The sequence below is a fragment of the Haliotis cracherodii genome, unplaced genomic scaffold (genome assembly GCF_022045235.1).
Source record: "Haliotis cracherodii isolate W230 unplaced genomic scaffold, xgHalCrac1.p SCAF_9, whole genome shotgun sequence".
In the NCBI taxonomy this organism is placed as follows: Eukaryota; Metazoa; Mollusca; class Gastropoda; order Lepetellida; family Haliotidae; genus Haliotis; species Haliotis cracherodii.
Window position 1 is genome coordinate 17,781,341 of NW_027266343.1, and position 61,519 is coordinate 17,842,859.

The 61,519-nt window shown below is 40.2% G+C and overlaps 3 protein-coding genes across 4 annotated transcripts; 2 read left to right on the forward strand and 1 right to left on the reverse strand.

Annotated features, from left to right (window-relative positions):
- Positions 1 to 1,566: 1,566 nt before the first annotated feature.
- LOC139452812 (WD repeat-containing protein 91-like) lies at positions 1,567 to 21,636 on the reverse strand. Of its 2 annotated transcripts, XM_071234433.1 has the most exons (16): positions 21,514 to 21,636; positions 20,023 to 20,287; positions 19,532 to 19,654; positions 17,862 to 17,944; positions 16,061 to 16,176; positions 14,409 to 14,766; positions 13,517 to 13,742; positions 11,439 to 11,470; positions 10,466 to 10,560; positions 9,236 to 9,332; positions 7,840 to 7,934; positions 7,320 to 7,467; positions 5,732 to 5,840; positions 4,411 to 4,523; positions 3,657 to 3,848; positions 1,567 to 3,395 (listed from the first exon to the last, which is right to left on the reverse strand). In XM_071234433.1, the coding sequence occupies exons 1-16, from the start codon at positions 21,634 to 21,636 to the stop codon at positions 3,237 to 3,239; spliced, it is 2,334 nt and encodes a 777-aa protein (XP_071090534.1). In that variant the 3' UTR covers positions 1,567 to 3,236. The 2 variants fall into 2 exon arrangements, with proteins under 2 accessions (XP_071090534.1, XP_071090535.1); XM_071234434.1 differs by lacking the exon at positions 21,514 to 21,636 and having other exon boundaries at positions 19,532 to 19,637; positions 20,023 to 20,110.
- Positions 21,637 to 23,215: 1,579 nt separating this feature from the next.
- LOC139451774 (uncharacterized) lies at positions 23,216 to 28,158 on the forward strand. Its single transcript, XM_071233083.1, has 5 exons — positions 23,216 to 23,300; positions 26,191 to 26,309; positions 27,053 to 27,318; positions 27,604 to 27,778; positions 28,036 to 28,158. Exons 1-5 carry the CDS (start codon positions 23,216 to 23,218, stop codon positions 28,156 to 28,158), a joined length of 768 nt encoding a protein of 255 aa, XP_071089184.1.
- A 7,109-nt stretch (positions 28,159 to 35,267) lies between these two features.
- Positions 35,268 to 57,188, forward strand: LOC139453332 (synaptic vesicular amine transporter-like). The gene is made up of 17 exons (XM_071235002.1): positions 35,268 to 35,344; positions 36,052 to 36,168; positions 39,955 to 40,198; positions 43,255 to 43,313; positions 43,737 to 43,820; positions 44,846 to 44,938; positions 46,973 to 47,062; positions 47,314 to 47,354; positions 48,293 to 48,356; positions 49,173 to 49,268; positions 49,847 to 49,925; positions 50,421 to 50,472; positions 50,999 to 51,062; positions 51,705 to 51,824; positions 52,793 to 52,838; positions 53,113 to 53,203; positions 57,090 to 57,188. Exons 2-17 carry the CDS (start codon positions 36,054 to 36,056, stop codon positions 57,186 to 57,188), a joined length of 1,437 nt encoding a protein of 478 aa, XP_071091103.1. The 5' UTR covers positions 35,268 to 35,344; positions 36,052 to 36,053.
- The last annotated feature ends 4,331 nt before the right edge of the window (positions 57,189 to 61,519 follow it).

Here is a 61,519-nt window from a genome sequence, read left to right on the forward strand (position 1 = left end):
GCTCTCGGGGCAGATGTTCTATCCCCTAGACCACAGAACGAACCTTAAATATTCGAGTTCGACATTCAAGTCTTTGATAGGCATGTTGAAGTTGGTCATGGTGACGATGATCTGGCTATTGTGACACAAGCAATAAGGCAATCAAGATTCCCATAGTGGTTAATGATGTGATTACAGCACGGATGTTTGTTTGTTGTTTAACGCCGCATTCAGCAATATTCCAACCATATGACGGCGGTCTGGACCAGACAATCCAGTGATTGCCATCATGAGCATCGATCCACGCAATTGGAATATACTGACATGCATCAACCAAGTCAGCGAGCCTGACCCTCCGATCCCGTTACTCACCTCTTTCGACAAGCATAGTTGCCTCATTAAGGCAAGCATGGGTTGCTGAAGACCCAATCCTTCACGGGTCAGAAGTAGCTCTAAAATGTCGTGACAAAGAATAAAAGAAATAGCTTTCCATAAAAGGGTCCTGTATTCGACATTCAAATTGAATAGAAACAGGTTGGTAGCAAAAGTGTCTTGTTACAGATGGAATATGGCGCAAACAGATTATTGCGAAATGTCTCGAAACTCGAGGAAGGAGGCCAGTTACATGTGTAGACATGAGTGTGTGAGCGAACACCACATCAGATCCATGGGCGTGGGGACGTGTTCACAAATCAGGTAAACACTGGCGGTGAACAGTAGTGGGTGGGTTAGCTGTGATTCCCTAGCCCCGATGTTCCTTCACAGTTTTTCTTTGTGCCACTGTTGGGCCTCCGAACAGTCCCGTAAGAAAAGTAAGCGGATTTGCACTGTTAATTTTACAGCACACTTATACGTTCTGATTGACTATAATGCGTTTAAAATCTATAAACGTCTCTTCCTGAATCACTTACCTCTAAAGGCCCGTGAAGATCCGGGGTAGAATAGATCTTCTGAACCCATGCTTGTCGTAACAGGCGACTACGCTTGTCGTAAGAGGCGACTAACGGGATTTGGTTGATGCATGTCATCGATCCCGATTGCGTGGATCAATGCACATGTTGTCAATCACTGGATTGTCTGGTCCAGATAATATTATTAACAGACCGCCGTCATATAGCAGGAATATTGCTGAGTGCGGCGTTAAACAAGAAACACACAAACAAACTTACCTCCAAAAAAGTATTTTGCATTTCAACAAAAGGTGAACTTTGAATAAGGATTTCAGACCGACAACAGCCACCGCCGGTTTTTGTTTTCGACCTGTAAACCTTACAACGCAAATCCGCAACCTTTTCTCATGGAACTATCCGTAGCCCCAATTAGTGTGGGCCTTGCTGGGCAGACAACCTGAACAGTCACAACTACCACATGGAGACGTTCAGAACCTTGATCGGTCTCTCCAATGTGATTGGCAGCAGATCCTCCAATTGGTAATTTGACACCTTATACTGATCACGTGACGTGGATGCAGAAGTGAACCGCGGGAATACATCAGAACTGAGAAATAACGTCAGTCCAGTTCATTACATAATATAGAAGTTCGTAACACATATATGTTCTGACAATGTATTTATTGCACAAAGCTGTTCTGTCCTGCAGCGCGCCCTGGAATGTGGTTCATGGTTGCTCCAATGTCATACATTATAACACACAAAATATACATGTTCAGGTTATACATTTGTTGCCAGGACAACACCAGTAACTGACAAACGATCAACAATTCAATATTTAATCTTTCAAGGTCAGACTCATAAATAAGCACCATTCAATGACTTTATACAAACAAGCTATCACATCATCAACCTAACTGCACTGTCAGTGTCACATATTCAACAGATGATAGAATGTTTAGCACTATTCCGTCAGTATCACAGTGACGGACTTAAGAAATGGACTTTACACATTGTATCCATGTGGGGAATCAAACCCAGGTTTACAGTTTGATAAGCGAAAGTTAACCACTAGGCCACCCATTGTCCTTTCAAGTTTAGAATCTGAACTTCAACAAATGGAGTACATTTGTGTAAGCAGGCCACTCTGCGTGAGTGTTTTGTTTGTTTGTTTGTGTGTCACACTCAGCAATATTCCAGCTATTTGATGGCAGTCTGTAACAGAGTCTAAACCAGACTATCCAGTGATTGACACCATGAGCATCGATCTACTCGATTGGGATCAACCAACCAAGTCAGCGAGCCTGACCACCAGATCCTGTTAATCGCCTCTTACGACAAGCATGGGTTGCTGAAGAACTGTGCTAAACCAGATCTTCAGAGGTCCGGTGAGTTTGTGAGTTTGAGATGACAACCCCAAATATAGGCCACTTTGAATGTCTGGGATAACTTGGGTCTTATATTTGTACTACAAAACTTCAGGAGTCATTATTAGCATAATTGAGTGCATGGTTTTGACAAAGATATATCTTTTGCATCACTGGCAATGTTTGTATGACAAAATTCATAACATATTCCACTTAAACATTTGTTTGAATTTGGTTCCAAATATTGTAGGAATTCTGCACAAAAAGGTAACGACTGGCATCTCAGTAATCCAGTATGCCAGCATCATGGGGAAGGGAAGCCCATAGATTGTACTTGTTTTCCATGTACCCTGTTTTGGAAACTGACTAGCAGTGTGATGAGGACACACAAAATCTGTGATCAGGGCATATTTGTCAGGTAGAAAACACTGCATTTATTGCCACATCGTCTGGAATAAATCTGACTGAAGTTAAGCCCTGTTGATCCAGACAGTGACGTTACACACCCAAATGACCTTTTACCATGATGGATGTTCTACATGGTAATCGTTTGGGGGCAGGGTGTCCAGATCAACATCATCCGGACAAACAGGGTTTTACTGTAATTCCTGATTCAGTACCACCCTCAATAAAAGGATCTGCTCATCACTTCCAAATACTCAAAGTACTCTCAAAGACTGAACAGGTCATTCTCAACATCTAGATAAATGCACCTAGGTATTTGAATAATCATCCTGAACATATGTGTTGTTCATAGTTGAATCAAGGTGTCATCAGCTTCTTCATGTAATACAGTGTGACCTTGAAATATGAAATATTGCATAAATAAAAATTATGTAACATCTTTTTTAACACTAAGAACGTGTAGAATTGCAACATCGGTTTACATTAGAAAACTGTTTGTCTCATTGGCTCAATAATGTCTTTACATCACGTCACAGTATCACATTTAAGTAGAGTATTGTGGTTTCGAAAAACTGTAAACGCTTGGCATCTTTGTTCACTGTGACAGCAAAGTTGACACTTTTATCTTTCCGTCCATGGCCCCCATGAGACAGACTCTGGTGTCCACAGACGGTGACCAGTCTACGGTTGTGACTGCGCTCTTGTGACCTTGAAGCTCCATCATCTTCGCTATGCCAGGGTCAGCCTCTCGGGTCTGGAACAGAGGAACATTACTGTCATGTGGGTGGGTGCCTTGAGTGAGTGAGTGGGCAGCTGGGTGAGTGAGTGGACACAGGTAATCATTCACCTTGATAGAGCATGGGTTATCATTCATTTTGACAGCATGGGTTATCATTCACTTTGACAGCATGGGTTATCATTCACTTTAACAGCATGGGTTATCAATAACAGAATGGGTTATCATTCAAATCTTAACATATGTAAGAGGGCATGGCAAGATATTGTACATGTTTACCTGATACAGGACTCCCTTGTTTTTATCACAGGTGAGTATGTACTGGCCCTCGGGGTCAAACGCGAACAGTCTCCCTCGAGGTACTTCCTTGTTCCCCGTGGGACTGGTGGCCAGGAATGGCAGTGCGGCTCCCTGGTGGATCGCCAACTCTCGGACTATCGTGCCAGTCTTGTGGATATTCCATTGTATAAACTGGAAGTAAGTCAGCACAGATGTATCAGAACTTCATTGTGCTATTATCAAACTGGCACTTTCTGTTTCCTAGTGTATGAGTGCCACGATACACTTAACATATTTTCTTGAGTAAAGTGTGCACCCTTTTCCCAAGAAACACAGCTGTCTAGAAGGGGGTGACATTATTCACGCCACAATGAGTTTTGATGTTTTTTACTTCAAGTATCAATACATACAATAATACATATGATACTTGTGTCATCATACTTAATTCAACCTTTTCTTGTGCATAAAATTATACAGGTTTCATTGCACTGGCTATTAGTAAGTATGGTTTATGCTGCTTTCAGCAATATTCCTGCAGGGAACACATGAGATGGGTCGACACACTGTACCGATGTGGGAATGGAACCCGGGCCTTCTACCCAGAACACTTCAACCACTCACAATCTCAATGTTACTGTGACTTTTCTTTGATTACAATCATTGGGTGGATAATGCTGACAGTGTCTCATGTTGTGACTCTTTCCTCTTGTCGACTATTGTCTTTACTCATCTACCACACTGTTATGGCCCATACCTTCCCATCCCCTCCCATACTGAAGCAGGACGTCTCATCGGAGCTGAACTGTACGGAGTGGACCTCCCCATCATGGGCTGGCCATTGGGTGATACACTTCTGTTGTTGGATATCTGGAACACAATTACCCATCATACACACACTGTACAATTAAAGGGAAAACCATTCAGTTTTCTACCCTTTCACCTAATTAATGCAAACTTCTTTGAGAGGCATTTAGAATGAGTGAGTTGGGTTTAATGCCGCTTTTAACAGTATTCCAGTTATATCGCGGCGTGTCAACTTTATGTGGGAAAAAAGCCTGAAGTGATGCAGGTCTTAGACGTTTACCACTTCGGTAAAACCGACGAGCAGGGGTATGATGCTGACAGAGCTAGAAACATAATCGAGGCGAACCGGGACTCGAACCCACAATTTATAGGTTTCTGGTGTGCCCAAGGGACGCAACTCTAGAGTACTAAGTAAGGATAAGATATATGGATGAACAACTTCATACAATTAGGAATGATGTTGGATAACGTGGTAAAACCTTCACCAAATGTCGCTCCAAATTGTATTAAAGAAGTTGTTCATCCATTTATCTTATCCTTAATTAATGCACACACAAAACAAACACTCACAACATTTGGCAGAGTGGTTAATGTGATTAACGATGTGACAAGATTCCATAGAAAGGGCTCAGCGTACGTAAAGGTTACACTTTCATGGAATTAAACATGTTAGGAGAGTGGAAATACTTTCCTGCAAAGGATTTTCTTTCCTGCGAAACAGGTAACACTTCCCATTAATGCCACATGCAGCAATATTCAACAGTATTACTACCCCCGGCAAATAATCGAGTTGGTACCAAACAAACCAATGAATGACGTTATGAGCAACATCCCTCACCATCAGGGTACGATGACACGCAAATAAACCACGACTCCCTGATCCATTTAGTCACCTCTCAGATAATGGACTGAGGACCTAACACAGACTCGCCACGGGTGGAGATTAGGCCCGCGATGGGTCCAAATGTAGGGAACAAAATGTCTGATTGGGAATTTACTGCAGCTCTGGCAAAAACTATTTTGATACATGTTTCAAACGATCAGATCACTGAAGTTGTCTGAAGCTTATCCTTACTCAAACATATACAAGTCAAAAGGAAAGTGTGCTTGGTCAGAAAGAAATGTGAACATTTGTGACTTGTTGTGTAACCATGGAGTTATCACATGACAAACCATGGGTCCAGGTAGTCCTGAGGGTACCCGGGTCCTACTCCCACCCCACCCGACCCGAGCACCCGAGTTACCCACCCTGCCCTAATGGAGATACTGACCGAATATCCTGATCCTGCCGTCAGCAGCTCCAGTCATCAACAACTGACCATTATGGTTGTACTGACAGCAGTTGATGGCCACAGGGGTCGGTTCCAATGGGAGCTGTTTCTGTCAACAAAAATAGTCCGCACCTTCAGACATCTTCCACACAAAGACTGGGTACATCACAGGATTGGTTCATTCTAATGGCTGCCATCAAGGTCAATGATACCTTATGATACAAAGTTTACTCCCGATGTGATACAGCCATAGCCAACAGATGCAACCCTTACGCAATCATACTGTGTCAATGTTCATGTACAGAAGTTCAGATATAACTCAGCCTACAGCTAACAGTTCTAGTTTTGGTTTGGTTTGGTTTGGTTTGTAGTTTAACACCGCACTCAGCAATATTCCAGCTATATGACGGCGGTCTGTAAATAATGGAGTCTGGACCAGACAATCCAGTGATTAATATCATGTGCATTGATCCACGCAATTGGGATCGATGACATGCATCAAACCAAGTCAGCGAGCCTGACCACCCGATCCCGTTCACGCCTCTTACAACAAGCATAGTCGCCTTTTATGGCAAGCATGGATTGCTGAAGACCATTTCTACCCCGGAATTTTCTAACAGTTCTAACCTCAAGCAATGATTCAGATATGACAAAACGAACTAGTCTTTGGACATCATTGTATTCAGAGTTTTGTCTATTTCGGTAACTTAACTTTTAATAATACATGAATGATTTATTTAGTTGTCTGTAAACATATTAATGACAATTAGCTTTACATGTCTCACAAGTAGTTTTATGTGTATGTGCTGAAATGCTGAACACGGCAATAGTCAAGGTAATGATGGTGGCCTGTAAATAATGGAGTCTTAACTAGACAATCCCATCAATTTAAGATTTACAAAAATGGTCTTTTCAGGAAAGATTATTGATGCTAATGACAAATTACCATCAGAGCTACAAATAAGCTGCATATTTGCGTAAAATACCCCTCGTCCCCCAAATATTCAAAACCCTGATTACTTTCAATTAACTTGCGTACAGAAATGCATGCATTAAATGAAAAATTGAAATGAATTATAACAGCATGTGTAAATACCCAATGATGCTTTTTCAGCATGCATACAACAGAGCTAATTTCCGAAACAAAATTACGAGCTAATTTACTTTCCGAGTCAAGCCTTATGTTAGAACCAGGGGTCCGGAAACCGTCATATGCGCCGGACATGTCCGATTGGGAATCTCAAATGTCCGGTTTAAAATAAAGACAAAAATGTCTTAGATGTATATAAGGGTTCTAACTTAGAACCCTTATATACATCTAAGACATTTTTGTTTATTATTTTTAAATCTCAAAATCTTAGCTCATTTTGAGAAAAACACAATAGAGTGATGAAAAGATGAGTGAAAAAATATTGGTCACCCAATGAAAAATGTAATAGAAACCCTCGAGTAAAAGCTCAATTGCTCAAAAAGTTATCTAGAGCTCTGTACCATTTCAGAAACCACTGATTCTGTAACACAAAAATGAATCAATGTGGCAGATGTATATTCTGCTGCTATGTCATGAAGCTGCAGAAACATATCTTACATCCATCTTCATTGTGCGGAGATCCCACAACATGAGTTTTCCTGGTTTAGCCATGACAGAGGTGTCCGTGGACCCACTGCGGAGACGCTGTACTGTGGCTGAACACACAAAACTCATGCCCACAGGGTTAGCTGTGATGTTGATGATCCTAGGACAAACAAGGAACGTCATCCTCATCACACAAAACATAACAGCAAATCTACAGTTAACATAACTCTAAATGGCAAACACAGTACGTTTATCTCCCAAACACTTTAAAATACAATCCCACAAATTGGATTCTTTCATGAACTGTGCCTCAATGAAGCAATGAAGTTCTGTACCTGAAAAACAGCTTTGAAGACATTTTTTCTGAAACTACTCATGATCAAAACTAGTCACATGCAGTTATAAATGTCTTCTTTTTGAAAGAAATATGGTTCATAGTATTGGCCCAACTCCTGCTATCCTTGGATTTGGGTGTTTAACATATGGAATAACCCCAACAGTAAACTGTACCCAATCTTCCCCTGTTTCATACCTGGGATAACTCTGATCTGCTTGAACTTCACGAAATGTTTTGATCTCTTTGACATCAAACAATCGGATATTTCCTGTACGGTTGCCCAACAGAAGCTGGAAGAAATAGAAAGACGATGGATCTCCTTTCTTATGTTGACAGCTTTAAACAATTGAATACATTCAACTTACGCTAACCTTGCAATATAAGACGCAAAGGGAATCCCATGTTTGACTCACTTCAGAGAAAACACTGTCTGCTTGACATTATCTAATTTCTACTTAAGCGTACACTCAGAGAAAAAACACTGTCTGCTTGAATGATTGCATCTTATTTCTGCTTAAGCATACACTCAGAAACAACATTGTCTGCTTGATAGCATCTTATTTCTGCTTAAGCATACGCTCAGAGAAAACACTGTCTGCATGATATCATCTTATTTCTGCTTAAGCATACGCTCAGAAAAAAACACTGTCTGCTTGATATCATCTTCTTTCTCCTTAAGCATACGCTCAGAAACAACACTGTCTGCTCGATAGCATCTTATTTCTGCTTTAGCATACACTCAGAAAAAAGATGAAGCATGAAGCTCTGTAATTCATCATGTTCATGAATACATTGAATATTACTCAATTTATTGGTATGCAAAATTAAACTAGTCCACTACTCCTTATAATGAAAACATATAGCAAACCCCTTAAAAATGGCAAATTCTGCTCGTCCTTATGATACCTTAACTATTGGGCAGTTAAGCCAGGACTACAGGACTAGTGACAATTTCTAATGCTGTTTTCACAGATTTAAATTGCATAAACAATGCTTTTATACGATTCTGGAATTTCCTTTGAAAACAAAAGGTTTCATTTAAGTTTGGATAGCAATAATTTAACATAATGATAAAAAACTGACAAACATTGCATCATGACATAATCTCACATGAATCATATTTTAAGTTTACTGAAAATAGAAATTCCAGGACCAATTTACCATTAACTCTTGCATCAAAGAGACAACATGCCTGAAGCAAGTTTTCAAATGTTATTCCTGAAATCCAGTAACTCACATTTCCTCTGCATCATATGTATATTCTCATCCATTTCATATCACTTTGAATGCAAAGTGTGCTCTCAATATTAACACAAATATTCTGGAGTTTTGTTTATTTCCTACATGTAACAGGGACAACATTCTTAGCATGTAAATAATCAAATCTGGACCAGAGAATTGATATTATGAGCAACTATCCACTCCGTCAGACAACGATGACACGCTATCTACCAAGTCACCTGATCCATTAAGTCGCCACTTACAACCAGCGTAGGTTGCTGGGGACCTGTTCTAACCTAGAATACCCATCAGCTACTTTGGTGTGCACAATGAATCACGCTACACAATCACACACACTGGAGGTACTCACCCATCTGTCAGACTTGCTGGCCCACTCCAGGGACAGGAAAGCTGACTTGGACATCACGGTTGCCGTGGTCGCTGGCTGGGGACTCCAGGTCCAAACTCTGAAGAGATGAGATGTCCGTGGAATTTCAACAAATACTATATCCTTTTACATCTTCATAAATAAATTGCACATGATTCCATGGCATTTGATTGGCTACCCAATCAATTCTTTTTATATAAATTTCAATAAATTGAGAAAAAATTTGGCCATGCCTGCCTAGGAATGCTCTTCCCTGATTGGCTGTTAATAGAATGGGCAGGGGCTTGTGTTGAATTATTGAGCTGAAACAAATTTGTATTGTTGTCTAAAGTTTTTACATTTATCATGTTTACACGTTTACACCTCCATAATCATGATAAACGCAAAATCACTGAAGTTAATTCTTCAAGTCAAGTCAAATGTTCTTGCATGAATTTTGACTGATATTAATCAATTACATTGAACCAACATGTTACAACTATACATTCTACATTACAGACAACATAGATGATGCCAACAGTTCAAGAAAGGGAGATAACTCTGATTAGTCTAGCATCTACAGCATCTGATGAAATGTTGTAGAGCTGATGAGTATGTTGAGAATACTGCACAACCTCCTGTTGTTACTGAGAGGAAAGCCCGAAGTGGTGTAGGTCTCAGACATTTACCACTTTGGTGAAACCCACGAGTACGAGTATGGTGCTGACAAACCTAGAAACATAATTGGGGCGAACAGGGATTCCAACCCACAATCATAGGTTTCTGGCGTGCCCAAGGGAAGCAACTCTGCACAGCGAATCGCGGCGCCTTAGAAGACTGGGCCTTCCGTGCCCCCAGAATATATAGGGCAGGTGGAGGATCAACAGTAACAACAATTGTGTAACAAAAGAGAGATTAACATGAGTAGGTTGAGTAATGACAACAGAAGGATAATACTGTAACACATGATGGACAGAGAACACGTGATGAGGAAGCCAGTAAGACAGGAAGTCAATTAAACAGAGATCAAGACTATTTCATCCCATCCGCCTACTATGAACTCACTAAGCAATAATCAGCCCACCTATGTATACTTAATCCTGTTTAATTGGTTTTCTGTCTTATTATCCATAAATTGTGTCTACCTTGTCCTCAATCAACTTCTAAGTAATGCCTATCAAACAATACAGCAGTGACAACACTGACAACGGCTCATGAACATGAACTACGTACTTGACCACACCATCAGCATCTAGACTGGCGATGTACTGCCCCGAAACACTGAACTTCCCATAAGATATGGCCGAGTGATGTTCTGCGTACTCATCCTGCAAACACATGTTTCCAGATCAGTAAACATACAAACAATAATTTGTTTAAGCATATTTTTTATGTACAGTTGGATGAGTCAAAGGGGTTCTCTCCCAAGCCACCTACAAAACAAGGAACCTTAAAGGTTCTCCCCACCACAATGTCTCCTTCCAATAATTGACCAGGACCCACATGATTGTAAAGAAAATGAGCTCCTAGCTTAGAGGATGGACCTGTCTGATTTTAAGCATAACCTCAAGGGCTGGGACGAATCCAAATTTACCACCAGGTGCACGACCCCCTATTACCCGACCCCATCCTGTAGGTCTCAAGAGTTGGATACAAAATGTCCACTTGGGAATAGTTTGACCGTTGCCCTGGCAAAACATACAGTAAACTACGGTCATAATGAACTCAAAGGGACCACTAATTTTAGTTCCTCATAACTATTGTTTGTTATAAGCAAATATATTGCATAACTATAGCAAATATTAGGGACAAAAAAATAAGTTCGTTACATCTGTCAGTTCGATAAAAGCGTCTAAAATGCTAAAAGCGTTCAGATACACGCATACAATGATCTGGTGATGCATATACTGAAGATGACTTCATGTGAAATTCCAAGAAATACGCGCACAGTCAGAAAAAAAAGGGGAACATTAGGGACATGTAGTGTAACCATAGAGTTACAATGAATTTTTGTCATAATACAATATGTCACGTGACAAAGCATGGACCCAGGGAGTCCTGTGGGTACCCGAGTCTTTCCCAGGACCCACCTGACCTGATTAGCCGAGCTACCTGTGCCTGCCGGAATAACCACATTAACTGACAAAGGAGACGATGCAACTTGTTGATGAGACAAGAGAATGAAATATTTGTTTAGCAGACATACCTGACTTAACAACAGGAAAGGACAATCTCCTTCTGTAACAAACATAAACATGCATCTTAGCTTATGATCACATGATGACAGTGTGTGGGGTTAAACATTTTTCAACCGTTTCTCAGATATATCTTAACATGGCAGCTTAATCATATTAATGGGGAAATAAAGACAAAATGATGCAAGTCTCAGAGTTTAACCACTTATGAAACTAAAAAGCATGGATTTGGTGTTGTGTAATCAAGGTGAAACTGGGATTCGAACCCACAATCATAGGAATCTGTCATGACTAAAGGGATGCAACTCTGGACAATGAATCATGGCACCGTAGGTAACCAGGCCCAAAATGTTCTCTGTTCATTGGAACACATTTAAGTTAAAAGCAGAAATGCAGGCATGATATAATAATATCTAAAGGCATACATTGATATGAAAATACCAGTATTATGAAGATAAAAAGACACTTGAACATATACCACATGTACCAAGATAGAGAGATGTATTGTTACCTGGAATATTGGCTACCCCTTCCAAGGATCACTTGTTACCTGGAATATTGGCTACCCCTTCCATGGATCAATTGTTACCTGGATTATTGGCTACCCCTTCCAAGGATCACTTGTTACCTGGAATATTGGCTACCCCTTCCAAGGATCACTTGCTACCTGGAATATTGGCCATCCCTCCCAAGGATCATTTGTTACCTGGAATATTAGCTACCCCATCCAAGGATCTATTGTTACCTGGAATATTGGCTACCCCTTCCAAGGATCACTTGTTACCTGGAATATTGGCTACCCCTTCCATGGATCAATTGTTACCTGGAATATTGGCTACCCCTTCCATGGATCAATTGTTACCTGGAATATTGGCTACCCCTTCCAAGGATCACTTGTTACCTGGAATATTAGATACCCCATCCAATGATCTATTGTTACCTGGAATATTAGATACACCATCTAATGATCTATTGTTACCTGGAATATTGGCTACACCTTCCAAGGATCACTTGTTACCTGGAATATTGGCTACCCCTTCCACATGTTCCTAGGATCAATTGTTACCTGGAATATTGGCCATCCCTCCCAAGGATCATTTGTTACCTGGAATATTGGCTACCCCTTCCATGGATCAATTGTTACCTGGAATATTAGCTACCCCATCCAATGATCTATTGTTACCTGGAATATTGGCTACCCCTTCCAAGGATCACTTGTTACCTGGAATATTGGCTACACTCTCCAAGGATCACGTGTTACCTGGAATATTGGCTACCCCTTCCATGGATCAATTGTTACCTGGAATATTGGCTACCCCTTCCAAGGATCACTTGTTACCTGGAATATTAGATACCCCATCCAATGATCTATTGTTACCTGGAATATTAGATACCCCATCCAATGATCTATTGTTACCTGGAATATTGGCTACACCTTCCAAGGATCACTTGTTACCTGGAATATTGGCTACCCCTTCCACATATTCCAAGGATCAATTGTTACCTGGAATATTGGCCATCCCTCCCAAGGATGACTTGTTACCTGGAATATTGGCTACCCCTTCCAAGGATCAAGCGTTACCTAGAATCTTGGCTACCCCTTCCAAGGATCACTTGTTACCTGGAATATTGTCTTCCTCTTCCAAGGATCACTTGTTACCTAGAATATTGGCCATCCCTCCCAAGGATCAATTGTTACCTGGAATATTGGCTACCCCTTCCATGGATCACTTGTTAACTGGAATATTGGCCATCCCTCCCAAGGATCAATTGTTACCTGGAATATTGGCTACCCCTTCCATGGATCACTTGTTACCTGGAATATTGGCTACCCCTTCCATGGATCAATTGTTACCTGGAATATTGGCTACCCCTTCCATGGATCACTTGTTACCTGGAATATTGGCTACCCCTTCCATGGATCAATTGTTACCTGGAATATTGGCTACCCCTTCCATGGATCACTTGTTACCTGGAATATTGGCTACCCCTTCCAAGGATCACTTGTTACCTGGAATATTGGCTACCCCTTCCATGGATCAATTGTTACCTGGAATATTGGCTACCCCTTCCATGGATCACTTGTTACCTGGAATATTGGCTACCCCTTCCAAGGATCCAACAGAGGCTGTATCTGGCATGTCAACTGACTTGACCTTCTCCGGCTCACTGCTGATAGTCTTCGCTGGACTGACGGGTGGGGTGGGGTGAGGTCGGCGGGCACCCCCAAAGGGTGGGGCTGTCTGAGTGTTTGCTGACGTTGGGGTTGAGGATGGGGGTGGATCCTCTGGCACATAGGGCTTTACCTCTGCTTTCTATAACATACACCACAAAAACTTGATTAATACACTTATCTATGTTTAATCAAATATGAGACAGAAGGTCCTTATATATTTTTTTAGTACCATCACATAAACTATTCAATGTATCTGTGTACATTAAAGACCGACTGATGTGATCTCATGAAGCATGAATCTACAGAGGGACTATGTAAAGCTAAAAAAAATATAGTCTTGGTTCTCAGGCACTGCCCACATCATCATAAACACGATAAAGTTCATTGCACGTTTCGTTTTTGTTTCTGTTTTAATTTTGTTTGTGCATTGTATTTAACTATTAGGATTTTTATATTTTTTTTAAAATGGAAATAAAAACAAAACGTGCGGCAGACTTTATGATGATGCGGGTGGTGCCTGAGAACCAAGCCTATATTATTTTTAGCCTTAATGGGGTATTGCATCAAGTTGAGGAGAGAAAACACAGAGCATTTTTCTTCATCTGTGGGTACTCAAGGACAAATCCCTTGTGGGATAAAGGATTAATTCTTTTTGGCTTAAACACAAAAAGAATCATAAGTTTGTTAAGATGCTAAAGGAAAAACATGCAGAAATATAACAAACAACTGTTAATAAACTTGGAAACAGAGGAAACATTTTCACAGATCAGTACAGACCATTCAATGTCCTAAATATTCCATATACCTTTTCATTTGACTTTTTGGGATCAAACCCAAGTAGTTCCTTTCTCTGCTTTTCATACTCTCCAGCATTTATTCTATTCCTAGGTGGCGCCACTATTTCAGGTGTTGTCATGGCAACAGGACCACCTGCCATCTGAAAGCCGGTCTGTGGCGCTGAGGATGCTACACTTTGTGATACTCTCCTGAGGGATGGCTTCGGAGGCTGGGTGATAGGGTGAGTTACTTTGGAGACAATTTTAGTCGGCTTGGGGTCGGCTTTAGTAAGTATCACCTCTGTTTTCCTCCGACCAATCAGAGGGGAGGTCAGGTGTAGAGGGAAGCGGCGAGTCTTCTGTTGTTTCTCTTGAATTGTAGTGTCCCTGATTTAAAATAAAATACATTTTCAATAACAACTCTTTTTCAAAAATCACCTCTTTTCTTTAGTTATAATGACCAACGACAAAAACGAAACTTACACACACACATATACCATGTACACAGCATGTACTTTGTGTTGTGTTTAGTATGAATGTCAACTGGTTTTTTGAGTTCCTGTAAGTCATCGGACGGGACAAGTACTGATGGATAAATAATTATGTCCACGAGGCCAGAGCAAAATTACCTACTATACATCTTCCCGACTGTTAATCATGAAATGCTCAATACATGTTTCATGAAAAATGTTCTAAAAATTTAATGTTATTAAAAAACATTATGAAAAGTTATTAATTGAATACTTTGAAGTGCTCACTGCTAATACAATTCAATGCTGCAATTATTTAGGTAAAGAACAACATATATGAGAAACTGATTTCTCTGGTCCCTTGTACATGTTGTAGTTCGTTATATCAATGTTCTCCTGTATCCCTATCTAGTATGCTTTGGGGCACGGGTGGCCCAGTCGTCCATCATTAATACTTCACTGGTATATACACTACACTACTCCATCACCCGTAAAATTTTACAGCCACAGTGTAGTCACTATTTTTACCCATAAATCAAGCAGCCAGACTCCAGCAGGAGGGAAACCATCAAGTGCTCAGCAAACAGGATCACTGAGTGCTTAGATTACACATCTAGCCCAGAAATCCAGCCTAGTTCGGCAAGGGTGGAAACTGGACTTTCATAGTCAGTTAACTCCCTTGCCTTGGGAAGAAGAGATTACACAGCAAAGACACTGTTTCTCGCTTGACATCCGTGCAACAGTATTCCAGTTATATCACGGCGTATCAGCTTACTGGGAGGAAAGCCTGAAGTGATGTAGGTCTTAGATGTTTAGTGACAATAGCTAGTGAGGCCAGGAAAAGTATTCTTGTTTTGCATGATTTAGTTAAAAATATTCTTGTTTTGCATGATATTTTTCAAAACTGACTGGGAGAGAAGATTTTATTTGTTTACTAGGTAAGAACCTAAAGGGTAAACTTGGACCAAATGCTCATTAAGCCATGCACCCCGAAGAATGAAGAGATGGCCACAGTTTGAGTTCCTTGCAAATCTGACATTTTATGAATGTCATTTTCAGAGAAAAGCGTTGTTACGCGGTGCAACAGCAAAACTTTTAATTGAAAAAGTTGTTTCTGAATAATGCTTTAATACACAAAAATATTCAGGGGCAGTGACATTTCTATGGGAGATTTGGTCATGAGAAACTGGACATATATTTTCCGAACTCACTCCGAAAGTCCCGAGAAGTCGTAGATGAGGTCTGACGCTGAAGTTAGGATCTCTGAGGGCATGTCCTGTTCCTTCTGCTGCTGCTCTGCCTCGGCCTGCTGACTCATCAACATCACCTGTGAGGAGGACCAGACTCGGTAAGAAGGGGGACACTCCTCAGGGTGTCCAAACACGGACTAAACTGTTTGTTATGTTTGGAAAGGATATTTTGATATTGTGTAGTTTATATTTCTTCTTATCATGCTAATAGGGACGACTCCCTCGTTGCTGTCCATTTTCAATGTAAATCTAGACATTGTGTAATCAGTGCCACAGGTCAAACTGAAGCACAGTTTCTGCAACATCTCGGTAATAAGCTAGACTGATATACGGTAATACATCACATCATTTGAGACAGCGGACAACAAAGAGGGTTAAAAACATCCTAAACATTTCCAGCTTACTACATCACCATTCTATTTTGATAAATACTCCAGGCCCCTTTCCCACCATCGCTCCCTTTCCAGACTGATTTCAATGGCATGAGACTAGAAATTGCCATCCAATCAAACAACACACGAGCCAGCCAAATTATGTGCCGTTTAAGTGAATAGGGGAATACATAGTGACAGAGATCACTCTCTGATACGTAGCTATAGCAGTGAAGGGGTAGAGGGTTTTATCAATGTAGAATTGGTTTGAATGACTTCTGTAAAACTTGCTACTATGCTAGGACCACTATGCCCAACCTATACCCCAATAACTATGTTGTAATCGAGTGTTAATTTATTTTCGGCAATAGTAAAGTAAGGAATCAATCTCATTAAAATCAGATCTTAGTACTCATTACCGCTGAACAAAGTTGGTTGGTTTGTTTGTTGTTTAACACCGCACTCAGCCATATTCCAGCTATATGACGGCGGTCTGGAAATAATTGAGTCCGGACCAGACAATCCAGTGATTGATATCATGAGCATCGATCCATGCAATTGGGAACGATGACATGCATCAACCAAGTCAGGAAGCCCGACGACCCGGTCCCGTTAGTCGCCTCTTACGACAAGCATAGACGCCTTTTACGGCAAGCATGGGTTGCTGAAGACCTATTCTATTTATCCCATTAAAGCGATAGATAGATGATGATTTTGATTAAATCAGATAAATCTGTGCTCTAATACTACAATTTACTACATATCTGCACATGTACCCAACACCTATATAACCTCGAGACTGTGCACACCTTAATTCTACTACTGGTATCACTGAAACTGAAATCTACATCATGTACAATATGTGCTCACACCAATCTCATTAAAATCAGAATTAAAATCTGACAAGTTTTCAATTGGTGGTTGCGTTCATCCAATCAGCATTCAGGCTTCTACATTCTCCATACAAGTGAGTGAAGCATTCAGACCACCATATATGATTTCTTCACCTCGAAAAAAACTTAAAATGACCAGCTCATAATGGAAAAACAAAAACTACACCTTCTACACTGATATTTCTGAGTGCCATGGAACTACATGTATACTAAAGGGAGTACTATTGAAGAAATACTTGTGTTCTCTGTGCAGGTTCTCTAAATACTTTGTGTTAAAATCAAATTTCAAAATGGAGGTGGTTAAGAAATGAAACCAAATGGTTTTTGAAAGCTGACATCTGATTGGCTCAACAACGAACATGATTTACATTTGGCAGTCTAAAGTTCGCTCAGGGTTCACCACCCGTGACCTTCACACAGAGAGGTGTCAGATCCGAGAAAAGATCTGATTTTAATTAGGTCGCTGCTCAGGCAGTTACCACAGATGTTCACACCTACCTTGTGTTTCAGCATGGCGTTTTCCTCCTGAAGCAGCTTCATCCTACGAAACTCATGCTCAAAACTCAGCAGTGTTGGTACAGGTGAGTGTGTCAAGGATTAAACTGGCATGGCATCGTGATCACTTATCCTCATAATGTTATTATTACTAATTACTTTCATATTTCCATCACTTTCACATCAGAGTGACTATGAGTGAGTTTACACCACCCTACCAAATAAACAGAGAAACATAATCGGGGCAAATCTGGAACCTGAACACACAATCATAGGATCCTGCATCCACAAGGGATGCAACTCTGTGGTGCTTTTATATTATATTTGATTACCATTAGCAAAAAAGTCTGTCTAAACGAACCGGATCATGTTTCAGGGTACAATTTCATTCTGTTTTACCACCTGCATCAGGTTGCACCACCAAAATATTGGTGGCACCATTTTCATATAAATTGAAACTCTGTGTTTTCAGTTATTTTGAATATTAAATGAATTGAAAAAGAGAAAAAATGTGCTCCAGTATTTTATTTGGGGGAAATCTGTATATGGCTTTTCATATCATGATACCCAGAAACAACCTTCAAAAGACGTTTCAAAGTGTCTGTTGTGACTGTCACTTTATGAGTGACTGTTCTGGTGGTAATTGTGAAGAATTAGTTCTGCTGCATTCAAACCTCCTGTGTATTTTTCACTATTTTCATGAACTTCTGTTTCCTGGAGTCTAAAAGATTTGCAGCCAGTTAAAAAAGAATTCAGTTTTCCACTTTTATCAAATATGTGGTGGGAAATGTTACCTGCACTGGTAGCTTGGATATAGTGAAATCAATCCCTGTGATTTCTTAAGGTGGGGAGATTTCATTTTTGAAATGTCATATATAATTGCAAGACAAAGAAAATGTCATGTCTACACAACACTAGTTTCATGCCTAAGAACAATCAGTAATGATATTGATTAACACCTTAAGTCAATGTATAGTGCCATCATAATCAAAATACTGTAAATCTTGAAATTAATGCGAGCGTGAATTAAATGCGAAAAATGCCAGTGGTCTTTGCTCGCATTTCTAAACATCACATTTATATCAACAATAAGACATTCTGGATACCAAAAATACCAACTTAGACATACACTGATGTATTCCACACCACTGTTTATTGAGCAGCACTTGTATATAAAGTATATAAACAATGTCATCCAAACACTAATTACATCTTGTGAATTGTCACTGCTGGAGTCAAGACAAGAGTTCTACTCACTTATGTCATCACTGATCACACAGACGCCACCCTTTGTTCTTTGCGACTGCGTCAAAGGCCGACACGAGCCAGCCTGCATGTATTGTTTTTGCGGAAGTACTTTACTCATCGCTAATAAGCGGTGCTATTTGGTGTGTGATTGGATCAATGTAAGGTTGGATTAAGGTGAGGATTCTAAACCTGACTGAGGACATTTTCTTTAGATAGAAATCTACTGATGCTTGAGAGGAGGGGGTGTCGCATTCACATTGAGTCGTATTTTTGGCTAGGGTCCAGCGGTTGCATTCTTTTGGAGATGCATTAATTTCACGATTTAGAATATTTCAACTGTTTGTGTGGACATACAGTCCATCAGTTCTCTGTGCTCATTGCATGATCAATCAATGGAATGATCAGACTTATGGACAAAAGGATATGCATCGCCTGAAGGATGACGCTGAGGAAGTTGTGTAGAGACAGGATCAGAGTGTCCTGCCATTGTTTGGTGAAATACATGGAGAAAAGCGGGTTCTCCTGTGGGCTCTGTAGAAATGGAAAGGCTGAAATCAAATGATATTTAAAACATTTGATCATTAATGCATTGACAGCTGAAATTCAGATTAATTAATAGTTTCAGGCCATAAACAATGATAAATGATGATAAAATTAATTTAGTTTTTTAAAGAAAACCTTGCTAACTTTACCTATAAATGCTATAGTTTGCTTTTCTTGACTCCTGAACAAAAAACACATCAAGACATGACAGATGAAATAGAATTCCTCCACTTAATTAACCACGCTCCACTACTACAATGCTTAACATTAATTAACTGGTAATTTTTAGTCCATCAGGACTGACTGACAGTTTCAAAATCCAGTGGGAACACTGATTGAATATGTTAAAAATGAAAGTTTCTTGACAACATACCAAACCACTCGCGAAACTCTGGTTGGTTCTGTAGCTCTGGTGTCATCTTCTCGAAGAATTCAACGACCTTGTCTGGCTTGTTTGTTTGAGCAGCGTTGATGATGTACAGCTTGAGGAGCCCCACCTCCAGCTTGCGAACACTCGTCATGTACCGTTGCTCAAGGCGGGCAAACAGGCGGCGGTTCAGGTACACCCAGTAGTCCTTCAGACTCAACATGTCATAATTGGTTATACATGCTTGAAGCTGATCGATGATTTTGTCTACCTGCAAAGGACCATAATGATGTGGTTTAAATCACTTGTGATATTGGTCATATTTTAAAAAAACAGTCACTTGTCTGTCTGGTCTATACTTTATCATTTACAGGCCACTTTCACTATGGTGAACTATGGGTCATGGCTTGGTGACTAGGTTGAATGTGTCATCATACATCAGTGACATCAGACGTTACACATGATATCAATCACTGGTTTGTCAAGTCTGGACTTGGTTATTTACAGAGGTGGAAACTGCTCAGTGCAGCATTCACAACAAACAAACTGGCTTGTAGATCAATATTTGTCAACAGAAACACCTCTTAGTGGCCATGAAGATCACAATGTAATAAATGTCTGCTGTGTGATAGAAGGGAATTTATTGTGACATACTGATATCATGTGATACTTTAGCAGTCCACAATGGCTTAAGCTTTTTAGCCACTAGCAATAACATGAAGAGGACACAGTAATATTTCTAGTCCAGTAATATTTCCTTTGGTATTGGGGAGAAGGATACATTTTGCAGAAAGTCATGTAAAAATGTACAAGTATAGACTAGTACATTTAAAGTGACACAGACTGATTTGGCTACAGGTGGACATGTCAAAAACTCATTGAAAACCTTCCAAATACCATGTATGACTCTTGTGTATCAAGTCTATGAGATTGGTGTTTGATGTTTACAATGTCCAACTCGAATTTCGACAATATCACAAAATAATATATATGAACATCTTGATGGGGTATACTGTTTAGAGTAAAAGAGTTTTAAAAAACTGGTGTAAACGTAAGATGAGTCAAATTTGTATCGTAAAAAGATTTATGAAACGAAAGCAGAACCAGCTGTTCCCATGATATCCTAACAGACTGACATTCACATAGAGATGATTTCGCAATTTAGATTTCGGTTTGCAAAGTTTGTACAGACTAAATAATATATACAGACTACTGACCCCAGAATTCTACTGGCTACTGACTTGTGTCACCCCCAATAAGGACCCTCTTATATCATCTTATCTGTCTCTGTTTGTCATCTATGATACATCCCACCAGAATGATCAGTCTAAACTTAAGAAGTTCCCACAGTACAAGAGTGATACAAGAATTATCATGAACAAATATACACATCTCTTGGGGAAGACAAAGATCATCTGTTAAGATGATAAATGTACGATTTGTTTAATGATGCAAGTTCCCGAGACAGCACGTTTGCAATTACAAAATATATGTTACCCGTAATCCCTTTTCCTTATCATTCTTCAGCTCACTGTCGAAAGCCTTCTGTGTTTGTGTAAGGCCACGAAACAGCAAATAATCTTTGACAAGTTCGTCAATCCTTCCAGCTGCAGCCGCCATGTTTATGATCATGTGCCTGTGTCAGCGCCCTCTCAAAACATTAAAATCAGGGGATATAACTCATGACTTGCATACTCTTTGCTGATTATATCAAGTGGAAAAAGAAGGGAACTGATTTTTCCCTCATAAATCAAGGTGGTTTAGATTTGGTTGTTTAATTATCGGGGATGTTCACATACGTAGGGGGTATATATGTAATACACACAAGTAACTAATATATTTTTTTCTTATTGAATACTGATTGGGCACTGTTCCACAAAGCCATCTCAGCACTACGATTGTCGTAAAGTATGGTAATATAGCTCTAGAGTCGGTCTGTGCGATCAGGTCCAGAAGAGAGTACCTATCAACATTGCCATCATGCCGTTTCATAAGGAGAGGACATTCTCGCTTCAATGGTGGCTGTAGGTATCTTATACTGCAATCAAACGTCCATGTATTCACTGATTCAAACTGATACTTGGTACTTTTTTTCTATCCCCTATAGTGGCGAAATTACCATGTCCCCAACTTGTATTTTCATGATTCAAATAAAACCGTTTTCTATGTGAAATTGCCATTATTGTCGGCATGTGCTGGTATACAATGCTAAAGGCATACAATTTGAAACGAAAACGATTCATCTTTATGTGAAATTGCCATTATTGTCGGCATGTGCTGGTATACAATACTAAAGGCATACAATTTGAAACGAAAACGATTCATCTTTATGTGAAATTGCCATTATTGTCGGCATGTGCTGGTATACAATACTAAAGGCATACAATTTGAAACGAAAACGATTCATCTTTATGTGAAATTGCCATTATTGTCGGCATGTGCTGGTATACAATACTAAAGGCATACAATTTGAAACGAAAACGATTCATCTTTATGTGAAATTGCCATTATTGTCGGCATGTGCTGGTATACAATACAGAAGGTGCAAACGTTTTATTTTGTGGGTCTACAACCCGAAATATAAGTTCACCGTGTGCGTCATTTGACATTGACATCTTCATCGTTGTTAGAAGGCGGAAGTCGTCCGCGGATACCCATAGTCCAATCGATATATACCAGTCTAGAAAGTACGAGGGTTGTGCTTATAACGGACAAGCTGACAGAGCGGTTTGTCTGTGGAACTACCAGTATTGATAAGGGAAGTGTGACGGGAATATGAAATTACCAACAGTAAAGACAATGGAGTGGGGGCGGTCTAGTTCCACATAGTAACAGACCTGAATTACTGATTGATGTGAGATACCTGGGTAGATGACACGAGGACGTCATTGTTTGTGGGATAGGAGGATTTGAATAATACACACATATAGTTTGTTTGTTTGTTATTCCAGCTTTATGACGGCGGTCTGTAAATAATCGAACCTGGACCAGACAATATACAGTGATTGACATCATGAGCATCAATCCACGCCATTGGGAGACGATGACATGCATCAACCAAGTCAGCGAGCCTGACCACCCGATCCCGTTAGTCGCCTCTTACGACAAGCATGGGTTGCTGAACACCAATTCTAACCCGGAATCTTCTCAGGACCACACACACATAGATAAATGTGTATATGTGTGTGATGTTGTTTGCATGTTTTTTGTTGATGAAGATGATGATGATGATGATGTTGATGATGGTGATGATGATGATGACGACAATGAGTGTGCGCTCGAAGGTGTGGACGTTATGGTGTGGAGGCACACAAGAAGATACACTGAAAGAGAGTCAAGACGTCCATATTAAGATATACACAGACGGAGAGAACATTCAAGATTTGCATCATGAAAAGGCCGTTTGTATTGCGCAATATTTCCACACTACACAGGAGCCTGCTCAAAGCTCTACATTATTATTACCCGCCGTGTACACACTGGTGAGAATAGCAGCCCATGCTTGCCGTAAAAGGCGACTAACGGGATCGGGTGGTCAGGCTCTCTGACTCGGTTGATGCATGTCATCGTATCCCAATTGCGTAGATCGATGCTCATGACATCAATCACTGGATTATCTGGTCCAGACTTGATTATTATTATTATTCGCTCGGTCAGATACCATAGAAAGTCCACTCGTTTCTTAAAAATGGTATCTAACGAGAATGAGTGTAGTATTCTCTATATATCTCTCGTGCTCATGAATTTCTTCAGTTCTGCCTTGTAATCGCAAAATGAATGACGTCTCGCGATTTTTTATGAATGAAAAAAGTAGTCCCGGTGTGACAGAGGTCACGGTTATCCAATCAAAACGAATAAAACAAGGTCAACCTTGTACGACACACGTGTGACGTACGGATTTAGTATCTTACCACCTGTATCTTCACCACGTGGGTAATAAAACACACGAGTGCCTATTATACGCGAATAAATAAGTCTTGTGTACATTGATCAATCGGAATTGGTGCTAATTGGGATTGTTCACTAGCCAATATATTAGCAAATATCGCCGTGGTCGCTTATGATAGGGAGGCTTATTACGTCGAATACGGTAACTGAAATACTATTCAATGCCGCGTAAAACATGACTCACTCGTTCACCTATGGTATATTATTCGATACATACAGTTAGATTACACCCACAAATACGAAATTGGACGCACGCTACCTCTCCTCGCGTGTTTCAAACTGCTTTTCGCAACATTAAATACGTTAGCTAGTGTTCTATATGAAGCACCGGACAACGGATCGAACCAGCATTAAAGGACAAAGGCGCCTTTGTTAATCCCTCTATGATGCCGACCCCGGGGTCAGTTTCACAACATGTTAGGGTGCCCCACAGTCATTTCCAGAACAATTTGTAACAGTTTAATGACGACAGCCAAACGAGATTAAATCATGTCACCCTCTGAAAAGTCTCTCAGTTTAGTTCATTAACCTTGTTAGGAGTGTAAAGATTTCATCATTCCATCGTGCCCATCCCTGTCCGTTCCATTATCCAGTTAAGCGGTGCATGCAGAATTAAGCGAGACACTCCGCAAATAGCTTCCCGCAGTAATGGAAGAAGGCTTGGTAAGATGAAAGAGACGGCGCATTCTTACCAAGATGAGACGACGGACATAAGGCGCTGCTGATGGCGGTTGCACTATGTTACCACCATGTTGCCGCCATCGTCACCGTTGTTGTAGAATGGGATTTGACCAGGATGATATGTGTCATGTTGTATTATCACCATGTTGTAGCCATTGTTACTGTAGTTGTTGTTGTAGTTGTAGTTTAAGCATGACAGGTTACCAAGACGATGACTTGGTGCTGTTTGTATTGTCATGGTTTTGTAGCCTTTGTCGTCGTAGTTGTTGTTTGTAGCATGGGGTGTTACCAAGACGGTTGTTGCTATGTTATATTGTCATCATTGTGTGGCCATTGTAACTGTCGTTATCGTTGTAGTTGCAGCATGGGTGGTTACCAAGACGATTGTTGCTATGTTGTATTGTCATCATTGTGTGGCTATTGTCACTGTAGTTGTTGTAGTTGCAGCACGGAGTGTTACCAAGATGATTGTTGCTATGTTGTATTGTCATCATTTTGTGTCACTTGTCACCGTCGTTGTTGTAGTAGCAGCATGAGTGGTTACCAAGATGATTGTTGCTATGTTATATTGTCATCATTTTGTGGCCATTGTCACTGTAGTGGTTGTAGTTGCAGCATGAGTGGTTACCAAGACGATTGTAGCTATATTGTTTTGTCATCATTGTATGGCCATTGTCACCGTAGTTGTCGTTGTAAGAAAGAGATGAAGAGTGAAAGAGATTAGGCACACACATTTTAACTACGATGTTGTTGTGGAAGGATTCCAACATCCATCCAAGCGGACATAGTGTCAACTTTAGGGGATAATGCTCCTTCCTGTGTAGTCAGTATGTGGGTAATGTGTAGACAGTGTGAATACCACGTATATGTAACGTGTAGATAGTGTGAATACCACGTATATGCAATGTGTAGACAGTGTGAATACCACGTATATGTAACGTGTAGATAGTGTGGATACCACGTATATGCAATGTGTAGACAGTGTGAATACCACCTATATGTAACGTGTAGATAGTGTGGATACCTGTGCAGGCAGTGTGAAGACCGCGCATATGGTTTTGTGGCCAATGTCACCGTAGTTGTTGTTGTAGCATACAATTTGTTGTAGCATGGATATTCATGTATTGTCAATCCGTGACAGAGACCGAGCTGCAAGAAGAGAATGCTTTGCTGAAAGTGAAATCAACTTTACCACATTTCAACAGTTTTTAAACCTTATGTCAACAAACTCCACAAGAACTTTAAAACACATTGGACTATTTCTATCTAAAGTTATGAATATACGTAACTCATCACTGTTCTAACGTATTCTAAAACTATTTGTCTTAACATATCGCCATAGTATATAAGCATGTATGATCTGCATTATGTTAACATGTATTATGGGCTGGAGGCCTGATTACTGAATAAATCTGTCTGTCTGTCTGTCTGAATATTCATGTGGGAATCGAAAACGAGACCGATCCGGCAGGTACACGGAAGTAAGTAGTTCAAAATATGGCGCGCTCGCAATCAGACATGAACGATTTACGGCTTCTTCCAAAGCTGACGTTCTGCTTCGTGGAGAAATACGCCGAAAGAAAAACAGCATCAGTTCGGGAAAAAGACACCTCGAGAAAGGTTTTATGTACTACAGTGAGAGCTATATGTGCATACCATTCGCTGTGAGTATTATTGTGAAATCAACCCGTTAAATCGCGAGTGACACGGGATGGGTTAGGTCATATTCGACAGCTATTTATCATTCACCTTAAAACAGATCAAAATATCTATACACTTATTTCTGAGTCACCAGATTCGATTACATTACATTAAATTATATCCTACGTATAGGAACATTGATTTTTTATGAAATGATCCTTTCATAAAACTTTTGGGTCACTGTAAACACGACGAAATCAGAGTGATGCCCCTGAGCTATTTGTGTGTTCAATTTAACCAATCATCTGCTGATCATTTCGTTCAAAGTTTACCGATGTCATCAAAATGTATCTTGTATATCACAGTGGTAAATCTCGGTTACAAGTAACTTTGAACACAATCAGCTGGTAATCAGTAATAGGCCCGAGAAAGTGAGGCTTTAGGAAGGGGGCAGATCTACCGTAAGACAATAATTATCACCAGATTTGTGTTCATCTATTTGGCAAACTAGGTATGTACTGAATCATCATATTCATGAACGATAATTGGGAATGCTCTATATTGGCATCCCTAACTAATATATTAATACTCTCATGAATTATCATCACACATTGAACTAGGCACTGTATCATGTATACACAATCTAATGTTTATGGTATGTTTTTTCTTCTGTGAATGATATTAGGTGCCATTAACAAAAACGTGTATCGTTTGCAAATCATGTATTTACTTCAATTTAAAACACACTATTAAAATATTTGTTCAGGTACTCCTTGCTGATGGTGCCAACAGTGGGAAAGTTCTCAAGGTATGCTGTCCCTGTACTACTGGACAGAGTGGATCCTGTGGTCATGTTGTGGGCCTGCTTTATCATCTAGCTAACTACAAGATTTTAGGAAGACAGTCAGTTCCAGTAGATGCAGCACAGACATCACTACCCCAGACTTGGCACATCCCACGAGGCGACAAGATCAGAGGCCATACGGTACATTCCCTGCAGGTGAGAGGTCAGACTAGGAAAGAAGAGTCAAGGTCATTGACGTCTACCCTCTGCAACCCACTGCGAACACCTTTGCCGGACCTTGCAGAGCATGCATCATCGTTGCAATCTCTTGACAGTTCTATTTCGTTACTGACAGTTCTTCCTGCGTTTCCTTGTCACCTACCTACAGTAGCGACATATCTAGGTTCCTTTCTTAAAGGCATCCATTTTGGTTATCAACAGAAACTTCACATTGATTTTGTTATGAACATATTCAACCCTATTCCTTTTCCTGATTTACTTTTATCTGACCACATGATGCCAACCTATGACAGGGTGCTGTTGTCTGTATCTCTATCTGCTTTGAGTGTGACACAGGACGAGTCAACAGAGATTGAACTGAGCACCCGCCTCCAGCCCAGTGAACCAAAGTGGTATACACTGAGGAGACACAGAGTCACAGCTTCACATGCAGGAAATATCTTCAAAATGCATGGTGTGTTCAGTTTTGTAAAGGGAATTGGTTCCACATGAATCTAATGTGGTAAAGTGTCCCTTAATGGTGTTTTATTGACAAAACAATTGTTGACCATACTTTTCTCTGCCATAGTTTCATTTCAAATGAGTTACAGAAAATGTCTACCTTAGAGTTTGAAGTTAAACTTTACAATATTCTATGTGAGATAATTCATTGTTTTAACATTACCGTTGCAGATCAAGACTCGTTTATCAAGACTACCAGGCCTAGACGTGGTGCAAATCTTTAGTTTGTACTCGACAACGAGCGTGTTGCTGCCCGTGCATATAGTACCCTCAAGAATAAGGAAATAAATATCTACCCATGTGGTGTTACAGTGAATCCCCATTGCTACTGGCTTGCCGCATCATGAAACATAAAGACATATATCTATCAATTAAAACCCTAGAGGGCCATATGGGCCTGCTGCCAGGTACAATGTACAAAAAAATAGCCCATGTAATCAAGTTTCTACTCACAGTACTTATATGGGTGTTAAAACGTACAGACAAATCCAGTTCTAGTAGAACAGCTCTCATAAAAACATATGCTATGAGCAGCATTGACCTTGGTCTAGCAGCAAGAGATATAATTTCACTTGGAACATAGTACGCACATTGCATGTTTGAGGCACTAGGCTGAATGAAAGCGAAACTAGAGAATATGTTCGAAAACCAGTGTCGAATCGTATCAAAGAATTATCAGTTCTAAAACGGTTAATTCAAAACTTTTCAAGATAAATCTTATCTTTAAGTTCTGCATGTCACATCATTCCTCTCCTTTCTTGCGAAGTGCTTCTTCCGTTTTCTTGAGTTTCCTGAGTAGTTCATCAACCTGGCCATCATCATCTGCTGCTTTATCTGTGTCCATTGGTATATTTTGCCTGTAATATTAACATGATTGGTAATATTATTCATATATATCGACTATATTTTCAACACACACCTCATGACCGACATGTTTTTGGTTTCCTCCATTAAATTAGAACAACAATATTTCTGTTTAGAAGATGTTTGCAGTTTCATGGGAAGATTATATAATACACTGTATATATATAATAATATTCATTATAAATTAACAATAAGTGATCGATTTTACTCTTTCATAAAGAAAATCATTGTTAATACCCATCTGTGAGGACTTCTGCTAAACGTTTCCTGAAGTGGCTGGATTACAGGTGTGACCTTTCGACAGGTGGTTTCCGCTGTGGGGTGGGGTTGGACTATACCAAATAGAGGGCACCGTACCTCTAAAGTATCAGTAAAATATCTTATACAATGCAAACATATAAAACAAATTCATATATGCATGATGTTGAAAGGAAACATTAATATCATTAAGATTAAATAACTTAAGTTTATATGTTTTGAACATACACACACTTCAGCAACATAACACACACGGATCAAGCATATCAAATTAAATTGGATGGTAATTATGATTAACATTAAAAGAAATACCTGGTGTCAAGAGTGAGTGAGTGAGTGAGTGAGTTGGGTTTAACGCCGCTTTTAACAGTATTCTAGTTATATCGCGGCGTGTCAGCTTAATGTTGGAGGAAAGCCCAAAGTGATGCAGGTCTCAGACGTTTACCACTTTGTCAAGAGTGTTTAACTGATTGTTGTTTTTTCTCCTCCTCTCTGAAGTGTATACCACAAACGACAGTGCATTTTGATATCTGAAATAGGAATAAATGCACTTCAATCACATTATTAAGAATGTACTTGGATCAACACAGTATAGTTACAAGTTTCCATGCTACACACAAACTATTAATCATCAAAGTTGGTAGTTAATATGTCCCCAAGACATTTGGCGAATAATTCGATAGTTGGATATATGTTTTGAATAAAATATTTATGTAAACGTTTATCAGTATTCAATTCGTTCAACAACGTTCACGTTTGTAGGCTTGGAAAAAAAAACCCACTTCCACATTGAATTACATAATCGTAGGTCAAGGAGGTATGCAGGTCACTGTCAAAGTACCTTGAAAAACGGGCCCTCGTCTCTTCGAATAGATATAATCCATTTCCTCCTCTGATCTTCTGCCTAGGGGAAAGCGTGAAAGCTGATTTTGGCTTCGTAGCGCGAATCGCTTGAACATTGCGGGACACAACAGTGAAAGTTATTCGAACGTCTTGCCATTTTAAACTCACTCTTCCTGGTAGATCGTATATAGTTTTGTAGCCATTGTCACCGTAGTTGTTGTAGTTGTAGCATGGGATGTTACTCAGACAATTGTTTCCATGTTGTATTATCATCATTGTGATGGGGAATACTGCTAAAAGCGGCGTAAAACCATACTCACTCACTCACACACTGCGATGGCCATGGTCACGGTAGTTGTTGTTGTAGCATGGGGTGTTACTAAGACGATTGTTGCTAAGATTAGGAGAACCGTCACCTGCCTCCACTAAGGAAAATGTTAAATATATTATGGATGATCGTTGACACAGCACACGTAATATACCCAGTAGGCATCTCTCATGAAAGAGTCGAGTACATGCATGGCAAAGTTTTCAACACTCTTGGTTTCATGGTTTCTGTCTCTTGTTTGTGTTCGATGGACGCACGTCTCTGCGTTCACTTGCTGCGTTCAATCGAAGCGATATGTAGCTATTGTTTAATATGTACCCATTGTTATGACCATTAAATAATTATGGATTTGAAACACAGGGCATGCAGTACGTTTTGAGCTGTCCATATGCTTGCATTGTCCATCTGTAATCACACATAATAGTGTATAAAAAAGTGATGCGTGGTGTTTGACTGTCGGATATCTGTTGACATCAATGTTAAGGATGCATTAAGATTAATCCCATGGGCTCCCGCAATACGCCCCTTTGGAACACACAATTGCTTGTCGGAATAAGCGACTTATTGGGATCAGGGGTCAGGCTTGGTGGTTTGGGTTATTGCGTTTCATTGTACCACGGAGCTGCTCATATTATCAACCGCAGTGACCAAGACTCTATTGTTACAGGCCGCCCTTATATATCTGTAACGTGACCGACAACAAACATACGCAGATGCTGGTTTGGGACTAAAATCATATTCTTTGACGAAACATGTCCAACATTCCCCGGCTAAATGAGGCAATAATAAGTGTCACCGTGGATGTGACAGGGGAAATTAGTTTGAAAGTTGCAGAGAGAGAAAGGTCACTGTATCTCTCCATTTAGTAACATCATCACCGTATATGTGGCAGGGGAAATTAGGACAAAAGTCATAGAGATAGATGTTTTCACATTTGTTACACTATTTCAAATTACACAGAGCAGAGATTGAATAGGTAGGACACGTTTGTCAGAGTGAGGTCTGAAGTAGTATGTGGGCAATATGTAGATGGTGTATAGGCAGTATGTGGAAACTTAGGTAGACAGTGTGAAGACCGCGTACATGCAATGTTTAGACAGCGTGAAGATAATGTTTTACAGTGTGTGTGTGTGTGTGCGTGTGCGTGTGTGCGTGCGCGCGTGCGTGCGTGTGTGTGTGTGTGTGTGTGTGTGTGTGTGTGTGTGTGTGTGTGTGTGTGTGTGTGTGTGTGTGTGTGTGTGTGTGTGTGTGTGTGTGTGTGTGTGTGTGATAAGTAGGCAATATGTAGACTGTGTGTTGGCAGTGGGATGGCGGTGTGTAGGCAGTAGGATGGCGGTGTGTGAACAGTGGGATGGTGGTGTGTAGGCAGTGTGGGAACAGTGTATAGGCAGTAGGATGGCGGTGTGTTAACAGTGGGATGGTGGTGTATAGGCAGTGTGTGAACAGTGTATAGGCAGTGTAGAGGCAGTGGGATGGCGGTGTGTGAACAGTGGGATGGAAAATTTAAGAAATTAAGATGGAATTAAACATGAGACGAAGAAAGACAGGTGACTTTGAAAATAAAGATCCTGAAAAGGTTATCATAAAATGCACGTGTGCAGTGAAGAATGCAATTTACTTCATTATTGGCACGCATTTAATTCAATATAACTGTGTGTTGGCAGTGGGATGGCGGTGTGTAGGCAGGGGGATGGCGGTGTGTGAACAGTGGGATGATGGTGTGTAGGCAGTGGGATGGTGGTGTGTTAACAGCTGGATGGTGGTATGTAGGCAGTGGGATGGTGGTGTGTAGGCAGTGTATGAACAGTATATAGGCAGTGTGGAGGCAGTGGGATGGCGGTGTGTGAACAGTGGGATGGTGGTGTGTAGGCAGTGTGTGAACAGTGTATAGGCAGTGTGGAGGCAGTGGGATGGCGGTGTGTGAACAGTGGGATGGTGGTGTGTAGGCAGTGTGTGAACAGTGTATAGGCAGTGTGGAGGCAGTGGGATGGCGGTGTGTGAACAGTGGGACTGTGGTGTATAGGCAGTGTGTGAACAGTGTATAGGCAGTGTGGAGGCAGTGGGATGGCGGTGTGTGAACAGTGGGATGGTGGTGTGTAGGCAGTGTATGAACAGTGTATAGGCAGTGTGGAGGCAGTGGGATGGCGGTGTGTGAACAGTGGGATTGTGGTGTGTAGGCAGTGTATGAACAGTATATAGGCAGTGTGGAGGCAGTGGGATGGCGGTGTGTGAACAGTGGGATGGTGGTGTGTAGGCAGTGTGTGAACAGTGTATAGGCAGTGTGGAGGCAGTGGGATGGCGGTGTGTGAACAGTGGGATTGTGGTGTATAGGCAGTGTGTGAACAGTGTATAGGCAGTGGGATGGCGGTGTGTGAACAGTGGGATTGTGGTGTATAGGCAGTGTGTGAACAGTGTATAGGCAGTAGGATGGCGGTGTGTGAACAGTGGGATGGTGGTGTATAGGCAGTGTGGGAACAGTGTATAGGCAGTAGGATGGCGGTGTGTGAACAGTGGGATGGTGGTGTATAGGCAGTGTGGGAACAGTGTATAGGCAGTAGGATGGCGGTGTGTGAACAGTGGGATGGTGGTGTATAGGCAGTGTGTGAACAGTGTATAGGCAGTGTAGAGGCAGTGGGATGGCGGTGTGTGAACAGTGGGATTGTGGTGTATAGGCAGTGTATGAGCAGTGTGTAGGAAGGGTGTGGTCAGAGGAATGGCAGTGTGTAGGCAGAGTGTGGGCCGTGTATAGGCAGTGTATAGGCAGTGTGTGAACAGTGTATAGGCAGTGTGGAGGCAGTGGGATGGTGGTGTGAGGGCAGTGTGGAGGCAGTGGGATCGTGGTGTGTAGGCAGTGTATAGGCAGTGTGTAGGAAGGGTGTGGTCATTGTGATGGTAGTGTGTAGGCAGAGTGTGGGCAGTATGTGGACATGTGTGGGCAGTGTATAGGCAGTGTATAGGCAGTAAGTAAGTGAGTGTGGTTTTTCGACGGTTTTAGCAATATTCCAGAAACAATATTGAGAAAAAAAATGGAAAATTTAAGAAATTAAGATGGAATTAAACATGAGACGAAGAAAGACAGGTGACTTTGAAAATAAAGATCCTGAAAAGGTTATCATAAAATGCACGTGTGCAGTGAAGAATGCAATTTACTTCATTATTGGCACGCATTTAATTCAATATAATTTTTCCACATTCAGACTTTTCCAGTGCATTTCGCTTCCACGGAACTTATTACGCTTATCGTCATGTACTTCACAGTGTTGTCTCACAGATTTCTTTTCTCTATATCGAATGACAATCGGCGTCTATATGTACCACAATATAGTTCCATAATATATTCTAATTATATGTTATTCTTTTTCACATACATTCGAAAATTGTGTCGTCTAAAATTGTGTTGCCGAATGTTGCCGCCAGTCAACGACATGTCTAGTTCTATAATAGACCCAATCCACTTCAAACCAGCCGCAATACAGAACTGTTTTCCTTCGATATCATTCAGCTAATCTACCAAATCCTGTCGCATAATGTTGCTTGGTAACCAAGAGAAAATGAAAGAAAAGACGTGCGATGATATTTAACTAAACTGTGTCAAAGAGTCTTTCATGACTTCATTTTCGAACCCTTGCCTACGTTTTTTGTGAAATCCTTCCCCTAATGTTTCCATCTCGATTAAGCTGGCTTATTACGCCTGCAGGTTGTTGTGCGAGACACGAAGAACATTATGGGGGTGACAGTTGCGCCATAGAAGATGTCTGCTGAATGACTCGAGCACATTTTGCCTCCACAGGACGGTAGGCCTGGAGGGAACGTCAAGATATAGACAGCTTTACTGTCAAACCAAAGCAAGAAGGTTGGGTAATTATGCATTTACCTGCCGGATGAATATACAGCAGACTCTCGATAATATGGAACCTTTGTAGTCCCACAGTCTTTTTGCATCTGAAGAGTTCTGATGTATTGCTTTCTAAAGTGTGCATCCTACAAAGGTATTAGTAACATAACTGACATTGCCCTTATAATAATGTGTTGATTGTCAATGTGTCGAGGTTTGATAAATAGATTATCATGTGCTGCAGAAAACTTCAATATGACATTTTGTTATTATCAGTGCACATGTGTGCTATATTACATCATATATTAATACAACTTTTCTCTGTCAGATATGGTTAAGTTTTTTTACAAAACGAATTGTCATATTCGATTCGAAAACAAATACAATAATCTCTTCTCGAACTTTTCTGATATGTTGGGGTTGGAAGTGGGACTTTTCCGTGTAAAAAATATTTTGTTGTGGCATTATTGTGACAAAGCGACAAATGTACTTTTATATGTATGTACAGTAAAGTAGATATGATTTCATATTCTGCTATTCAATGTTACAGATGTTTGTTTCTTCTATGAATACTGTTAAGATAATTTATATTGTCTTCAATTCTCATGTATTCATGTACGTTTGGGGTGGCGGGAGAGCCCAGTGGTTAAAGCGTCCGAAGCCCCGGGTTCGATTCCCACATGGGTTCAATGTGTTAAAAATCTCCGGCGTCCCGTTGTGATATTGCTGGAATATTGCTGAGAGCGACGTAAAACAATACTCACTCACTGACTCTATGTACATTTTTTTCACAGCTGTTCACAGCCATCTTGCCCTAAACGCCAAATGGAATCTGTTTCGTCGGATAATAAAGTCAAGTTATTCTCTTGAATTGACGTTATATATTTATAAATTGAAATGAGTCAATGTAAGCCTTCTCAATCAGGATACTCTCGAGAATACACTTCTGTTCTGTTCTGACATAATCAAAAGGTAATAAATGCCAAGAAACAGTGACGTCTTTTTAAAATAGAGAAACGGGAACATAAAAATGTGCCCCTCTTTGAAAGCCTAACATGGAATTTCTCATGAAGCAGACGGACACAAAAAGCTCAACGTCATGCACTGTCCATTCCATTCAGGGGGAGATACAGATACAATGTCTCCTGTGAAGGAACGGTACAGAATCTTCATGGTGACAATACCCTCTAAGTGCCAATTTTCTACATGGACTATTTCCACATCCCTGCATTAACTAATTTTCCGTCGTGCCAATTTGGTCGAGCTGTGAAAGGCACGTTGGCGGGTCCATGGAATTGCATTTGGTCTGCCTTAGCGCCAAAGTAGACCTGTTCTTAAATACCGGTGGGATTTTAAAAGAGCAAGTCAAGTACACGTTCTTTTTAGCCATCTACAGACACAAAAGGTAAGTCGATATCTAGATATTGCCAATGCAGCCTATTTTAGTTTTCTTCGGAATGACTTTAAAGATTTTCTGTGTTTGCAAATGGAATTGGTTTAACTGTCTTCATTATGGAAAACTAAAAGACAATTCATGGAGAAATATGTACTACTTGACACTAATCTTTGCAAAGAGAATGTCAGCAGAGTATATGATGGCATAACCACATGAATATGTTATTTAGTAAATTGATTTTCAAACATTTACGGTTCTTATACAGGCTTGTCTCCGAACCTTCCTCGTTATACAGTGAAATACGTGTGTATAATTTGGTAATTTCGTTCATGTATATATGTGTTGTAAGTACATTAAAGTCAAAGCTTTCAACATTTGTCAGATTAATTATTAAGATCAATGATCATTTTAGTGATTTTATGGATATAAAAATACCCTGGTATTATTGTAATTCACATTCGAAGCGTATCTTCAAACAAGAAGAATTGAATACAGGTCTTTACATTAACTGAACATTAATTGCAATGTATGCGATGTGGTACATCGTATTGTAACAAAATGCCACGCACGTATCTTCAACACTGGTTTTTCTGAGTGATGCTTCCGATGCCAACACACATATCAATATTCCCAATAACATTAAAAGCGATTGACTGTTTTGCTGACCAGATTTATGGTCTACGTTATGAAAGTTTATTACATTCCTTTCTATTCAGAAATGGCCTTTGAACGGATTAGAAGCATTCGAAGGAAATGTGAGCACTCCACGAAGTTAGCCTTGTTCATCGTGTTTTACACCAACATGTTGGACAGTCTGTTGTTGACGGCGGTAGGTAAGTACAGGTGTACACACCAAGGAACCTTCTAAGCAGATGGGAGAGGTCGGGTAGCCTAGTGGTTAAAGCGTTCGCTCGTCACGCCGAACACCCGGGTTGGAATCCCGACATGGGTACAATGTGTGAAGCCCATTTCTGGTGTCCCCCGCCGTGATATTGCTGGAATATTGCTAAAAGCGGCGTAAAACCAATACTCATTCACCCACTCTAAGCAGATGAACTGCCGGACAAAAGAAAGTATACACTTGAAAGCCACCATCAACAACTGGTGTGTACTATCTTCTCCCCGGCAGGATATTAATGTAGCATCGTATTGGTGAGACTTTATTACGAATGTAAATTGCTAGTGCAAGGGAAGAATCAGTCCAGATTATCCGCTGAAGCAGATTCCATTCAGCGTCAAGGGCAAAATTATTGTGAAAATTATATGAATGGTCCACTGAAAATCAGCGATGACACCAGGTGTTCGCGAAAGGGTAAGCATGCCTTGACCTACCAGTAGCATCTGCCATTCACATCTTCTTGCATTTAAAAGTAAGGATGTATTGCCTGACTCCACACAGCAGTACTCCTGCCATGCGGCGGCGGCCTGTAAACTAAACAGACAGTCAATGCAAGTGATCGATGAACTAGAAAACATTATTTACCCCTTTCGGGAACACCTGGTGTCATCACTAATTTTCAGTGATCCATATACAATTGTCTTCACTAGTTTGTCTTTTGCTTCTAATGGAAATTGTTTCGGCGGATAATAGAGACTGATTAATTTCTGGCGACGACGCTTTGAATTTACTGCACGAAGATTGTTGTTACGCGAAGCGATGGTCTGAGAGGAAGTTTATAAATATATTTTTTTAAAAAGGTGAGTTTTCGAATCCTTGCTGAGGGAATAAGATAATTTCTTTACCTTATTAGTTCATTACGTACTCAAATTCAAGACAAAAGTAAGATTTTTATTTATTTCATTTTAATCAGGAAAGTATATTGAAGTTTCAAGATAATTAAGATATTCGCCCTTTTGTGTCATCTATGCAAATATTACAAGTTACATATTATCTAAGTTTTATTATTAACTGACTATTAAACGTCAACGAAAATAACTCAAGTATCAGACGAAACAGTTTTCATTAGGCATATAATTCAACCTGGCGGTAAAAATATCATAACTTATGAAAAGGGTAGTTATGCTTTTTTACACACTTTATTAAGTTAAACAGATAAAACATAGTTAATGAAGGTAGGGGTTTCCTGCGTCTTTGTATACTTTACAGAATTTAATTCTTCCTAAGGGTATTTATATACACTAGTCGTAATGACCTATGGTTGTAATCATGTAATTATATGTCAAGGTGAGTTTAGACTGTGAAAGATATACCTTAGCGTTGTCATTTTGTTATGTGCAACGTTGTCTGAGTACCTACACACAAATAGTCAAGGAAATAGTCAAGCTATTCATGTAACTATTGATTGATATGGAAGGCATCTCATACACGTTGGTACAGAATGATTACTTCACCAAATTTACTACTAACTAATTGGTTGTTAACTTTACACTAACACCATAATGACATCTCTTTATAGACATCTCAACATTACAGTATTGTCAAAATATTGCAATCAACACCTGTTCATTATTTATCTCATAGTGTTAATTTCCTTATTACACAAATCAGTGTTACATTATAGTCCGAATCGTACACTGGCCTCTGTTTTCAGTCGATATAACGTATGATTATGGAAATGTTTTTTCGCTTTTATTTTCTCAGGTTACTTTTTTCCCAATATAATTGTTTATAAAAAATATTATATGTTTCCCATGCATCATTGTACATTTATAATTAATCATTAGTAATGGATCTACCTTTATACAAACCCGCATCAATTTGCCAGACCCCACGAGGGCGCCTTTAATAATTAAATTGAGGGCGGCACATTTCACAACGGGAACGGAACCATATCTTGAGGGTATGAAAGTAATTACCACCCATGCAGGGTGGTGTATATATATGGAACAACCGACGGCGGGTTTCACTTCGTGTTGCAATAAAAATCAAACAATAAAAAGCATGTTACTCAGAATAGTTGTATCTGCCCAACATCCTTCGACATGTGACATTTGAAGGTAGTCTGACATTTTGGTTTGTAAACTAAAGGGATATCACATACATGGTGTGATATTAGACATTTGGAAAAGAAATTGAGGCATAGAGTGGCCATTTTTTAGCGATCATTAAACAGTTCTTTAAATATACAGTAAACTACGTTCATAACGAACACGCTTTAACGAACTGACGGATATAACGAACTTATTTTTCAGTCCCGGCCATTTGATCTAAATTTATATATGCTGTATATATGCTTATAACGAACTACGGTTATTACGAACTAAAATTAGAGGTCCCTTTTGAGTTCGTTATAACCGTAGTTTACTGTAATGCAAATGCACATATGTTTAGGGCAATCTTAGTTCTTGCTTTAATTGCTATTGCACTCCCATCACCGTAGATGCTGAAGAACCACGGGTGATCTGAAACGTCAAATGAGAAGTGGTGTAGCTGTGGAAGTCAGATAAACACGTCATTAACCAGAATACTGCAGGGTGTTTTGAAAGGAGATTGTAGAGGGAGAGTTCTTTCAATGTGCAGTATGATATTGCGTGTATATATAGGCAGGGTCCCTGGTTCACAAAGCAATCTTAAGCTAAGCGCTGAGGCGATCGTAATTCCCTTAGTTTAACATAGATTAAAGACAATCGTAGCGCTTATATCGCTTTGTACACACATGACGTCATTCCCCCGTTGACACAGCTTTCCTAGGCTGTAACTATGACACGAAACATATGTCACACATTTGTGAATGAATTATACTATTGATCTGAATATTCCTGTTTCAATTCCTATTAGTTTACCGGGTCGTTACTGGACTTATATTCCTGTTTCAGTTCCTAATACTGCCATCAGTCTACAGGATCGTGACTGGACTTATATTTATTCCTGTTTCAGTTCCTATACTGCCATCAGTCAACAGGATCGTGACTGGACTTATATTCCTGTTTCAGTTGCTATCCTCCCATTAGTCTACAGGATCGTGACTGGACTTATATTCCTGATTCAGTTGCTATCCTCCCATTAGTCTACAGGATCGTGACTGGACTTATATTCCTGTTTCAGTTGCTATCCTCCCATTAGTCTACAGGATCGTGACTGGACTTATATTCTTGTAACAGTTGCTATCCTGCCATCAGTCTACAGGATCGTGACTGGACTTATATTCCTGTTTCAGTTCCTATCCTCCCATTAGTCTACAGGATCGTGACTGAACTTATATTCCTGTTTCAGTTCCTATCCTTCCATTAGTCTACAGGATCGTGATACACTTATATTCCTGTTTCAGTTCCTATCCTCCCATTAGTCTACAGGATCGTGACTGAACTTATATTCCTGTTTCAGTTGCTATCCTCCCATTAGTCTACAGGATCGTGACTGAACTTATATTCCTGTTTCAGTTGCTATCCTCCCATTAGTCTACAGGATCGTGATGCACTTATATTCTTGTTTCAGTTCCTATCCTCCCATTAGTCTACAGAATCGTGATACACTTATATTCCTGTTTCAGTTCCTATCCTCCCATTAGTCTACAGGATCGTAACTGGTTTCATATTCCTGTTTCAGTTCCGATCATCATGTTGGTCTACAGGATCGTAACTGGTTTCATATTCCTGTATAAGTTCCGATCATCTTGTTGGTCTACAGGGACGTAACTGGTTTCATATTCCTGTTTCAGTTCCTATCATTCCGGACATCCTGCTGGATCTGGATGAAGCCAACTTTCACTCCAGGAACAGAACTTTGTACAGAAATGAATCAGGGCTAAGCTTGAATCAAACGCAGAGCCAGTCTTTGACACAAAAGGCCTTTTCCCTGTCAGTTAGTGCTCTGAATGAGAATACTAAAGTGGGATGGCTGCTCTCATCCAAGGCTATTATACAACTCATAGCGGGACCACTCATTGGGCCACTCTGTAACAGGTATGGATGTATATATATACATACTTCATACAATGAAACCCCGTCAATCCGGACGTCGTTATTCCGGAAACATGGCCTTCATAAATGTTCTGTTTAAGTGGCTCTGCTATTCTGGAATTCGTTTTCCCGATTAACAGGTAGGTCAGATGAACATTTATTGTATAGATACAATGACATTTCTCAATTTTGGACCCTGTTATTCCAGAAACCTTGCATTTATGTGAACGCCCACAGACATGTTCCGTTCGGGTCAACAATATTTGTAAAAAATATTTTTAATCTGTAGTTCGATTTTGTAAACCTGTATAATCGTCAAGATAACACTTCAGTCCAGTAACGTATATAGTATTATTAATATTAAGATAAGATATACATGTTGGAGTGTCGAGGGTTTGGCAAGGTCAAGTGTACATGTATACTGATAGTATGATAAACTAGTACTAACAGACACTACTTCAAGTTAGAAAATGGATTTAAATGCAGAGGAGTTCAGCAATATTGACTTACCATCTTGTTACCTTTATGTATTTCTGCATTCCCACGGCCATTGCTACTTATCTAGTACTCGAAGCAAAGGGGTTGTGGTCCTAGCAAGCCTACAATGCTCATTGTCATGCTTCGAATATTGCCATAGAAAATCTCAGCAACTGACAACTGTAGTTTTGACTCTGCATACGGGTACCTATATACCTATATCACACCCTCCACCACTAGCGAATTATTCTATTTTTTTGTAAAATGCGAATTCTTTTTAAATATATTCTGGAAGAAATGTTTTTTTCTCCCACGAAATTACACATTCACCTGTAGGTTGTGAAAGGACCGGTCTCTGAGTCTACATCACTATACTTATAGCTTATACATGTACATATACATCCCACCCATACCGTCAGTATGATCGCTGCGTGGCTTCAGCGTACAGACCATTCATGCGACACTCATCATCTGGGGAGGACGTCCTCGTCTTATTGAATTATTCTTGTCAATCACCTCAATTACATCACAAAGCCAGTCTCCTTCTTCAGCAAATTGCGATTTCATGGACAGAGCATCTCAATTCCATCTCGCGATTCCAAGTCACTCGATTTCATGCTTTCCGCCCTCTAATGACATGAATGGATCTGCTAAACTTAAGGCTTACATTAAGACGAAAATTTAGGACATTAATGCTGTCATTAAGACTGAAATATGGTCTTTTATGCAATATTTTATGGATAAAAAAGTCTTTAATATCGCTTGCTTTCCAAAAGAATGATTAAACAATCTCAACCGGTAAAATATAGGGAGAGTTTTATTAAGGATGAAAATAATGCATTTTAGACAAAAATGTAGAAAATTGATCAATATTATCACGCAAGAGTAGCTGAAATGATTCATTCGTATTTGTTAAAGTAACATGAAGCGAACCAATCGTTTGATGAAAGCTAATAACGTAAATCTTATTTCCTTGAAAAAGTTCAAATTCTGAGTTGACCATCATCTGGCTACGGCCATCCTTCAGTCAAAATTGATGGGGGCATCAATGCAATTTTTGTTTTGGGGAATTCATAGTTAGAATACGAACCTGCTTGTCGTACGAAGAGACTCAAGAGATCAGGTGGCCAGGCTGGTTGTGTGCGATCGTAACCCGACGGTGAGAACGTAGGATGTTGCTCATTATATCAATCACAGATTTGTCTGGTGCCGCCTCGATTATTCACAGGCCGCCTTCATATGGCTGTAATATTGCTGTGTGAGGCGTTAAACAACGAGTGAGTAAGTATGGTTTTACTCCGCTTTTAACAATATTCCAGCATCATCACGGAGAGGGACACTTAGAAATTGGTTTCACACATTGTAGGCATGTCGGGAATCGAACCCGGGTCTTAACGGGAATGAGCGAACGTTTTAAGCTCTAGGCTACCCCACCGCCCCCGTTAAACAACGAACAAAACAACAGACAAACAAATAAATCAAAGACGATTTAGTTTATTCACAGTGTGCTGTTTCAATCATTTATATTAAAATTTGGTATTTGTCTTCCACGTATCAACCATGCTTTTAAACATACAACTACACCTCGTTAACCCGAAGTACATGTAAACGTTCATTATACGTCGAGCTCGAGAAAAACAGAGTTCTGATGTCAGACGTAAGTGTTTATTTTACCAGGCCCGCGACATCTGGTTTGAACTAATAATGGAAATTTAACTGTAGATTTTATTAAGTATTTCGAAAATAATATTAACAAAAACACAGGCACTATGTAGAACAATGTATATGTATATTATTTATGACATCTTTGCTATCAAAAGGGGACTAGTTTGGGAATACTGATTGCAGGCATCCGTCACCACTCGCCCCTTTCCGTAACCTGCAAGAAGACTCGTCCCATCTATCGATGAATGTTATGTGCGAAAATACGACAAACCAATCGGAATGCTCGTATGAAGTATGCTTCCTCAGAAATATTTTTTTGATTTTACATATGTCTTGCATCTAAAAATATACCCAAGACACAGTTAAATGTGTTCAATCATACTGTATAATTCCGCATGTCCCAATGTGCTTTAAATTGCATCTGAAAAATATATAATACATGGGGAAATTATATGTGAACCATTAAAGGAACGAGTTGACAATTGTTTAGGTATGCCCGCCTGCGCTAAGACGGAACCCGGTCGCAAAAATGGCCATGAGAGGGGCACGCACCGCTATTCGGCTTGTCCCGGAATAACACGAGTTGGTCACGAATGTTGTTGCAGGGTCTCTATGAACATAATTATCACGCATGGATGAGAGAATGAGTGAATTTTGTATAACGCACCGGTCAAATATTCCTGCCACGTCATAGCGGCCTTAACGTAATCTGGTCTGGACAAGGCACCTCAGTGCCGGAAACATTACTGAGCAACACTCCAAGAAATGTGGGTACCATGACATGCAACCACGAAGCCTGGTTATTTAATTGCAGTGAAGTTTTAGTTTATAGAGATGCTACTGTCTATCTGTCTCTTGACCTGTTTGCTGATTGGTGATCAAATGAACACACCGTCAACTAATACCATTTGTTTCAGGGTGGGATATCCCATAGTGTTGTTCTGTGGCTGTGTGGTGATACTGGCCTCAGCTCTAAGTGAGTACATATTTGAAAGTTCTCATTTAACAATATAGTTCCTATTTCTGAAACAAGAACTGGACATAAATGATACAATATAGGTAAGTATATTTCAGATTGTGAAAATCATATTTATACTGTATAAACAACGCTATACGAGAGAGTGAGTGAGTGAGGTTGGTTTAACGCCGCTTTGAGCAGTATTTAAGTTATCACTTGTGTCAGCTTGAAGTGGGAGGGCATCTCGAAGTGATGCAGGTCTTAAACGTTCACCACTTTGGTGAAACCCTATCTAAGAAAACGAACCTGGGATTCGAACCCACCGTCTTAGGTCTTAGGTTTCTGTCACGCAACTCTGCATAGAGATTTGCAACGCCCCTGACTACTTGATAACTTGACAATGTAAAAACGTAAATAAAGATATTTAATATACGTTTTCAGTTTTTGCCTGCGCAGAGATGTACATCCCCCTGTTCTTCGCCCGGGCCGTGCAAGGTTTGGGGTCCGCTGGCACAGTTATTGCAGGTACTTAATGTTGTGCGACACGGCAGTCAGTAATATTATTGCAATGGAACACTGTTGGCAATTGAAAAATGCATCTTGTTTGTTTGTTATTTAACGCTATTCCAGCTATATATGACGGCGGTCTGTAAATAATCAATTCTGAACCAGACAGTCCAGAGACTGACATCATGTGCTTCGATCCACGCAATTGGGATACGATGACATGCATCAACCAATCAGCCAGCCTGACCACCCGATCCCGCTAGTCACCTCTTACGACAGGCATGGGTTGCTGAAGACCTATTCTGCCCCGGATCTTCACGGGTCTAAATATGCTTGTGAAGATTAGTGATGCGTATATCATGGTCATGTTGCCTTTGAGTTTATGTATTTTGCCTTTCACGCCCAATCGAGACTGAATAGTCTCGGTGACGTTTCATATTTAGCCTTCTCAAATGCAGTCTTTAAGTTAATCTTGATTTCGAAGGTTCAACATTAAACATTCTAAAGAAATGTTATCGTTTTTTCAAAGGTATTCATAAAAAGGTAGTACACATGTAAATTCTTTCTTAAGGGACAGGTAATTTATTGTAGGGGAAGGGGTTTAGAAATAGGGGGTTATCTGAAACTGACAGCAAAAGATGCGTTCGCCAATATTTATGACAACATTTAGGGAGACTTGTGGAGACATCAATAAAATTCTTAAAATTTGAACATTATTCAGGGGACTTGTAATTTATTTTTTGGAAGGTGGATTATGAAAATATGTTACATGTAATTTTGGGGGTGGGTGGGATGGGGAGGGATCATAAATACATGATTTATAAGATGGGGGAGTGTGTGTGTGTGTGATTTGATGCAGTTGTTAGACCAAACTCACAGTGCATAGGAATCGATACGTCGGCTATGTAATCGTTTCTATAATAAGCGTGTCAGTCTAGTATTTCCATACTCGATCGTGCTCGTCCCAGTCTGGTATAATTAAACAACTGCAAATATTAATTTTACCCTCCTTGTGGAAAATTGTATGTATATATTATCAACAGGGATGAGCATAGTTGCATCACGATACCCCGATGACAGGGCAAGAAGCGGAGCTATGGGACTCGCGATGGGAGGAGCGGCCTTTGGAGTTCTTGGTAACATCATGTGTTTCACAAAACAACAGAACTTTATTGCTTAACACGTGTAGGGCTGTGGGATAGCCAAGTGATTAAAGCGTTCAATTTGGCTCGTCACACCGAATGCCCAGGTTCGATTCCCCACATCGTGTAGAATGTATGAAGCCCATTCCTTGTGAGCCCCGCCGTGGCAAAACGGGATTATTGCTAAAAGGGGGGGTGAAACCACATTCACTCAATCACTCCCTCAACACGTGTGCTATGTGTTCTAGACGTTTAGGAAGTAAAATTATTCATGTGGTCCAACGTTCCAACACAAATTCACAGAATCGTCTATCATGAGGGCACGGAAGCCATGTAAGGCCCCGCGTCACTGTGTGGAGTTACGTCCCTTAGGGGTGCCAGAATCCAGTGATCGTGGGCTCGAATCCCAGATTCGCACAGAGTATCATTCTTTATAGTCAGCACATTACCCGTGCTGTTGGGTTTCTCTAATACGTACATTTACAACACTTCGGTCTTCCTGGACACTTCCTCGTGTTTCCAGGGGCGGTCGGGTAGCCTTGTGGTTAAAGCGTTCGCTCGTCACGTCGAATACCCGGGTTCGATTCAAGACATGGGTACAATATGTGAAGCCCATTTGTGGTGTACCCCCGCCGTGATATTGCTGGAATTCTGCTAAAAGCGGCGTAAAACCTCACTCGCTCACTCCTCGTGTTTCCACACAAACCGTAGTGATACTGATATGCTGTAACTTACACACCAACCTCATCATCACCCTATCTGTTATCTTATATACTGTTGGCTACTGCGCCTCTCATGGGTTATTCTCCATATAATATTTTATTGTACGATAAACAACGACCAAGAGTCGTTAATTTCTTACATGAGATATCAACATTTTGTTTTGTCTTTTTATCGATGTACAAGTTTTAAACATATTTACCCGTGTTTAGATAATGATGACTCACTGAATACATTTTAACCTCGGCAATGTCGGACAAGTCCATTTCATTAACAGGGGGGTTACATTTGGTATTTCCTAGATATTCTCACAATTTTCACATTGATTATCTGTACCTTTTCTCCCAATACCGATTGTCATATCTCTCCCACTTTTGGATGCGATCGTTCGGCGGTCATCTGCGTTGCCCAGCTTCATTATGGTGTACACTTCCCTCTCAAAAATAACGTCGTCCGATATATGACGTCATCAAGTTGCGACGTAATGATAGAACAACGTTTAAGCGTGAAATATACGACGCTTCGCTCTTTGCGATTTATCGCGTAGCTATCTTATATCTAGATAACCACACCTCTCTCACACACACATTATATCCTTTTCTGTAAGCACAGCATGAAACAGACGTCGATGCAAACTGCATGTTCACCAGGAACAGCCACACGGTCGTATTCCAGTCATTATTTAACTCGAATTGTATTTCTTTTCATGAATGAAGTTGATTAGCTAAAATGATTTGGACATGCGTAAATTACCCACTTTATTTAAACGACAATAACGGTAAAATGAATTAAAATGAGCAGAGTTCATGGTCATATCATCTGAAGTTCCAAACTGAGAGCATATCAAGAATTATTATCCCGGGGATTTGTTGAATTATTAAACATACATTGTACTATTTTGAGGTCTGAAAGATTTACATTAATTCGCTATCCTGGAGTATACCACAATATTGTTCGACACTCCTTCTGAGAATGAACTTAGTTCAGTCGAACACGTATTTCATTGACTATGTTGTATATAGAGAGGCGAGTTAGGGAGTCCACCAGTCAGTACTCTGTCGGGGACCTGGAATTTCCTTTTAAAAGAAATACTATAGATGGATTTATTAGTTTATAAGTTAAATATATAAACATAAAATCTGCATAAAATGTTCCCCGGAACTGTTTCCAGTCAGCTTGACCTGCGCCACTCAAGAACATATCCATTTTGTCAGGTCAATCGATGAGATAATCATGTTATTGGACAAGAAAAGCCAAATCTTGTCTCCATTGAGTGTATTTGTCTGGCACTGTTTCTTATCTTTACAGTTGGCTACCCATTTGGGGGATTTATGTACACGTTTGTGGGCAAAATATCACCATTTCTAGTCATCTGTGTCCTCATATGCGTCGACCTCGGTAAGCTGCACATGAACTTTATCATGTCATTGTTGTCTTGAAGTTTTCAGAATTATGTCTGTATGACAGCAACATTTGTATCAATGTGTAGAAAGTTTGTCAAAATACAACCGAGTAAAATAATGTATATTTTATTTTAATCAAAGCAAGATGTTTTAGTTTATTCATTTAAAAAAATATTTTGAATGTCCGTAAACAGTCAATTCGTGCGTTGTTTGATATTTTTATTCCCTTTTACAACTTATTTTCAGGATTACAATGGTTTGTCTTTAATCTCTCAGTCACGACTGAGGTAAGTAATATGAATGTTATCGATTGGACCTAATTTGAAATTAACTTAAATCTTAAATCTGATATTTAGTTATTTATTATGTTAATAAAAACGACAAAACCATTTTCATAATGATGAGAAGTCCATTATATCATAAAAATGTGTAAATGAATCGCTATCAAACATTGACGATACCGGGTGTTCACGAAAAGGTGAGCGTATTCTGACCCATCGGTAGCACCCGTCACAAACAGAAATCGACAGCCTCCGTGGTCTAATGGTAGAGCGTCCGCCCGGATTTCGGGTTCGATCCCCGGCCGCGTCATACCAAAAGACTTGTTGTTACCCAGCCTGGCGCACGGCATTAAGGTGCTAAAACAAGCACTGGTCGGCTCGGAGTCAGTATACTGAGGGGGGTATTCAGGTTAAACTGTGGCATGGTATCTCAGTGGGCTAGCGCCATAAGCTCGGCATCTGTCCGAATTAGTACAAGCAGCCACACACACACATGCAGGCAACGTCGCTATATGAGTGCAATTATCTTGGAGGCGACGTTAAACCATATTTCACCTCACCACAAGTACAAATCAATTATGCATGTTGTAACCCTGTTCAAACAAATCGCATGAGGTTCTTTGAAATCATCGTAGAAAGAGCATGAGTTGTGAAATGTAGACACCAAAGGCTGCAGCAGCAGGAATATTGCTAGACATAAAGGGAGAGTTGACTATTCGAAAGCTGAAGTCACACCTCTAGTCATATAGTCTTGTGGATACTTAATAATAAATAACATACTAGGTAAAATTGTCGCTTATTTCAATCACTCAAGTTCAACTAAAAAATGATGCACGTGTAAGGCGATTGTATGTACTCAGCTTGTACTCTGTGTTTGTTTCACTGATGTCACCCCAATGTTTGTTTTATTGATGTCATCACGCTTATAACACCCTCCTATTCAGAATGCCTGTCGATCAACGCCTCTGCACAAGCTGTTGCGTGATCCCTATATACTGATAGTGTCAGGTGAGCCAGCTACAAAAGTAATATTTGTCAGTTGTTTTGTCAAACATGAGAACCTTTTGATGAAATGGCAACATATCTAAATCCATACGAAAACATATCTCTTGATTGGAACATGCAGCTTGTACCGGACAAAGCATGAACCTGGCTATGGAAACTCATGTATATAAGGGCCTACATATGTTTAAAGTACATGTATTGTTCAAAGTACACATATTGATATAATCAAAACGTTTTAAATACCAAGAATAATAATAAGAACGTTTTGCAGTTTGCCAAATATTTTAACTAGTAATGTTGATATTTGTGTAGAAGGCAAATAGTCTACAAACGTATTTCAGTATGATAGTTTCCTGTACTTGGCAAGGTAGGTAATTCTGGAATAAGATATGTTGTTCCTTAGGTGCCACGATGCGATCATAGGTTGGAATCTCAGATCTTTGGTTTGTTAGCACTCTGTGCTCGTAGTAAGAATACGACCCTTCAGGGAATGGGGGGTGGTGGTGGTATACAGTGGAGTAGCGGGTATTGCATTTTTTTCGGATGATACAAAAACATCTTCACATCACAGTTCGGGATAGCCAGCATATCTAGAACCTTTTTCTAATTGTTGAAAATCCTGAGATAAAATTAGTTTGCTTTTTCCTGTGAAAGAAAATATTTTTTCTCCCAAAGTCCCAGTCTTCCCACAGAATATCCAATGGTAAGTTCCGAAGAAATACATCTGATACATCTGTCACCTCCCCCTTATTAAGCTAACACGTCCTGATGTAACCAACTACTTTTACACAATCACAGTGTTAATGTATTCCTGTCTAGGAATCATCATGATCACTACGATGGCCATGTCGGTGTTGGAGCCGACGGTACCGCTCTGGATCCTGGACAAGATGCATGCTGAAAAGTGGCAACTTGGTACAGTATTTACATGCAACATTCGTAGTTTGTTGTCTGTTCAGTGCAATCCCGCCTTGGACTGTAACGTGTATGCTATCCTGGTATGATGATTTAATCAAGAAAAGATATCCGGTCTCATTATCGCCATGTTATTGTTCACGTTTATAGAAAAATAATTAAACATCGAATAAAATATGTATAAATATAAATATGATATATATTTGCACAAAGTCAGTGATCATAAGAACTGCAGTCAAGCACCGCAATGTCGAACTCTGATGTGTCAAACGTTCGGTTGAGTCGAAGTAAAACCTTGGTCTCTGCGTATTTCTTCTTTATTCAGCATTGTCGAACCAGGGATAACTCGAAGTATTTACGTCGATCACTCCAGCTTCGACACAACGGTGTTTGACTGTATATTAAATTAGTGGGAACACGAATGATATGTCTCATACCAGGGTTTTACTGTGAATAACTTCTCATTCCATAAAGATTCCTCTAAATGTTTTTTTCCTACCCAGGAATTGTACGTTTTACCCAAAGTAAATAGCTAGATCATCGTCGTGAAATAATAAAGCTACTATAATCATTTTCAGGATTAGTGTTTCTCCCAGATAGTGTGGGGTATTTGGTTGGAACCAACTTCTTTGGAATTGCAGCTAGAAGCATAGGGAGGTATGTTCCTATAACCGACGCAGTCGCTTAATACAATAAACTACGGTTATCAAGAACTCAAAGGGGCCACTAATTTTAGTTCGTTATAACCGTAGTTCGTTATAAGCATATATACAGGATACACACAGCAAATGCCCGGGATCAAAAAACAGTACGTTACATCCGCCAGTTCGTTATAAGCGTGTTCGTTATAAACGTAGTTTACTGTATTGAAGTCTATTCCCTAATGATGAATAAATAATTTGAAATTATTATCTCTTAAATACCCTCATAGGGGACAGGTCCGAAATGATGAATAAACTTAAACACTCTTTATGTGGTTTCGTTATAATTCGTTCTCTTATTGGTTCGCAATTTAAGGTTTTTTTCAAACTGAACACAACCTTATTTTTACACAGTGTCGGTGTTAAGATTTAAGTTTTGATAAAAATGTTTCTAAAGTGGACGTTGTCAGTTTACCAGACAGTGATATTGACTGCATGTTTCACATTACAGGTGGATCACAACACTATGTTGTATGCTATTGATTGGGCTGTGCCTCGTCTGTGTGAGTATTATTATCGATATATAATTCATTCCTGTTGTCATGGGATACACCTGACACCTTACAGACCGCAGAGACTGTCAACAGTTAACTGGGTGATGTGTACAACTGAACTATTAACCTACCAGAAATGATTTTTCACTTTAAAGTCAACTTCCGGGCAAAAGAAAGTACACACCCTTTTTTATTGGTGGCTAAAAAGAAAAAAACCAAGAAATGGTTGTTCGATATAATGTATTTGATACGGGTATCAAACTTGTGTTTTTGGACCTAACGTTTGCTGTGTTCCGGCGATTGTTTCCAGTCTAGTAACGTTTTCATATCTTTTGTAATTGTTTAGTCGCATATTACGGTTTCTGGGGAACAGTTCTATCGCGGTGATATTCCTAAGCCACTATCGATTTTATCTAAATATGTTACCAAACTCGACACTGAAATTCCAACCTCATCCATCTTTTCCCTGACTATGTCAGGTCAGAAACACCCCAACATCATGTGTCAAACCAATGCCTTCATGATTCTGTTTCAGCTTCCCTTTGCAACAACTGTACCGCAGCTTATCTTACCACATTTTGGCATAGGACTTGGCATTGGTATGTGTTGTACATAGGATTTGGCATTGGTATGTGTTGTACATAGGACTTGGCATTGGTATGTGTTGTACATAGGACTTGGCATTGGTATGTATTGTACATAGGACTTGGCACTTTTATGTGTTATATAGGACTTGGCACTTTTATGTGTTATATAGGACTTGGCATTGGAATGTGTTATATATAGGACTTGGGATTGGTATGTGTTGTACATAGGACTTGGCATTGGTATGTGTTATACATAGGACTTTGCACTGGTATGTGTTATACATAGGACTTTGCACTGGTATGTGTTATATGTAGGACTTTGCACTGGTATGTGTTTTACATAGGACTTGGCACTGGTATTTGTTATACTTAGGAATTGGCATTGGTATGTGTTATACATAGGACTTTGCACTGGTATGTGTTATATATATGACTTGGCACTGGTATGTGTTATACATAAGACTTGGCACTGATATGTGCTATACATAGGACTTGGCACTGGTATGTGTTACAAATCAAACCAAATATTAATGTACCATCTGAAACCAGACTTCATGTGGGACCTTCAGTCGTTTTAGGAAATATCAGCCTTAAACCCATTTTCCAAAATGTCAAAGACGTCACTGGATGTGATTTGTTGTCGTTATGTTTCAGGCATCACGGACGCTGCCTTGTTTCCTTTGCTGGCGCTTCTAGTGGACACTCGCCATGACGCTTTCTATGGAAGTGTGTACGCTATTGCCCAACTGGCTGTCTGTCTGGCGTATTCAATAGGTAATGGACTATTTCTTACGTATGGATGCAGTTTCACATGGAAGATTGGGAATTCCAAAATGCATTCCTGTTTTGTATGTGAGTGAGTGAGTTTAAGTTTAAAGTCACATGTTTTAATGTATATCTGAAACTGTGACTGAATACCCAAATTGGCGAGGCGTTAACTTCGGAACGTCTGTTCAGAGCACAACGTTATTAATGATGCTTTGAGAATGATACTTGGCATCATGGAGCTGTTCAAGGAGCATGAAGACGACTGTGTGTCGCAGTGATTATGTTCTGTGTATGTATATTAAATTTATACTCATTGAAATCTCTGCCAAAAGAAGAGTCGATTGTACGAATCTGGCTATATCATGAGCACGCGTTTATGGTTCACTATCAAATAGTAGTGATGTTCGCGAAAAGGTGAGCCTATCCTACCCCACTTGGGACACACGTCAAAACACATGCACAGGCAAGTCAATTGTTCACATGAGAAAGCACGGTACAAGTCAAAGTGGGGAACTGCATAACGCATCACTGATGCATCAAATTTGGAAATGTATTCGACATGCCTACCATAAAACCTTTTGAAAGCTTTACTGAGACCTTGAATATTGTAGCCTTGATCAAACAACGTTTCAGCAAGAGTCGTTTGAAATCTTCGAAGAAAGGGAATGTTCGATTTCACCTCAAAACGTGTCAAATGTAGACACCAATCATGTCTGGGGCTGATCTAATATTTCTCGACATGAAGAGAAAGTTGACTATTGTCATTCAGTTTTGTGGACAATATTTGTCTGAATAACATGCATAGATATAAATGAATGGTCTCTATTTCTAGTTCAGGTGGGTTTATCATTAGAAAGGAATAGGTATTTTATGGTTATTGAACTATATACCTGAAGCTGACGTTAAACGTCTTGGCCAAATTACCTTGTTTTGACTTTGCCAATGCTTCGCACACCATCATTGATTACTTGCAGGGCCATCGGTAGCCGGACAGATCGTCAAGGCAATTGGCTTTCCCTGGTAAGGGCAGACAATATTCAACCGAAACTTCATTTGGTTTCTTATTTAACGGGGCACTCAGCGATATACCAGCTATCTATACTCCGAAATGTAATCAAGACTGGTACAACCCAGTGATTGATATTTGAACGTTCAGTAACTCTGCTTCCTTCATGAATTCTCAGCGGCAGGTTGTTGCTGGTAATACTAACCATAAATTAGGAACATTCTAAGACATTAACACCATTAAAGTGCCAGCTGATGATATTGTATATTTGATCACCTACATTTCCAGGTTGATACGAGGAACTGCTATCCTCAATCTGCTGTATTGTCCACTGTGCTTGTTCCTGAGAAAGTTTCCCAGGACGGATGAAGAAATACCAGTGAGTTTTCTTTCTTTGTTGTTGAACGCCAGCAGTCCAGTTTTATGATGGTAGCCTGCAAACAATCTAGCAACGCCCCCAATATCGCTGTGATCACTGTACATGGGAGGAGGTATCGCTGTGATCACTGTACATGGGAGGAGGTATCGCTGTGATCACTGTACATAGTAGGAGGTATCGCTGTGATCACTGTACATGGTAGGAGGTATCGCTGTGATCACTGTACATAGTAGGAGGTATCGCTGTGATCACTGTACATGGTAGGAGGTATCGCTGTGATCACTGTACATGGTAGGAGGTATCGCTGTGATCACTGTACATGGTAGGAGGTATCGCTGTGATCACTGTACATAGTAGTAGGTATCGCTGTGATCACTGTACATAGTAGGAGGTATCGCTGTGATCACTGTACATGGTAGGAGGTATCACTGTGATCACTGTACATAGTAGGAGGTATCGCTGTGATCACTGTACATAGTAGGAGGTATCGCTGTGATCACTGTACATAGTAGGAGGTATCGCTGTGATCACTGTACATGGTAGGAGGTATCACTGTGATCACTGTACATAGTAGGAGGTATCGCTGTGATCACTGTACATAGTAGGAGGTATCGCTGTGATCACTGTCCATGGTAGGAGGTATCGCTGTGATCACTGTACATAGTAGGAGGTATCACTGTGATCACTGTACATAGTAGGAGGTATCACTGTGATCACTGTACATAGTAGGAGGTATCGCTGTGATCACTGTACATAGTAGGAGGTATCGCTGTGATCACTGTACATGGTAGGAGGTATCGCTGTGATCACTGTACATAGTAGGAGGTATCGCTGTGATCACTGTACATAGTAGGAGGTATCACTGTGATCACTGTACATAGTAGGAGGTATTGCTGTGATCACTGTACATGGTAGGAGGTATCGCTGTGATCACTGTACACAGGAGGAGGTATCGCTGTGATCACTGTACATAGTAGGAGGTATCGCTGTGATCACTGTACATGGTAGGAGGTATCGCTGTGATCACTGTACATGGTAGGAGGTATCGCTGTGATCACTGTACATAGTAGGAGGTATCGCTGTGATCACTGTACATGGTAGGAGGTATCACTGTGATCACTGTACATAGTAGGAGGTATCGCTGTGATCACTGTACATAGTAGGAGGTATTGCTGTGATCACTGTACATGGTAGGAGGTATCGCTGTGATCACTGTACATGGTAGGAGGTATCGCTGTGATCACTGTACATAGTAGGAGGTATCGCTGTGATCACTGTACATAGTAGGAGGTATTGCTGTGATCACTGTACATGGTAGGAGGTATCGCTGTGATCACTGTACATAGTAGGAGGTATCACTGTGATCACTGTACATGGGAGGGGGGATCGCTGTGGTCACTGTACCTGGGAGGAGGTATCGCTGTGATCACTGTACATGGGAGGAGGTATCGCTGTGATCACTGTACATGGGAGGAGGTATTGCTGTGATCACTGTACATGGTAGGAGGTATCGCTGTGATCACTGTACATGGTAGGAGGTATCGCTGTGATCACTGTACATGGTAGGAGGTATCGCTGTGATCACTGTACATGGGAGGAGGTATCGCTGTGATCACTGTACATAGTAGGAGGTATCGCTGTGATCACTGTACATAGTAGGAGGTATCGCTGTGATCACTGTACATGGTAGGAGGTATCGCTGTGATCACTGTACATAGTAGGAGGTATCGCTGTGATCACTGTACATAGTAGGAGGTATTGCTGTGATCACTGTACATGGTAGGAGGTATCGCTGTGATCACTGTACATGGTAGGAGGTATCGCTGTGATCACTGTACATAGTAGGAGGTATCGCTGTGATCACTGTACATAGTAGGAGGTATTGCTGTGATCACTGTACATGGTAGGAGGTATCGCTGTGATCACTGTACATAGTAGGAGGTATCACTGTGATCACTGTACATGGGAGGGGGGATCGCTGTGGTCACTGTACCTGGGAGGAGGTATCGCTGTGATCACTGTACATGGGAGGAGGTATCGCTGTGATCACTGTACATGGGAGGAGGTATTGCTGTGATCACTGTACATGGTAGGAGGTATCGCTGTGATCACTGTACATGGTAGGAGGTATCGCTGTGATCACTGTACATGGTAGGAGGTATCGCTGTGATCACTGTACATGGGAGGAGGTATCGCTGTGATCACTGTACATAGTAGGAGGTATCGCTGTGATCACTGTACATAGTAGGAGGTATCGCTGTGATCACTGTACATGGTAGGAGGTATCGCTGTGATCACTGTACATAGTAGGAGGTATCGCTGTGATCACTGTACATGGTAGGAGGTATCGCTGTGATCACTGTACATGGTAGGAGGTATCGCTGTGATCACTGTACATGGTAGGAGGTATCGCTGTGATCACTGTACATGGTAGGAGGTATTGCTGTGATCACTGTACATGGTAGGAGGTATCGCTGTGATCACTGTACATAGTAGGAGGTATCGCTGTGATCACTGTACATAGTAGGAGGTATCACTGTGGTCAATGTACATGGTAGGAGGTATTGCTGTGATCACTGTACATAGTAGGAGGTATCACTGTGGTCAATGTACATGGTAGGAGGTATTGCTGTGATCACTGTACATGGGAGGAGGTATCACTGTGGTCACTTTACATAGTAGGAGGTATCGCTGTGATCACTGTACATGGTAGGAGGTATCACTGTGGTCAATGTACATAGTAGGAGGTATCACTGTGATCACTGTACATGGTAGGAGGTATCGCTGTGGTCACTGCACATAGTAGAAGGTATTGCTGTGATCACTTTACATAGTAGAAGGTATTGCTGTGATCACTTTACATAGTAGGAGGTATTGCTGTGGTCACTGCACATAGTAGGTGGTATTGCTGTGATCACTTTACATAGTAGGAGGTATTGCTGTGGTCACTGCACATAGTAGAAGGTATTGCTGTGATCACTTTACATAGTAGAAGGTATTGCTGTGATCACTTTACATAGTAGGAGGTATTGCTGTGATCACTATAGATAGTAGGAGGTATCGCTGTGATCACTGTACATAGTAGGAGGTATCGCTGTGATCACTGTACATGGTAGGAGGTATCACTGTGGTCACTGTACATAGTAGGAGGTATCGCTGTGATCACTGTACATGGTAGGATGTATCGCTGTGGTCACTGCACATAGTAGAAGGTATTGCTGTGATCACTTTACATAGTAGAAGGTATTGCTGTGATCACTTTACATAGTAGAAGGTATTGCTGTGATCACTTTACATAGTAGGAGGTATTGCTGTGATCACTATAGATAGTAGGAGGTATCGCTGTGATCACTGTACATAGTAGGAGGTATTGCTGTGATCACTGTACATGGGAGGAGGTATCGCTGTGATCACTGTACATGGTAGGATGTATCGCTGTGGTCACTGCACATAGTAGAAGGTATTGCTGTGATCACTTTACATAGTAGGAGGTATTGCTGTGGTCACTGCACATAGTAGAAGGTATTGCTGTGATCACTTTACATAGTAGAAGGTATTGCTGTGATCACTTTACATAGTAGGAGGTATTGCTGTGGTCACTGCACATAGTAGGTGGTATTGCTGTGATCACTTTACATAGTAGGAGGTATTGCTGTGATCACTGCACATAGTAGGAGGTATTGCTGTGGTCAATGCACATAGTAGGAGGTATCGCTGTGGTCACTGTACATAGGAGGAGGTATCGCTGTGGTCACTGTACATAGGAGGAGGTATCGCTGTGGTCACTGTCCATAGTGGAAGGTATCGCTGTGGTCACTGTACATAGGAGGTATAGCTGTGGTCAATGGACATAGCAATAATGATGTTATGTTTACATTGACTTCAGGTCATCATGTCCCACAAGACAAAAACAGAAAACTACACCAAGGACGCGGACACAGAGAACAGCAGCTTTTCTTATGGACGTTTGTGTGAAGACGACTGAACAGACATACAGGATACCTGCACATGGTGACGTCATCTTCCTGTACAAGACAATCGCGAATCGTCTCTCCAATACCGACACGTTGATCGTCCCAGGACGTAATTCTATAAGACATGTTTCGTAATATAATTGTTTGTCTACTATACATTGCGTGTTTGTATTTTAATGCCACACTTAGCAGTATTACAGCTGTTTGACGGAAGCCTGTAAAGAATCAAGCCTGGACCAGATAATCCAGTGATTGATGTTATGAACAACATCCAGTGTTGTCGAGGTACGTTGACACACTCTCACCAAGTCACCTAGCCTGACCTCCCGATTCATTAAGTCGCCTCTTAGTAGTATGCTGGAAATTTCTTCTAACCCAGCATCCCAACCACTAATCCATAATTCATCATGTCTGATATTTATCTAGAGTGTTTAATGATATATTTAATATTCATTTTAATGAACTTTAATAAAATCCTATTATTGTTTCATGAAACTTTTTGTACGTGTATTTGATATGTATGTATTCACGTATTTAAGGATACATTGTATTATATCATCATTGAAGTGCTCCATTGAAGTGCTCCATTGAAGTGCAGGGGAACGGATTGCCCAGTCTTCTAAGGCTTGGTAATTTGCTGTGAATACTTGTGACGTGGAATTCGAACCCACAATACACCGTCGTTTATCAAGTGTATTTTATCTCCATTCTACTATGCTACATAGCCTGGGCCCTTCGCTGCCATACCTTCGTTTCTTGCAATCTCCGTCTTTTATCACAGAGTATTTCTCGCACATTAGCATACTACATTCAAAATCGGGCTCTCATAGGACCGCCCCCTCGACATACATAATCAATTGAGAAGACTATTTAAAAATAAATTTTCAGCTGATAAAGGAGTTTTCATGAAGTCCTTAATGTTGCAAACGTCCCCAAGCTGTTCTTGAGACAGAGAAGGCAAGTCGAGTAATGGCTTTAATTATGAATGAAATCGGATTTTAATACTGTGCCATTAAAACGAGACTCAAATCGAAGTTATGCTGGCGAGTGAACCCAGAGTGCATATCATGATTGAATGGCGATATAATATCCCTTGATAGTCGAGGGTGCCTTCCCTGTTCGACCCCTCAAACCACTCCCAGGGTCCAGCTTCCTTAGCACTATCATACACTCCATACTTATATATTCACCATATTTATCTATACACCTTCTTAGCTGTAATGACATGGCTTCGTTTTAGTAAGGAGACGAACAATACTTAATGTTATCTTTATTACATACGTATGACACAGAATCGTACACTCACAAAAACAGCGATATACAAATATATACTTTTTAATGACGAGAACAGTGATTTACACTCATGATTTGAAAGGAAATGGGCGGTGAGTGAGTATGGTTTATCGTCCCTTACAATACTCAAACAGTGTCAAACATGAGAAATGTCTTTCACACACTGTACGACTGTGGGGAATCGGACCCGGGCCTCCATCATGACGAGTGTACAGTTGAAGGTTCTGTACTGAAGTACTGGTGTCCATTATTTCATAATATAATGATAAACAAATCAAACATTTTCTGAAAGTGGTTAATATGTGATACATTGAATGTTGTCTCATGAAAATGGAGATAATGTTCGGGACAAATAATGCTTCATTGGTTATTTTCTATTTAAAACTGTGACGTCTCATACAACCATCTAGCACAAGTACATTCTGACACTGTTGGCTGAATATGAGGCTTACTCACATCCAGTTCCAAGGAAATGACAAAGAAGAGAAATCCAAAATAATGTGGGCAAGAATTGAAATAGTTAGAAAAGAATGGCACATTTAGCATTTGAAAGGCTACATTTGGAAATATCAAGGTTTGATGCCAGTTGGGCTATTTGAAGAATCTAGATTTCCTTTTCTTCTGTCACCAGTGGTAGTGTATTTTGTGTGTAAGTCTCTGAGTCCGGGTGCAGGATATCCTTTCCATTTCATGCAATATACCATGATATTTCCTGCATAGAATTTCATCACCAGGAATTTCTCTACACGCTAAAGGTTGCGCTGTTGCATCAGTGGTGTCAAGATCTGATAATAGACAGTTTGGTCTTGAGGATCACTTGGTTGCTGAGTGTCCTGATTAGGTGATTGGGCATCACTGGATTGTGGGACTGGTCCGTTCGGTTCGTGCCATTGCCCATTGGAGACATGGTGACCAGTCTTTCAGTGAAAGGCATTAGATGGTTGGCATTTGTGGTTGTCTGAATGAAGACATGGCTTCAAATTTCAATAGATAAGCTTCCGTGCCCTCTCATGTGCATCTTATAAATTCATGAAGACACACTTTAGATGAACTAAATGCTCTGCAAATGTTTTACTGTACATCATAATATCATCCAGATATACAAGAACATACTTCCAGTTCACTTCACTGATTTGTTTGGTTTTAGAATTTAATAGAATTTGCCACAAAAAATCGAGAACCGAAACGAACGTCGCTTGTGCATGTTCCACTTAATTACTAACATCTTCATACCGTGGGATACATACATTTGTGATAGCATTCAATTTCCTCCATGTTATGGCAAAGTGGTAACTTCCATCTTACTTGCTAAACATGACAATGTGAGATCTTCATTCAGATTTACTGGGTTAAATAATATCAGCCCAAAGCATTTTCTGAACATGTTTGCCACATACATTTCTTACATGAACTGATTGTCTGTAAAAAGGCATGCAAACAGAATCTGCTTCACTAGTTTACATTTCATGTGGATGCAGATCAGTTTTTCCCTGCTCCAGTTGATACTTTTGATCTTGGGTAAGTGTGCCGTTTGACTTATGATTAGCACAAGAGTGATAAGTGTCGTTGGGAGTTGGGTTACCCAAGGGCTGGATGAAGGACATATCAACATTAAACGGGGTGACTAATACGTTGCCAGGGGGGATTTCAATAGTCTCACTTGTTGCATTCATGACGCTCATGGTAGCTTTCACACCCAAAGGATGGATAAGACATTTGGCACCTAAAAGGTTCTTTGAAGTGGATTCTTTCATTGGTTCCTTGTGGAATATTTCTGGTGATGACACGATTAACTAAGCCAATAGTGTCTTTGTTTGCTTCAAGAAATATATTCCTAATATTGATGAGCAGTAGGCATTAAACAACAAAGAAAGTTGTGCTCAGTTATTAGATAGCCTATGTTGATAGGCAGTGTTAAGCACCTAGCACAGGATGTGTATCACCAACAACACCTACAACATTTTGGTTTCAACTTGTTTATAAGGTTTCCTGCTTTGGGGAGAATGTTTAGAGTACATTAGGTTTTGTATGTTTTTTTACTGATATCAACTTAAATAATAGTTTTATCAAGGGGCACTACAAGAAACATATTTGGATGCTGAACATTTTTGTTTGGAATATTAAGGGTGCCTTAACTGAATACTGTTTTAGGAGCTCTCACAGTAAGTGAACTTGAACTGAATTTGTGTCCGATCTCTTGTAGAGAATCAGATGCCTCATCCTATTCATTTCGAAGAGCAGCATACTAATTCTTCATGGTTGAGTCTGTTACAGTACCTACACCTGTGTCCCTAGTGTGGACATTGTGGTCTAGATGGACACCAACCTGAACATCCCCTGCAAATCCGGTGTTGTTTAGATTGTTGTTTCCACTGTGATCTTGACTGTGACTGGCGTTGTGATGAGGGTTGATTGTACTTTAGGTCGGTTGGCTTCGTGCATTGTGCTACGACAAATTGTGTTGTGAGAGGTTCAGGGGGGTCCACCAACTGAGATAGAGTTTGTCTCATGATAACTATTAAAGAAGAATTCAGAAAAATGTAGATACAGCTGACGAAGAGCAATTAACTCGTTCCAAAGTTTATTACAGGAGCAGAGTGATTCGGATAGCTCTGCCCTGTTCTTATATTGCCAAAATGTTGATGAGGTATAGACGATCAGTCTCCTCTGATTTGATCGAAATGTATCTTCACCGTTTTATTGACATATAATTTTTTTTCATGTGTTGTTCCTGGATTTAACAGTGATTACATATTTAATGTAATAAATGTATATTTGAAGGAGATTTGCATTAATTCAAACAAAAAGGTGTAAGGGGATAAAACCATCGGGGGTTCTAATGAAGGCAATCATTTGGTTTAGGGATTAAATCTGTGAAACGTGGTGACTGGCTTGGCCTTTGTGTTGAGTTGTCCTGGCGTATTGTTATTTCAACAGTGACACTGATTGTTGACAAAGCAAAGCTGTGTAACATTTTCAATAATAGAAAACAGCCATTAGGCTACATATGTGAAGCATAATTACATGTGATATTTTATCACATATCAAA

Bases quoted from the DNA above. Each gene is read 5' to 3' on its own strand.
- LOC139452812 (XM_071234433.1), bottom strand. From the start codon at position 21,636: ATGGCGGCTGCAGCTGGAAGGATTGACGAACTTGTCAAAGATTATTTG. The intron at 7,935-9,235 runs GTGAGTACCTCC...TATTTCTTCCAG, and splicing joins CCAGCAAGTCTGACAGATGG to CTTCTGTTGGGCAACCGTAC. The intron at 3,396-3,656 runs GTAAACATGTAC...CCTCTGTTCCAG, and splicing joins ACAAGGGAGTCCTGTATCAG to ACCCGAGAGGCTGACCCTGG.
- LOC139451774 (XM_071233083.1), top strand. From the start codon at position 23,216: ATGTTTTTTGTTGATGAAGATGATGATGATGATGATGTTGATGATGGT. The intron at 26,310-27,052 runs GTGAGTATTATT...ATATTTGTTCAG, and splicing joins ATATGTGCATACCATTCGCT to GTACTCCTTGCTGATGGTGC. The intron at 27,319-27,603 runs GTCATTGACGTC...AACCTATGACAG, and splicing joins ACTAGGAAAGAAGAGTCAAG to GGTGCTGTTGTCTGTATCTC.
- LOC139453332 (XM_071235002.1), top strand. From the start codon at position 36,054: ATGGCCTTTGAACGGATTAGAAGCATTCGAAGGAAATGTGAGCACTCC. The intron at 43,314-43,736 runs GTGAGTACATAT...ATACGTTTTCAG, and splicing joins GATACTGGCCTCAGCTCTAA to TTTTTGCCTGCGCAGAGATG. The intron at 51,063-51,704 runs GTATGTGTTGTA...GTTATGTTTCAG, and splicing joins TGGCATAGGACTTGGCATTG to GCATCACGGACGCTGCCTTG.